This window comes from Somniosus microcephalus, chromosome 12 (assembly GCF_052327205.1).
Source record: "Somniosus microcephalus isolate GS21.2 chromosome 12, FLI_Smic_1.0, whole genome shotgun sequence".
In the NCBI taxonomy this organism is placed as follows: Eukaryota; Metazoa; Chordata; class Chondrichthyes; order Squaliformes; family Somniosidae; genus Somniosus; species Somniosus microcephalus.
The window spans coordinates 80,967,899-81,039,987 of record NC_140998.1 but is presented as its reverse complement, the minus strand read 5'-3'; the positions used below and the strand labels follow the sequence as shown (position 1 = coordinate 81,039,987).

Genomic DNA, 72,089 nt, shown 5'->3' with positions numbered 1-72,089 from the left:
GACTGTACAGATCACTACTCAGGGTTTATATACAGGTGTGGTCACTGCCGGTACTACAGGATACAGGAGCTGTAAAAAGTAGTTCTCCCCTTAAAGGTACATACATTACAATTCCTCCCCTTTTAGATTAACAGTACCATAACACTCATTTAACAATTAAATACCAAACTAATTACAATTAACACTTTTAACATGCAACATTAACTGAAAATAGTCTATTTATAAATTCAGTCCTTGGGGAGGCTTACTGATTCTTTCTGGATAACGCCTTTCCCGAGTGTCTCGCTCTTGGTGCGGAGGCGATTCTAACACCCTGTCGTCAGTTGATTCATCAGCTTCCAATGCTATTGTTTCTGAGGTAGATGCGACCTGTACGTCAGGTTCCGCACCAGGTACGTATGGCCGAGACATGGGGTTGACTCGTTCCTGTGACTCTAGGATCTGGTCAGCATGGCGTCTCACAATGTTCTCCCCAACATCCACTGTGTACATTAGTGGCCCCTGCCGTGTGCATATCATTCCTGGTTGCCATTTCTCTGTTCGGTAGTCGCGGGCCAAGACTGGTTCCCCTACATTGAAGCTCCTTGTCGGCTTCTCATTGATGTGTTGGAATTGCTTACTCTCAACATCTCTTTGTACATTTGGTCTGAGCAAATCCAGACAAGATCTCAACCTTCGGTTAAAGAACATCATGGCCGGGGCCTGGTTGGTGACTGCATGTGTCGCATTTCTGTAGGCTAACAGGAAATTGTCCACCTTATGCTGCAGTGGAATGTCGTCATCGCACATGGCCTTTACTGCTTTTTTAAAGGTTTGTACGAACCTCTCAGCCAATCCATTTGTGGCTGGATGATACGGGCGGATGTGTAATGCCTTACCCCATTCCTTTTCATAAATCTTCGAAATTCTTCAGACACAAACTGTGGTCTGTTATCAGAGCAAATCTGCTCTGGCAAGCCGTTCCTGGCAAAAATGGTCCGTAGGACTGCAATAGTTTTCTCCGTGGTGGTGGAGGACATTTTGATCACCTCAGGCCATTTCGAGTGCGCATCCACGGCTATTAAAAATATTGAGTCCATGAATGGACCAGCAAAATCAATATGCACCCGTTGCCATGGAGATGAGGGCCACTCCCATGGGTGTAGAGGGGCATGTGGTGGTGCATTTTGGACCTTCTGGCATCCTGAGCAGCTCTTTGTCAGGTCCTTGATTTGCTGATCGATCCCCGGCCACCACACATAAGCCCTAGCAAGGCTTTTCATTTTCACCCCTCCCAGATGACCTTCGTGAAGCTCATTGAGCACTCTCTCCCTTAACTTGGGTGGAATTACCACTCGGGATCCACACATCAAGGTCCCCTGGCATACTGACAGCTGTTCTCTTCTGGATGAGAATGCTGGCAACAGTGAGTCGCCATGTGCTGGCCATCCCTTCACCGTCAAATCATATACCCGAGACAGTGTCGGGTCATTTCGGGTCTCCTTCTCTATACCAGCGTTAGTTACTGGCAAGCATTCAATTATAGTCGAATGAAATATTTCGACAAGATCCACTGCTGGTGCTTCCTCTGCAGTAGGCAGTGGCAAGCGTGATAGCCCATCAGCGTTTCCATGCTGTTTCGTGCCCTTATACTCGATTTCATATTGGTGCGCCCCTAGAAAAAGGGACCATCTTTGTAGCCGTTGCGCAGTCATCACCGGAACGCCCTTCTTTGGATTAAAGATGGAGACAAGTGGTTGGTGGTCAGTCAGCAAGGTGAACTTCTGCCCGTGCAGATAGTGATTGAACTTTTTCACTCCCCACACTAGTCCGAGGACCTCCCTGTCAATCTGGGCGTAGTTACGCTCGGCTGAGGTTAGTGACCGAGACACAAAGGCTACTGGCCTCTCCGAGCCATCCGGGAATTTGTGCGACAGCACCGCTCCAATGCCATAGGGTGATGCATCACACGCCAACCGAATTGGTAGTGCTGGGTTGAAATGAGCCAACACCTCTTTTGATGTGATCAATGCTTTGCTCTTCTGGAAAGCTCGTTTACATTCGTCATTCCACTTCCATGGTACCCCCGTTTGCAGTAGGGTGTTCAGTGGGTGTAGTGCGGTAGACAAATTCGGCAAGAACTTATGGTAGTAGTTCACCAGCCCGAGGAACGACCTCAGTTGTGACACATTTTCCGGTGCTGGAGCCTTGACTACTGCCTCAATCTTTTCAGGGGACTTATGTAACCCCTCTTTATCAATAACGTGGCCACAATACGAGATCTGCTTCTGGAAAAACTCGCATTTGTGGCGATTAGCTCGGAGCCCATAATCCTTCAATCTAGTGAGCACCTGCTCCAGGTTGGCGAGGTGATCACTGTCATTTTCGCCCGTGACCAGGATGTCGTCCAAATAACACTGGGTCCCTGGAATCCCTTGCAGGACTTGTTCCATTGCCCTTTGCCAAATAGCTGGAGCTGATGCTACCCCAAACACCAGCCGGTTGTATTGGTAGAGACCTTTATGAGTGTTGATCGTGAGGTACTGTTTCGAGGCTTCTTCTACCTCCATTTGCAGGTACGCCTGGGCCAGGTCAATCTTAGTGAAGCGTTTCCCTCCAGATAGCGAGGCGAAAATATCTTCAATCCGCGGAAGCGAATATTGTACAGTGTGAAGGACTGGGTTCACTGTCACCTTAAAGTCCCCAAAGATGCGAACCTTCTTTGGTTCCCCAGGCGTATTACTCAACGACCTCTTCATTGCAGGAACGATGGGTGTAGCCCACTCGCTCCAGTCCACTTTGGACTGTACTCCTGAACGTTCCAATGCTTCCAGCTCTGCTTCGACGGCTGGGCGGATTGCATAAGGTACCGGTCTGGCCTTAAAAAACTTTGGGCTTGCATTTTCCTCTATTTTGATCGTCGCTGTTATGCCTTTTAGTGTTCCGAGTCCCTGCTGGAACACTTCTTGTGCGTCAGTTAGCATTTTTGACAGTCGTCCCGGTGTGACGTCGTCATCCTTTTTGGCATCTACAGTCAGTGCTTGTATGGAATGCCAATCTAGCTGTATCTTCCGGATCCATTCACGTTCTAGTAGTGGTGGTTCTCCATCTGGCAATACATATAGGTCCATTTTTGGTGTTTCCTTGCCATTATATATAACGTTCACCCTTATTTTTCCTTTGGGGTAGACTTTTTGCCCCGTGTACGTCTTCAAGACAATCTTTGTATCTCTCAAGGGTATATGTGAGAATAGCTGCTTGTAGTCCCTTCGGTTTATGACTGTTAGGGCTGATCCTGTGTCCAATTCCATTTTCACTTGGACTCCGTCTATCTTGAGCGTGACCCAGATAGTTTGGTGATCCTCCGTTTTGATCACATTATGTAGTTCAGACAACCCAGCTCCTTGCTTCCGGAGTCTGTATCACTCTTCTGTTCGTCTGAACTACTCTCCGTCACCTTATGTACCTTCTTGTACTTCTCCTGTGGAGATTTCTTGCTGCTGGTTTTCTTTCCCGACCTGCAGACTCTTGCTATGTGTCCTACTTTTCCACACTGTCTGCACACTTTGTCCGTGAACCAGCAATCATTATGGTCGTGTGTTGTTCTGCTGCAGCGATAGCACTTCACTGTTCCGTATGACATTTCATTTGTGCCATATTCTTGCGGTCTCCGTTGTATCTCTGCAGCGCCCCGTGCTGCTGCTTCATGTGATACTGCAATGCTGAAAGCCTTGTCCAGCGTAAGATCCTTTTCTGATATAAGCCGTTTCTGGGTTCCTTCACTTTGAAGCCCACACACAAACTTGTCCCATAAAGTATCTGCTAGTCCCGTTCCAAACTGGCAGTGTTTCGATAGCTTGCGCAGTTCCGTTAAATACTCAGCATTACTTTCATCTTTATGCTGGTTCCTTTTGTGAAACTTAAATCTTTCTGCTATCAGCAGCGGTGTGGGGTTTAAGTGGTCCTGTAGGATTGACACTATGTTTTCAAAATCCTTTTCTACTGGCTTCTCTGGGGTTACTAGGTTTCGTAGTAAGCCATACGTTTTTGCACCCATTGAATTCAACAATACCAGCGCTTTCATGTCATCTGGCACTTCATTCGCCTTGCAGTATACTTCTATGCGTTCGACATATGTCGTCCAATCTTCGACTTCATTGTCGAACGCTGTGATACTGCCACTCTTCGGCATTTTTGGGTGTGGTTAGACTGGCTTAAAATGGCGTCTCCCGCGCTTTCCTTTCTTCCCCGCTGCGGCTTAAAATGGCGTCTCCCGCGCTTTCCTTTCTGCCCCGCTGCGGCTTAAAATGGCGTCTCCCGTGCTGCTGCCAACGCTGCTCTCTGCGGTCCTCGTGGCAAATGGCGACGCCCTGTGGGATTCGTTCGCTGCTCCTGCGCTGCTCCTGCGCTGCTGCCAATGCCGCTCTCTGCGGTCCTCGTGGCAATGGCAGCACCTCGCGTTTTCCTGCGCGCCTCTCTCCCCCGTTGACGCTGCTCGGCCCTTGAACACCGGCTGCGCTCTGCTCTCTCTCGTCTCTCTCCCCGTTGACGCCGCTCAGTCCTGAACATCGGCTGCGCCCTGTGCGCTCTGCCCTCTCTCTCTCTCCCCCGTCGACGCTGCTCGGCCTTTTTCTGTGCCGCTCGGTCGGCTCTAGCCGCCGCTGTCCGGGAAGGGTCTGCACAGTACCTGTTGCCAGCCCGTTTCGCTGGACCACCGTGACTGGAAAGCCAAGCCTGGCCCTCGACAGCCTCCCCTGCGATGCTCAAATCCCCGCTGGATGACTGGGCGGTTGCCCGTGGTCGATGCCCGTGCTTCTGGACTCGACCTCCTTCCACTGTTCTCCAGGAGCGAATCCCTGGGAGGTGATGCAGAGTTGCAGGTAGGTTCGAATTTGCGTCGTCACCAATGTTATGTCCGTGTATCTTAATGTTGTGTCCTTCAATAATCAGACAACAGACTGCAGGGAACGATCAACAGGTGTTTACTGAATGAGGGTTCAAACTGCAACTGACTGTACAGATCACTACTCAGGGTTTATATACAGGTGTGGTCACTGCCGGTACTACAGGATACAGGAGCTGTAAAAAGTAGTTCTCCCCCTTAAAGGTACATACATTACAGAAACCAGAGAAAGACACAGCATCAGAGCTAAGGCAGGAGTTAGCCTGGTAGCTTGGTGAGCAAGGGAAAGGGTGGGGAGGGAGGGGAAAGCAGCAGAGGCAGCTGAATAAATGGTCTCAATCTTATCAGTTCTTCGCACTTGTTGTAAGTCAGGGTGGCGAGCAACGTTCCCTGTAAGCTGCACTTTGCGCAGCCTGTTTCTTTTAATGCGCAGCCCCTTTAAATTTCTGCACATGCGCGGTATTTACAATGTAAAAGCTGGTGAGCGGCCTGCCCGGGACCTTGAAGATGATTGCACGGCCGCGCGCGCACAGCTTAGTGGGAGCATCGGTGGAGAGGGCAGAGGAAAGGGGTTTAAGGAGACAGTTGGTTGTGGATAAAAGAAGCTGGGCTTCGCTTTGCTCTCCAGGATATACAAAGAAATTTAAAAGAAAGAGATACTTTGATAGGCAGAAGCTTACAATTATGGTTTATCGATCATTCTGTGAGTTTTGAATTGTTTCATGTGTGCATCTCAAAAGCAGACAAGTTATATTAAACTTATATAGAACCTGGGTTATACCACACTTAGAGTACTCAGCACAGTTCTTGTTAAGTCTGTGTGTTCTAGTTGTAATTACTAACACAGACTACAAGATTAAAGTTCAACAGGTCTTTACTGGTTGGAGGTCAGGACTATATTAAATACAATATTACTACACAGTGCTTATATACCGGTGGTCACCACCGGTATTACGTATACAGCAGCCAGAGAAAGTAGTACATCTCTTAAGGTGGAACAGGCTTAAGTTCTCTTAAGGTGGAACAGGTTACATACACCACAATCCTCCCTTTTTAGCTTAACAGTCATATCCCCATTTAACATAACATAATAACATATATAACTTCAGGTATAAACAGTTCAAAGGTTCAGTCTCTCAGGAGGCCTTCTGATTCGGTTTGGATAACGTCTTTCAGTGGTCTCTGATTCCTGTTGCTGAGGTGACTCCTCTAGTTGGTCTCCCATGCATTGGGTGTTATCATCATCAGGTACATTCCCTGCCGAGGTAGATGCTTCAGGTTCATTAACGTCTTCCACAGTTGTCTCTGTCGCAACCATGGGTTCGACCCTTGCTCTCGATTCTACCAGTTGATCCGCATGACGCCTTATCACATTGTTACCAATATCTACTGTGTACATCAGAGGTCCTTGTCTGGCCCGAATTGTTCCGGACTGCCATTTTTTGTTTCCATAGCCCCTTGCCAACACTGGTTGTCCTACGTCGAAACTTCGAGTGGTCTTGTCATTAATATGCCGGAACTGTTTGTTTTCCACTTCCCTCCGCACATTTGGTTTTAACAAGTCCAACCTGGACCGCAACCTCCTGTTATAAAACATCATGGCAGGACTTTGGTTAGTCACTGCATGAGCGGCGTTTCGATATGCCATTAGGAAATTGTCCACCTTGTGCTGTAGCGGAATCTGATCATCGTTCATGGCCTTTATTGCCTTTTTGAATGTTTGGACAAATCTCTCGGCCAACCCGTTTGTCGCCGGATGATATGGGACAGAGGTATAATGTTTCACCCCATTCTTCTTTAAGAATTTTTGGAATTCTTCCGACACGAACTGTGGTCCGTTGTCCGAACAGATCTGTTCTGGCAATCCGTTCCTTGCGAATATTGTTCTTAACACCGCAATTGTCTTTTCTGAAGTAGTGGTATTCATCTTGATCACTTCTGGCCATTTGGAATGTGCGTCCACCACAATTAGGAACATGGAGTCCATGAATGGACCAGCAAAGTCAATATGTACGCGTTGCCATGGGGCTGAAGGCCATTCCCATGGGTGTAGCGGTGCGATCGGAGGTGCATTTTGCACTTTTTGGCACCCAGCGCAGCTTTTTGTCAACTCCTCTATCTGTTGGTCAATACCCGGCCACCATACATAAGCCCTAGCAAGACTTTTCATCTTAACTCCCCCCAGATGACCTTCATGCAGTTCTTTTAGAACTCTTTCCCTTAACTTGGGAGGAATAATCACTCTTGTCCCGTACATCAAAGTACCATGGCAGACGGACAGCTGGTCTCGCCTTGCCGAGAATGCCGGTAACAGAGGATCACCACGTGTTGGCCATCCTTTCACTGTCACCTCGTAGACTCTGGACAGTGTCGGGTCGTTCCTGGTTTCTCTTTCAATACTTGCATTGGTGACTGGTAAATACTCGATGATGGTCGAATGAAATAACTCAACAGGGTCAACTTTCGTCGTTTCTTCTTCTTCAGGTAGTGGCAGGCGCGACAGCCCATCAGCATTGCCATGCTGCTTCGTACCTTTGAATTCTATTTGATATTGATGTGCCCCTAGGAAAAGGGACCATCTCTGGAGACGCTGTGCTGTCATCACTGAAACACCCTTCTTAGGGTTAAAAATGGACACCAACGGCTGATGGTCTGTCAGAAGTGTGAATTTTTGACCCTGCAGGTAATGATTAAACTTCTTCACTCCCCATACAAGGCTGAGAGCCTCCCTATCGATCTGCGCATAGTTGCGCTCAGCGGAGGTCAATGATCTGGATGCAAACGCAACTGGCCTTTCCGTGCCATTTGGCAACTTGTGTGAGAGTACTGCCCCAATACCATATGGAGAAGCATCACAAGCCAACCGAATAGGCAGTGTCGGGTTGAAGTGAGCCAACACTTCCTCTGAGGTGATCAATTCTTTGCTTTTGTGAAATGCCTTCTTACAGTTTTCGCTCCATTCCCATGGTACCCCCTTCTGTAAAAGAGCGTTTAGCGGGTGCAGTACCGTGGATAGATTTGGTAGAAATTTATGGTAATAGTTAGTCAATCCTAGAAACGACCTCAACTGAGAGACATTATCCGGAGCGGGAGCCTTTACAACTGCCTCTATCTTGTCAGGAGACTTATGAAGCCCCTCCCGGTCAATGACATGACCACAGTACGAGATCCGCTTCTGGAAGAACTCACATTTCTGCCAATTAACTCTAAGTCCATACTCTTTCAGTCTGTTGAGCACCAGTTCCAAGTTTGCGAGGTGTTCTTCATCACCATCACCTGTAATCAGAATATCGTCCAGGTAACATTGTGTGCCTGGAATTCCCTGTAATACCTGCTCCATGGCCCTCTGCCAAATTGCTGGAGCCGATGCCACTCCAAAAACCAGCCTATTGTACCGGTACAAACCTCGATGCGTGTTGATCGTGAGGTATTGGCGTGACTCTTCTTCAACCTCCATCTGCAAGTACGCCTGCGCCAGGTCTATCTTGGTGAAGTGTTTCCCGCCAGACAACGAAGCAAAAATATCCTCAATCCGCGGAAGCGGATACTGCACCGTGTGAAGCACCGGATTAACGGTGATTTTGAAATCTCCACAGATGCGAACCTTCCCTGGTTCTCCTGGCTTGTTGCTCGAAGGATGTTTCATAACGGGAACAATGGGCGTAGCCCACTCACTCCAATCTACCTTAGACAGTACACCTGAACGTTCTAGCGCTTCCAGTTCCGCTTCTACAGTAGGTCGTATTGCATAGGGTACCGGTCTGGCTTTAAAAAATTTTGGGTATGCATGTTCATCAATCTTGATGTTTGCCGTAATTCCTCTCAGTGTTCCCAGTCCCTGCTGGAACACCTCTTTAGCATCATCCAATATTTTGGACAATCGTTTAGGTTTGACATCTGTTTCCCCGGAATCTACCGTTAGTGCCTTCAAGGAGTGCCAGTCCATATTCATTTTCCTAATCCACTCCCGTCCCAGTAGTGGTGGACCTCCTTCAGGTAGCACATATAAGTCCATTACTTGGCTTTCTTCGCCCTTGTGGACCACTTTTACCTCTATCTTTCCGATGGGGTACACTCTTTGCCCCGTGTATGTTTTCAATATAATCTCCGTATCCCGTAGGGGAATATGTTGGAATAACCTTTTGTAATCTTTCTTATTCATGACCGTCAATGCCGATCCAGTGTCCAATTCCATCTTTACTTGGACTCCTGCTATCTGAAGGGTGACCCAAATTGTCTGGAGATCTGCATCCTTACCAACGTTGTGTACTCTTAAGCTACCCAGTTCATTACTGCTAGCGTCTGAATCTGACTTCTGTTCGGTCGAACTGTTCTTTGTCACCTTGTGTACCTTTATGTATTTTCCTTGCGGTGACTTTTTGTTGCTGGTCTTCTTTCCTGACCGGCATACTTTAGCTATGTGGCCAAGCCTGCCACACGTTCTGCATTCTTGGTTTTTAAACCAACACTGGCTCTGATCATGCGTTGTCTTTCCACAACGATAACATTTTACAGTACTCAAACCCAATTTATTTGTACTGAGTTCCGGTGACCGTAGCTGCATTACTGCCGTGCCTCTCGCTGCGGCTTCGTGTGCTGCTGCCATAGTGACCGCTTTCTCAAGCGTCAGCTCATTCTCCTCGAGCAGTCGCTTTTGTGTATCTTCTTTTAATAAACCACACACAAATTTATCTCGTAGCGCCTCTGTCAGTCTCGTTCCAAACTGACAGTACTTTGCTAGCTTACGCAATTCCATTAAATATTCAGCATTGCTTTCATCCTTCAGCTGCCTTCTGCTGTAAAATTTAAATCGTTCCGCTAGCATCAGCGGCGTGGGGTTTAGATGATTTTTCAGGACAGTAACAATCTCCTCGAACGTCTTATCCGCCGGTTCATCTGGTGATAAAAGGTGTTTCAATTGCCCGTATGTCTTTGCACCCATTAAGTTTAATAATGTTAGTGCTTTCTCTTCATCTGGGATTTTATTTGCTTTACAATAATTTTGTATGTGTTCTACATACATGGCCCAATCTTCGATGTCGCTATCAAAGGTATTAATGTTCCCATGTTTAGGCATCGTTGAAATTTAATTTATTTTTATTTTTATCCAAGATGGCGGCTTCCCGCTCTTGTCTTCATCCTCCGCCTACAAAATGGCGGTTTTCCCGCGCTTGGCGGTCTTCACCCGTCCTCCGACGCTGTCTCCGCTTCACCGCGGCTCTCGCGCCTTCAGTTGCCCCAGACGCTGCGCCTTTTTAGCCCGAATGCGGCCCGGCCCTTATCACCAGCCGCGATCGATGTCCCCGCGCTGCGCCTTTCGGCTCGAATGCGGCCCAGCCCTTATCTCTGGTCGCGATCGATCTCACCGCCCTTATTCCTCCGTCTTCCCTCCCCGTCTGTACAGCCAACGCGGCCGACTTTCTGGTCACGTCGCTGCCCGGCTTACCCACCACCGAGGTAGAAAGAAGATAGCTGACAGCCGCTGATGGAGGCTTCGAGTTCAGGATGTCTTCTGCACTCTGGTTTCTCGATGTCTGCCGCGCGACGTGTCTTCCAGCAGGGTGATGAGGGTGGAAGCCTCTCTTCGACGTCCGTTCTGTGGACGAAGCCGCCGTGGATATAAACTGCCGCAGGGTAAGAATCGGACTCGTCACCACTGTTAAGTCTGTGTGTTCTAGTTGTAATTACTAACACAGACTACAAGATTAAAGTTCAACAGGTCTTTACTGGTTGGAGGTCAGGACTATATTAAATACAATATTACTACACAGTGCTTATATACCAGTGGTCACCACCGGTATTACGTATACAGCAGCCAGAGAAAGTAGTACATCTCTTAAGGTGGAACAGGCTTAAGTTCTCTTAAGGTGGAACAGGTTACATACACCACAGTTCTGGTCTCCATATTACAAACATGATTAGAGGCACTGGAGAAGGTGCAAAAAAGATATGCAAGGATGATACTGGAATTGAATGTTTATACCTATCAGGAAAAACGGAACAGGTTGGGGACTGAGGGGTGACCTGATAGATTTGAAAATTTTTCATAGGGTAGATTTAGAGAAGATGTTTCCACTTGTGGGGAGATCATAAACATGAAGCAATCATGATTTGTTTTAATGTGATGCACAATATAGGACACAAAATATTTACTTTTACCAGTGTCTTTTGGGAATCCCTTGTTATTGGTGCACAGACAACTTAAGGAAATACTTTTTTGTGTCGGTATATATAGCTGTATAGACTTCTCTTGTAACTTTCAACCACTTACAAATAAGAGTTGAAACTATAAAACCTTACTACAATTCACACTACTGTACCCCATGATTAATTTTGCCATATTTTTAGACCTGAACTATATAATGAAGCTGTGCACGGTAGATTTTATGAATTTGGACTCCTGGTGCAAGACTTCATTCTTGAAGGAGTGCATATTGAGTTTTCAGTGCCCCCTGCAGGATTTCCCATCAGCAGCACAAACTCTTCAAACATATCCTGACATCTCTATTATTTATGATTGACTTTCTAAAAAGCAATCTTAAAAGTAATTTAAATATTAACCTACAAATGCCTGACTCAATCAAATATATAACGTCAGCCTAACCAGTGAGGTCAACACGAACTGTGACAGCTTGAGCCACAAGACAACAATACACAGTGGATTTTTCCATGCAAAGTTGTTGGCTGCTTGGAAATACAGGATTTAAATGTTTGACTATGAGGAGAGCTAAGGAGCACGCTTCAAAACAAAATCAACTAAATTCTTTAAAACATCAAAATAGTTCAAAACCATCAAAATAGGAAAAGTCTGCATGAGACTGAGAACTCTGCTGTGAGAACGTCTATTCACAACAGAGGAATAACCCTATGTTAGAATGAAGGAGCTGATTAAATCAATGTCAGAAACAACAAATCAACATCAAACCATTTCAGCTATACTTGTGAAGAGCCATCAGGAAAAACTGAGAAATCTGTGCCATATCAGACAGCTGTAAGGTAAGATTGTCTGGAAAAACAAACAGATTTTATTTGTACAGAGCTGAATATATAGAGAATTAAGAACAAGTCTATTCTGCAATTCAAAAAGTCAGTTGGTGAGATGTTGAGAACTGAATTGAAGAATTTGGAATTGCATTCAAAAGCATTGATAATTAAAGAACAACCTCTTACTTTTGGAGAAATCAACCATTACTGCCTGGTAAGGAAGCAAAAGAAGTAGAGAAATGTAATGTATATACCTTTAAGGGGGGAACTATCTTTTACAGCTCATGTATACTGCAGTACCGGCAGTGACCACACCTGTATATAGCACTGAGTAGTAATCTGTACAGATCAGTTCCTGTGTGAGCCACGTTGAGTAAACACCTGTTGTACCATTCTCCTGCAGTCTGTGTCTTATTATACACAGACACAACATTGGCGACAAGGCAAGTTCAAACCTACCTGCAACCTCCCGGGGATTCGTTCCTGGAGATCAGTGGATTGGAGGTCAAGGCCAGAGACTCGGGCATCGACCACGGGCAACTGCCCAGTCATCCAGCAGAGACTCGAGAATTGCGGGGGAGGCTGTCGAGAGCCAGGCTTGGCTTTCCAGTCGAGGTGGTCCAGCAAAACGGGCTGGCAACAGGTAGTGCGCAGACCCTTCCTGGACAGCGGCGGGTTAGAGCCCGACCGAGCGGCACAGCAAAGGGCCGAGCAGCGTCGACGGGGGAGAGAGAGAGAGGGCAGAGCGCACAGGGCGCAGCCGGTGTTCAGGGGCCGAGCAGCGTCGAAGAGAGGGAGAGAGAGACGCGCAGAAACCTACAGGGCGCCGCCATTGCCACGAGGACCGCCGAGAGCGGCGTTGGCAGCAGCGCAGGAGAAGCGCGCGAAACCTAAAGGGCGCCGCCATTGCCATGAGAACCGCCGGGAGCGACATTGGCAGCAGCGGGGGAGGAAGGAAAGCGCGGGAGACGCCATTTTAAGCCATTGGGAGACGCCATTTTAAAACACACCCAAAATGCCGAAGAGTGGCAGTATCACCGCATTTGACAATGAAGTCGAAGATTGGACTACATATGTCAAATGAATAGAGGTATACTGCAAGGCAAATGAGGTGTCAGATGACAAAAAAGCGTCGGTATTGTTAAATTTAATGGGTGCAAAGACGTATGGTTTATTACGAAATCTAGTAACCTCAACGAAGCCAATGGAAAAGAGTTTTGAAGACATAGTCACGATACTACAGGAACATTTAAACCCCACACCGCTGCTGATAGCAGAAAGATTCAAGTTTCACAAACGGAACCAGCATAAGGATGAAAGCAATGCTGATTATTTAACAGAACTGCGCAAACTATCGAAACACTGCCAGTTTGGAGCGGGACTGGCAGATACCTTAAGGGACAAGTTTGTGTGTGGGCTTCAAAGTGAAGGAACCCAGAAATGGCTTTTATCTGAAAAGGACCTTACGCTGGAAAAGGCTTTCAGCATTGCGGTATCATATGAAGCAGCAGCACGGGGCGCTGCAGAGATACAACAGAGACCGCAAGAATATGGCACAAACGAAATGTCATATGGAACAGAGAAGTGCTATCGCTGCGGCAGAACAACACATGACCAGAATGATTGCTGGTTCAAAGACAAAGTGTGCAGACAGTGTGGAAAAGTAGGACACATAGCACGAGTCTGCAGGTCGGGAAAGAAAACCAGCAATAAGAAACCTACCAAAGAAAAGTACAAGAAGGTACATAAGATGACGGAGAATAGTTCAGACGAACAAAAGAGTGATAACGACTCCGAAAGCAGGGAACTGAGTTGTCTGAAACTACATAATGTGATCACAACGGAGGATCACCGAACCATTTGGGTCACTCTCAAGATAGCAGGAGTCCAGGTAAAGATGGAATTGGACACAGGATCAGCCCTAACAGTCATAAACCGATGGGACTACGAGCGGCTATTCTCACACATACCCTTGAGAGACACAAAAATTATTTTGAAGACGTACACGGGACAAAAAGTCTACCCCAAAGGAAAAATAAGGGTGACCGTTATATATATAACGGTAAGGAAACACCAAAACTAGACCTGTATGTATTGCAAGATGGAGGACCACCATTACTGGCACATGAATGGATCCGGAAAATACAGCTGGATTGGCATTCCATACAGGCACTGACTGTGGCTGACAAAAAGGATGACGACGTCACACCTGGGCGACTGTCAAAGATCCTAACTGACGCAAAAGAAGTGTTCCAGCAAGGACTCGGAACACTAAAAGGCATGACAGCGACGATTAAAATTGAAGAAAACGCAAGCCCAAAATTTTTTAAGGCCAGACCGGTACCTTATGCGATCCGCCCAGCCGTCAAAGCAGAGCTGGAGAGTCTGGAATGTTCAGGTGTACTGTCCAAGGTAGACTGGAGTGAGTTGACTACACCCATCATCCCTGTGATGAAAAAGTCGTTGAGCAGCACGCATGGGGAACCAAGGAAAGTTCGCATCTGTGGGGACTTTAAGGTAACAGTGAACCCGGTCCTTCACACCGTACAATATCCACTTCCGCGGATTGAAGATATTTTCGCCTCGCTATCTGGAGGGAAACGCTTCACTAAGATTGATCTGGCCCAGGCGTATCTGCAAATGGAGGTAGAAGAAGCATCAAAAAAATACCTCACAATCAACACCCATAAAGGTCTCTACCAATATTCGGGGTAGCATCAGCTCTGGCTATTTGGCAGAGGGCAATGGAACAAGTCCTGCAAGGGATCCCAGGGACCCAGTGTTATTTGGACGACATCCTGGTCATGGGCGAAAATGACAGTGATCACCTTGCCAACCTGGAGCAGGTGCTCAATAGATTGCAGGAATATGGGCTCCGAGCTAACCGCCCCAAATGCGAGTTTTTTAGAAAACAGATCTCGTATTGTGGCCACGTTATTGATAAAGAGGGGTTACATAAGTCCCCAGAGAAGATTGAGGCGGTAGTCAAGGCTCCAGCACCGGAAAATATGTCACAACTGAGGTCGTTCCTCAGGCTGGTAAACTACTACCATAAGTTCTTGCCAAATTTGTCTACAATACTACACCCACTGAACACCCTACTGCAAACTGGGGTGCCATGGAAGTGGAGTGACGAATGTAGACGAGCTTTCCAGAAGAGCAAAACACTAATCAGATCGAAAGAGGTATTGGCCCATTACAACCCAGCATTACCAATTCGGTTGGCATGTGATGCGTCACCCTACGGCATTGGAGCGGTGCTGTCGCACAAATTCTCGGATGGCTCAGAGAGGCCAATAGCCTTTGCGTCACGATCACTAACCTCAGCCGAGCGTAACTACGCCCAGATTGACAGGGAGGCCCTCAGCCTAGTATGGGGAATGAAAAAGTTCAATCACTATCTGCACGGGCAGAAATTCACCTTGCTGACTGATCACCAGCCTCTTGTCTCCATTTTTAATCCGAAGAAGGGCGTTCCGGTGATGACTGCGCAACGACTACAAAGATGGTCACTTTTTCTAGGGGCGCACCACTATGAGATTGAATATAAGGGCACGAAACAGCATGGAAATGCTGATGGGCTATCACGCCTGCCACTGCCTACTGTGGAGGAAACACCAGCAGTGGATCCTGTCGAAATATTCCATTCGACTATAGTTGAATACCTACCGGTAACTAACGCTTGTATCGAAAAGGAAACCTGAAATGACCCGACACTGTCTCGGGTATATGATTTGACGGTGAAGGGATGGCCAGCACATGGCGACTCACTGTTGCCAGCATTCTCGACAAGGAGAGAACAGCTGTCAGTGTGCCGGGGGACCTTGATGTGTGGATCCCGAGTGGTAATTCCACCCAAGTTAAGGGATAGAGTGCTCAATGAGCTTCATGAGGTTCATCTGGGAGGGGTAAAAATGAAAAGCCTAGCCAGGGCTTATGTGTGGTGGCCGGGAATCGATAAACAAATCGAGGACCTGACCAAGAGCTGCTCAGGATGCCAGAAAGTCCAAAATGCACCACCACAGGCCCCTCTACACCCATGGGAGTGGCCCTCATCTCCATGGCAACGGGTGCATATTGATTTTGCTGGTCCATTCATGGACTCAATGTTTTTAATAGCCGTGGATGCGCACTCGAATTGGCCTGAGGTCATCAAAATGTCCTCCACCACCACGGAGAAAACTATTGCAGTCCTACGGACCATTTTTGCCAGGAATGGCTTGCCAGAACAGATTTGCTCCGACAACGGACCACAGTTTGTGTCCGACGAGTTCCGGAGGTTCTTGAAAAAGAATGGGGTAAGGCATTACACATCCGCCCCATATCATCCAGCCACAAATGGATTGGCTGAGAGGTTCGTACAAACCTTTAAGAAGACAATAAAGGCTATGTACAATGACAACATTCCGCTGCAGCACAAGGTGGACAATTTCCTGTTTGCCTACCGGAATGCGACACATGCAGTCACCAACCAGGCCCCAGCCATGATGTTCTTTAACCGAAGGTTAAGAGCTCGCCTGGATTTGCTCAGACCAAACGTACGAAGAGATGTTGAGAGTAAGCAATTCCAGCACATCCATGAGAAGCCAACAAGGAGCTTCAATGTAGGGCAACCAGTCTTGGCCCGCGACTACCGAACAGAACAATGGCAGCCAGGAACGATATGCGCACGGCAGGGGCCACTAATGTACACAGTGGATGTTGGGGAGAGCATCGTGAGACGCCATGCTGACCAGATCCTAGAGTCACAGGAAAAAGTCAACCCCATGACTCGCCCATACGTACCTGGTGATGAACCCGACATACAGGTCGCATCTACCCCAGAAACAGTAGCATCGGAAGCTGATGAACCAACCGACGACAGGGGGCCAGAATCGCCTCCGCACCAAGAGCAAGACACTCAGGAAAGGCGCTATCCAGAAAGGATCAGGAAGCCTCCCCAAAAACTGAATATATAAATGGACTATTTTCAGCTAATGTTGCATGTTAAAAGTGTTAATTGTAATTAGTTTGATATTTAATTGTTAAATGAGTGTTATGGTACTGTTAATCTAAAAGGGGAGGAATTGTAATGTATATACCTTTAAGGGGGGAACTATCTTTTACAGCTCATGTATACTGCAGTACTGGCAGTGACCACACCTGTATATAGCACTGAGTAGTAATCTGTACGGATCAGTTCCTGTGTGAGCCACGTTGAGTAAACACCTGTTGTACCATTCTCCTGCAGTCTGTGTCTTATTATACACAGACACAACAAGAAACAAAATAACTAAAAGAACAAGAGTGAAAATCTACCAGGAAAGAGCCCGAGCCCTCTGAGAAAACAGTATGCTAACTGTAAACAAACACATTTTGTACCAAAGGAAAAAGAAAAGAAACTGTTCAAAACAGAGCACAGCCAAATATATAAGAAATTCAACAGGAAGAAAATCAACTAAATATCTATATAATTCTGTTGTGTAAAATATATACAGTTTGTTGAGACAATGAGGATAATTTTCAACTTGACGTATGAGGAGAGATTGGGTCGATTGGGCTTATACTCGCTGGAGTTTAGAAGAATGCGAGGGGATCTCATTGAAACTTATAAAATTCTGACAGGACTGGACAGACTAGATGCAGGAAGGATCTTCCTGATGGCGGGGGAGCCCAGAACCAGGGGTCACAGTCTAAAGATAAGGGGTAAGCCATTTAGGACTGAGATGAGGAGGAATTTCTTCACCCAGAGAGTGGTGAACCTGTGGAATTCTCTACCACAGAAGGCAGTTGAGGCCAATTCATTAAATATATTCAAGAAGGAGTTAGATATATTTCTTAAGGCTAAAGGGATCAAGGGATATGGGGAGAAGGCAGGGACAGGGTACTGAGTTTGGATGATCAGCCATGATCTCATTGAATGGCAGAGCAGGCTTGAGGGGCCGAATGGCCTACTCCTGCTCCTATCTTCTATGTTTCTATGTAACTTCGCCCACCCTATGATTTAAATGGGATGTAAATCAGACAGGTTCTACAACAGGTGGCCGACCGGTTCCACCAGATCACCTCCCAGGCGGCGAAGTTGAACATTACCCCCCATGAGTTAAAAAAGTTTAAATTATAAAGATGAATAAAGAACTGATTAATTTTCCCCACTTCTCTGAACAAAATCACTATTGCTTTTGGAGAAATACAATGTTTTATAAGAAAAATGAACTTCAGTAAAACAAATATCAGTAACACAATCAAAAAGAAAAGCTGAGGATGATTCTGCATCGGATTGGGAACTCTGCTGCAAAGAGTCCTGTATTAGGATGATGAAAGAGAAAAAATCTACCTCACAAAAGAAAAATAAACTTTATAAGTAATCAAAACTTGTAAAGATCTGTGAAGAAAAGCCATGAGCTTTGTTCTGCTTGTAGACACTGTGTTTATTGCAAGCAGACATTCTCTAGAAAAGTAGTCTATTCAAAAAAAATTAGTGTTGAGATGGATAAATAAGGAATTAAATAACAGGATGTAAGTGAACAAAATGTCCATTTAATTATTTTTATTTTTTTGTGATAAAAATCAGAGAATAGGAGATTAGATATCAAAAAGCACTGATTCAGTTCCCCCACCCCCTCTTCCCTACTTCCTACATTACAACAGTGACTACACTTCAAAAGTACTTCATTAGCTGTAAAGCACTTTGGGACGTCCTGAGGTCGTGAAAGGCATTATATAAATGCAAGTCTTTCTTTCCAAAAAAAATCATGATTAATTTAAGAAATCTACCGCTTTGTAAGAAAAGAACTCATAACACAAACAAAAAATAACACTGGGTTTCAAGGAAACAAAGGAATCTGAGTAATAGTATGCATAATAATAAAATACTGAATTGAGGAGCTTGGAGTACTTGAATCCCTAATTGGGTGAGTTACAGTAAAATGGTGACTATCAAAAATAAAAAGTTTGTTAAGTGAGATTGTGGTCAAGCTTTTTGATGACAGCAAATCCATTAGTTTGAGAATGTCTGACTTCCTGCAAGAACTGTGATGCACCAATCCAGAAGTGGTACTACCATTTCATTAAGCACAAGAAGCTGCTAGTGGTACAATGCTCTACTTTATTGAAGACCAATGACATTGATAATTAAGGACAACATCGAGCACGGTCTGATCAGTGGCTAAAACATTGCCTTAGTTTAGAGTGTAACCGCAGAACATCAGGAAACTGCACGTAACCTTGTGCTTAGTCTGGGCCATTGGTTTACTCAAGATGAGATAGTCAATGTTTTTTTTTATTCGTTTATGGGATGTGGGAGTTGATGGTAAGGCCAGCATTTATTGTCCATCCCTAGTTGCCATTGAGAAGGTGGTGGTGAGTCGCCTTCTTGAACCGCTGCAGTCCGTGTGGTGAAGGTACTCTCACAGTGCTGTTAGGGAGGGAGTTCCAGGATTTTGACCTAGCGACGATGAAGGAATGGCGATATACTTCTAAGTCAGGATGGTGTGTGACTTGGAGGGGAACTTGGAGGTGGTGGTGTTCCCATGCGCCTGCTGCCCTTGTCCTTCTAGGTGGAAGAAGTCGCGGGTTTGGGAGGTGCTGCCGAAGAAGCCTTGGCGAGTTGCTGCAGTGCATCTTGTAGATGGTACACACTGCAGCCACGGTACACCGGATATCCAATCATGTTTTTATGTGGTGCTGATATCTTTGCTGGAACCTGTTTTGAATAACATGCTCTATATTCATGGAGTAACGCATGAAAAATGAAGTGGGTATTCTGCATTGCATTGGAACTTTTTAGTAAAAGCATTCTTGCATACCTATTGGACATGGAGGAGGCCCCAAAAAGAAGATGGAAGAATAATTTTTTTTCCAGGTATTTTCTACTACTTCGAATATACTTTGGAATTTTTAGTTGCCCATGAAAGAACCCAAAGTGAGCACAGTAATAATGGAAAAAGTAGGCCATATAACTCGCCTGATGACTTATATTAGATCTAATTTAATTCCAACAATTCTGTCCATGTACCAAAACAAAGTCTCGTGATTTTTGTGTCATTCACGGTCTGTAGTGTACTGCCATAAAAAGGAACAGTGAAGACAACTGGAGAATCTGCTTATCAATTTACGTAATTAGATTTGTTTTGCAACAGACCTACCCATTTTCTGAGAAGCATCAAAATGAAATTCTTTGCTGACTCAAAGTACTATCTGTAGCCTTTATAAACCAGATAATAGAATTCTTTCTGCTGTAACTGGTGATCAACAACGACCAAATTCAACTGGGAACACTAATGCGTTGAAGCAGCTTATCAATACTGTCTTTTCTTGCATGAAAAGTCAGGGAGTATCAGATTCTGAATAGCATGAAATTACCATTTCTAGCTAATAGGAAAACAAGCAGAGAATCCTTGCCCAGGCAATATATACTATGGCCAGTCACAGTTACTCGGAGCTAAAGGGAGGAAAGCAAATGCTTTCCATTTATCATCTGGCAGTCTACTAAGCCTGGTGAAGAAATCAAGGAAAACAAAGAAAATACAGAAAGCACAGAGAAGCTCTGCAACATTACTGCAAAGATTTAAGGAGACTGTGAAAAGTATTGATGAAAATTAGGATTATGACATTGATAAGGCATGACATTGATGTTCTCCTGCAATTCTTGCTAGAGTTTGTAATTGCAAAATGGTGCACTAACACCATAGCAACAGTATGTAGTTCCTTGGTGTACCTTGGAACAAAGGAACAGAAAGCTGGAGCAACAGAATTTGTTCTTAATTATGAGGATCATTCAAATCTTCCTTTCTCTCACACTTCTGACATGGCAGCTGATTGTGTCGTCTTCTAAGTCTCAGGGAAAAGGCCGAAGTATTCCTGCTCTGACCTTGCAGCAAGTTCTGGGTATTAACATCCACCCAACAGATGTGAAAGTGCAGGAAAGAACAAACTTGCTTTTCTATAGTGCCTTTCACAACCTCAAGACACCCCAAAGCACTTTGTAGCCAATTTTGAAGTGGAGTCACTGTTGTAATGTAGGAAATGCGGCAGCCAATTTGCACACAGCAAGGTCCCACAAACAGCAATGTGATAATGACCAGATAATCTGTTTTTAGGTGTTGATTGAGGGATAAATATTGGTCAGGACACCGGGGAGAACTCCCCTGCTCTTCTTCAAAATAGTAGCATGGGATCTTTTATGTCCACCTGAGAGAGCAGACAGGACCTTGGTTTAACGTCTCATCTGACAGTGCTGCCTCAGTATTGCCCTGGAGTGTCAGCCTGGATTATGTGCTCAAGTCTCTGGAGTAGGGCTTGGAAAAGGAAGTTCCCATTTTAGTTGATTACATTGGGAGAACTTACAGAAGTCTATGCTCCAGAGCCAGTGGCAAAAGGGACCATTACAGATTTTGTCCCAAACTCTGGAGGCAACGGCAGACAGGGCATGGATTGTCTAACTTCGTGACTGACCAACCAAATTCACAGTTACCTACACTCAGTATAAGTGTTTAGATATTGTGGTACAGCTGACCCAAAACAAAGAAGTGACAAAGAAGAATCTTCAGAAGGTGGTACAAAATGTTCAGCACAATGAAGCTTTAGAGAAATAAGCTGTACTTATTGGAATTGGTTACTGTGCTGTAACCCACTTGGATATCACCCTGACTAAAGGATTTTTAAAAGTTAGCTATAAGAAGACTGCAAGTTTATTTCAGATCGTTAGGGTTGACATTGAAATAATAAAGATTAAAAGCACACTAGTTTTACACAATTTACATATAGGGACAATTTTAGTTTTTTCACAATGCAATTTACATCTGAGTGTGGCAGTGGTTGGGAAATGGAGTAGGACTTAGTCTCAGCCACTTTACACCAGTTTGAAGTTGGGTTCGGGATGCATTTCATCGCTCGGATCCAACTTCTGTACGTCGCCGCGGAGTGTCTGATTAAGGTTAACGGGTCTTTGACGGCGCCCCTCCGCTTCGGGAGGGGGGTGCGTCAGGGATGCCCCATGTCCGGTCAGTTATACGCCGTTTGCGTGGAGCCTTTCCTGCACCTCTTGCGGAAGAGGTTGACGGGACTGGCTCTGCAAGGGCCGGGCGTGGAGGTGGTCCTCTCGGCTTACGCCAATGACGTGCTCCTCACGGTCACGGATCCCGCTGACTTGCGGAGGATGCGGGAATGCCAGCAGATTTACTCGGACGCATCCTCCGCCAAGATCAACTGGGAGAAATGTTCCGGACTCCTGGTGGGTCAGTGGCGGGTGGACTCCCTGCCGGAGGAGTTCAGGCCCTTTGCCTGGAGCACCACACACCTCCTCTATTTGGGAGTCTACCTTAGCCCTGCCGAGGACGCCTGGCCGGCGAACTGGCAAGAGCTGGAGGCCAAAGTCACCGCTCGCCTAGGATGCTTGTCAGGACTGCTCCGAGTGTTGTCCTACAGGGGTCGAGCGCTGGTCATAAACCAGCTGGTGGTCACCATGTTGTGGTACCGGTTGGTCACTTTGATCCCTCCCCCTGCGTTTGTCACCAAGATGCAGAAGGAGCTCATCGACTTCTTCTGGGACAAAAGGAAGCACTGGGTCTCTGCCGCGGTTCTGAGTCTCCCGCTTAGGGAGGGCGGTCAGGCACTGGTGTGCCTTCGCACCCAGGCTGCGATTTTCCGTCTTCAGACGCTGCAGAGATACCTGTACATCGAGAATCCTCCGAGATGGTGTGCACTGGCGACGTATTTCTTCCGCCAGCTGCACGGCCTCAATTACGACACGCAGCTCCTGTTTGTGAAAGTGGGCAGTACGCGTGCCAGCCTACGGGAGCTGCCTGTCTTCTACCAGGAACTGCTATGGGTTTGGAACTACGTCGCTTCCAGGCGGAGCTCTCCCCCGTCAGGAGTGGCGGCTGTCCTTCGGGAGCCGCTGCTCAGGAATCCGCACCTCCACTGTTGAATCCGTGAATGTTAATGTATGGTATTCTTCAATAAATCGACAGAGACTGCAGAGGAACAATTAACAGGTGTTTACTGGATGCAGGTTACTCAAAAACTAAAGTACAGATTGTAGTGTCCGTGTGTAGATAAAGACACTGAAGACAGGAGTTGGTTCATAGGTATTTACTAAGCAAGTCTGGGGGGGGTTCTAAAGGATATAAACAATACACAGGCTTATATAGCCCAAGTGGCAATTACCGGCATTACGCACACCTGGGGTTCTTAAAGGCACATACACCACAATTGCTCTTAAAGGCACATACACCACAATTCCTCCCCTTCTAGCTAACTAGTACATCATATTTTAAGTAATTATTAATTACATGTTATATGCAAAATAATATACATTGCTGTATTAATTAATTATAAGTTAGTCTCTCAGGAGGCTTCCTGACTCGGTCCGGATAACGCCTCGGGGGTGTAGTAGTTTCTGGTGGTGTAGTAGGTTCTTCTGGCAAGGCTGATTCGGCTTGAAGGCCAGTGTCGGGTTCATCGGGTTCCAGTATCACCGGATCGGAGGTAGATATGGGTATCTCTACTTCATCGTTAGATGTATAGCGTGGTGGTGTAGGTTGTCCCTTTTTGGATGACTTGATGATTTGGTCCGCATGGCGCCTTATTATGCTTTCTCCGATGTCCACGGTATACATCAGTGGTCCTAGTCGTGTGCAGATAGTTCCAGGCTGCCATTTCTCGGTACGGTAGTCCCGGGCCAAAACCGGTTGGCCTATCTGGAAGGCCCTAGTTGGCCTTTCATTCATGCCCTGAAACTGCCGGTTCTCCACGTCCCTTCGGATGTTGGGCTTGACCAAATCCAGCCGGCATCTTAGGTTTCTATTGTAGAACATCATGGCGGGAGTTTGGTTTGTAACCATATGTGTGGCATTCCTATAGGCAAATAAGAAGTTATCCACCTTGTGCTGAAGTTTTATGTCTTCATTACCCATGGCCTTTATGGCCTTCTTAAAGGTCTGGACAAACCTTTCAGCCAATCCATTGGTGGCGGGATGGTATGGGGCGGACGTGTAGTGCTTTACCCCATTGTTCTTTAAGAACTTTCTGAATTCTTCGGACACAAATTGCGGTCCATTATCAGAACATATCTGTTCTGGCAGCCCATTCCTGGCAAATATGGTCCTTAATACTGTGATGGTTTTTTCCGTGGTGGTGGAGGACATCTTTATTACCTCCGGCCACTTGGAGTGTGCATCAACTGCGATTAAGAACATTGAGTCCATAAATGGACCAGCAAAGTCGATGTGCACCCTTTGCCAGGGAGATGAGGGCCACTCCCATGGATGTAGAGGGGCCTGTGGCGGAGCATTTTGGACCTTCTGGCATCCTAGGCAGCTCTTGGTCATGTCTTCGATGTCTCCATCGATACCTGGCCACCATACAAACGCCCTAGCTAGGTTCTTCATTTTCACTCCACCCAGATGCCCCTCGTGAAGCTCCTTTAGCACTTTATCCTGGAGTTTGGGTGGAATCACCACTCTGGATCCACACATCAAGGTTCCTCGGCACACTGACAGCTGTTCTCTTCTTTGTGAGAATGCTGGCAACAGTGGTTCGCCATGTGCTGGCCATCCCTTCATTGTTAAATCGTAGACCCGTGAGAGAGTCGGGTCATTTCTCGTCTCCCTTTCAATGGCAGAATTTGTCACCGGTAGACATGCCACTATGGTAGAGTGGAATATCTCTACTGGGTCTACTGTAGGTGCCTCTTCTATCGTTGGCAACGGCAGACGCGATAACCCGTCAGCATTCCCATGCTGTTTTGACCCTTTGTATTCAATGTTGTATTGGTGTGCCCCTAGAAAAAGGGACCACCTCTGTAGTCTTTGTGCCGTCATAATGGGGACACCTTTCTTAGGGTTGAATATGGAGATGAGGGGTTGATGGTCAGTCAGCAAGGTAAATTTTTGTCCGTGTAGGTAATGGTTGAATTTCTTCACTCCCCATACCAGGCTGAGTGCTTCCCTGTCTATTTGGGAATAGTTACGCTCAGCTGAGTTCAATGAGCGTGACGCAAAAGCTATCGGCCGTTCCGAGCCATCAGGGAATCTATGGGACAATACCGCTCCTATGCCGTAAGGGGATGCATCGCACGCCAGTCTGATTGGTAGTGATGGGTTGTAATGAGCCAAAACTTTCTCGGATGTGATTAAGTCTTTACATTTATGGAAGGCATGTTTACAGTCTTCGTTCCATTTCCAAATCACTCCTGTGTGTAGAAGATCATTAAGAGGGTGTAGAATAGTTGATAAGTTCGGTAAAAATTTATGATAGTAATTTATTAATCCCAGGAATGACCTCAATTGTGAAACATTTTCAGGTGCTGGGGCTTTTATAACTGCTTCAATTTTTTCAGGTGACTTATGCAACCCTTCCTTATTAATTATGTGGCCACAATATGATATCTGATTTTGGAAAAATTCGCACTTGGGGCGATTTGCTCGTAGGCCCCGTTCTTTCAGCCTAGTGAGCACCTGCTCCAAATTGGCAAGGTGCTCGTTGTCGTTTTCTCCTGTTATAAGGATGTCGTCTAGGTAACACTGAGTCCCCGGAATCCCTTGCAGGACTTGCTCCATAGCTCTTTGCCAGATAGCTGGAGCTGATGCTACTCCAAAAACCAGTCGATTGTACTGGTACAGGCCTTTGTGTGTGTTTATTGTGAGATACTTTTTAGAGGTCTCCTCAACCTCCATCTGTAGATATGCCTGTGCCAAGTCAATTTTTGTGAAACGTTTTCCTCCGGATAGTGAAGCGAAAATATCTTCTATCCTCGGAAGAGGATACTGTACCGTGTGAAGGACCGGGTTTACAGTCACCTTGAAGTCCCCACAGATGCGAATTTTTCTCTGTTCCTCAAAGTTATTTTTCAATGCTTTTTTCATGACTGGAACGATGGGTGTTGCCCATTCGCTCCAATCTATTTTGGATAATACGCCTGCCTTTTCCAAATTCTCCAGCTCTGCCTCGACTGCCGGACATATTGTGTATGGCACCGGTCTTGCCTTAAAATTTTTTGGAATTGCTGCATCCTTCACTTTTATTGAGGCGGTGATGCCTTTCAAGGTTCCTAGTTTCTCTTGAAACACTTCTTTGGCGTTGGCCAAGATGTCTTTTAATCGTTCAGGTATGATGTCATCATTGTTTTTTTCCTTACTGGTCACTGTCAGTGCCTGAATGGAGTGCCAGTCTAAACGTATCTTCCTTATCCATTCACGTCCCAACAACGGTGGACCACCATCTTGTAGAATGTATAAATACAACTTTTGTATTTCTTTGCCGTTGTATACCACAGGCACCTTTATTTTTCCTTTGGGGTATACTTTCTGCCCCGTATATGTTTTTAAGATAATGGATGTGTCTTTTAGAGGTATATGCGAAAATAGCCTCTCGTAATCTCGTCGATTTATTATGGTTAGAGCTGATCCTGTATCTAGCTCCATTTTAACTGGGGACCCTGCTATTATGAGGGTAACCCAAATGGTCTGGTAATCTTTATTGGCAATTACATTATGTAATTTGAGAGAGCTTAGTCTCTTCTTCCCGGAGTCGCTATCGCTCTTCTGGTCTTTGGAGCTACTGTCCGTCATCATTTGTACCTTTCTGTGCTTTTCCTTATTGATTCTTTTCCCGTTAGTGGATTTTTTATTTTCAGATCGGCATACACGTGGAATGTGTCCCATCTTTCCGCATCGCCTGCATGCTTTTTCTTTGAACCAGCAATCCCTCTGGTCATGGTTGGATCTGCCGCAGCGATAACATCTCTCGAAACCCCGTGTCATTTCATGGGTGCCGAAGTCCTGTGGCCTTTGCTGTATCTTTGCCGCTCCTATTGCACTGAAAGCCTTGTCCAGTGTTAAATCTTTTCCAGAAGATACCTTTTTTTGTGTTTCCACACTTAGGGGATCGCAGATGAATTTGTCTTGCAAAGAATCTGCCAGTCCTGCCTCGAATTGGCAGTGTAGGGTATCAACAATCTCCTCAAAATTCTTGTCCATCGGTTCGGCTGGAGTGATTAAGTTGCGTAACAGCTTGTATGTTTCTGCGCCCATTAGATCCAGAAGCACTGAAGCTTTTTTTTCATCTTCTATTCCATTTGCGGTGCAAAACACCTCCACTCTTTCTACATATGTGGTCCAATCCTCTATCTTGTTATCAAAAACATCAATATTGCCAAAGTTAGGCTCTGTTTCGTTATCAAAAGCATCAATATTGCCAGAGTTAGGCATTTCAAAAAAGATATGGCGCTTCCCGCGCGCTTTTTTTCTCTGTAGCAACGATATGGCGCTTCCTGCGCTTTCCCGCCGCTGCTACCGATAACAACGCTGTTTTACTGTGGTTTCCGTTTATTCACTGTTGGAGACTCGTTCCCGACGGAGGTCTAAACGCTGACCTGCTTGCCGCGCCGGCCGTCTCCCGAGTGCACCCTCCCAGTCCGTTATTGCTTGCCTCCGATTTCGCTGCCTGTCTCAGCTGTAGAGCCCGCCGCTGGAGCCCCAGCCTGACGCCCAGGAAGGATTAGCGCAGTACCTGCCACCAGCTTGGCCAGCTGGTGAAACCACAGTTTCTATTACTTCCTTGAGTCTTCTGGACGCTGGAGGAATCAATGTCCTTGAGGTGCTGCCGAATTGCAGGTAAGTCCGTTTCCACTTCGTCACCACTGTAGTGACCGTGTGTAGATAAAGACACTGAAGACAGGAGTTGGTTCATAGGTATTTACTAAGCAAGTCTGGGGGGGGTTTTAAAGGATATAAACAATACACAGGCTTATATAGCCCAAGTGGCAATTACCGGCATTACGCACACCTGGGGTTCTTAAAGGCACATACACCACAATTGCTCTTAAAGGCACATACACCACACAGATCCCTACTCAGGGTTTATATACCGGTGTGGTCACTGCCGGTACTACAGTATACAGGAGCTGTAAAAAGTAGTTCTCCCCTTAAAAGGTACATACACTACAATTCCTCCCCTTTTAGATTAACAGTACCATAACATTCATTTAACAATGAACACTTTTAACATGTAACATTAACGGCAAATAGTCCATTTATATATTCAGTCTTTGGGCGGCTTCCTGATCCTTTCTGGATAGCGCCTTTCCTGAGTGTCTTGCTCTTGGTGCGGAGGCGATTCTGGCCCCCTGTCGTCGGTTGGTTCATCAGCTTCCGATGCTACTGTTTCTGGGGTAGATGCTACCGGTATGTCGGGTTCATCACCAGGTACGCAAGACCTGGGGTGGACTCTTTCCTGTGACTCTAGGATCTGGTCGACATGGCGTCTCACAATGTTCTCCCCAACATCCACGGTGTACATTAGTGGCCCCTGCCGTGTGCATATCGTTCCTGGTTGCCATTTCTCTGTTCGGTAGTCGCGAGCCAAGACTGGTTGCCCTACATTGAAGCTCCTTGTCGGCTTCTCATTCATGTGCTGGAATTGTTTATTCTCAACATCTCTTCGTACATTTGGTTTGAGCAAATCCAGACGAGATCTCAACCTTCAGTTAAAGAACATCATGGCCGGGGTCTGGTTGGTAACTGTATGTGTCGCATTTCTGTAGGCTAACAGGAAATTGTCCACTTTATGCTGCAGTGGAATGTCGTCATCGCACATGGCCCTTACTGCTTTTTTAAAGGTTTGTACAAACCTCTCAGCCAATCCACTGGTGGCTGGATGATACGGAGCGGAGGTGTAATGCCTTACCCCATTCCTTTTCATAAATCTTCGAAACTCTTCGGACACAAACTGTGGTCCATTATCAGAGCAAATCTGCTCTGGCAAGCCGTTCCTGGCAAAGATGGTCCGTAGGACTGCAATAGTTTTCTCCGTGGTGGTGGAGGACATTTTGATCACCTCAGGCCATTTCGAGTGCGCATCCACAGCTATTAAAAACATTGAGTCCATGAATGGACCAGCAAAATCAATATGCACCCGTTGCCATGGAGATGAGGGCCACTCCCATGGGTGCAGAGGGGCATGTGGTGGTGCATTTTGGACCTTCTGGCATCCTGAGCAGCTCTTTGTCAGGTCCTCGATTTGCTGATCGATCCCCGGCCACCACACATAAACCCTAGCAAGGCTTTTCATTTTCACCCCTCTCAGATGGCCTTCGTGAAGCTCATTGAGCACTCGCTCCCTTAACTTGGGTGGAATTACCACTCGGGATCCACACATCAAGGTCCCCTGGCATACTGACAGCTGTTCTCTTCTGGATGAGAATGCTGGCAACAGTGAGTCGCCATGTGCTGGCCATCCCTTCACCGTCAAATCATATACCCGAGACAGTGTCGGGTCATTACGAGTCTCCTTCTCTATACCAGCGTTAGTTACTGGCAAGCATTCAATTATAGTCGAATGAAATATTTCGACAGGATCCACTGCTGGTGCTTCCTCCGCAGTAGGCAGTGGCAGGCGTGATAGCCCATCAGCGTTTCCATGCTGTTTCGTACCATTATACTTGATATCATATTGGTGCGCCCCTAGAAAAAGGGACCATCTTTGTAGCCATTGCGCAGTCATCACCGGAACGCCCTTCTTTGGGCTAAAGATGGAGACAAGTGGTTGGTGGTCAGTCAGCAAGGTGAACTTCTGCCCGTGCAGATAGTGGTTGAACTTTTTCACTCCCCACACTAGGCTGAGGGCCTCCCTGTCAATCTGGGCGTAGTTACGCTCGGCTGAGGTTAGTGACCGAGACGCAAAGGCTACTGGCCTCTCCGAGCCGTCCGGGAATTTGTGCGACAGCACCACTCCAATGCCATAGGGTGATGCATCACACGCCAGCCGAATTGGTAGTGCCGGGTTGAAATGAGCCAACACCTCTTTTGATGTGATCAATTCTTTGCACTTCTGGAAAGCTCGATTACATTCGTCATTCCACTTCCATGGTACCCCCGTTTGCAGTAGGGTGTTCAGTGGGTGTAGAACTGTAGACAAATTCGGCAAGAACTTATGGTAGTAGTTCACCAACCCGAGGAACGACCTCAGTTGTGACACATTTTCCGGTGCTGGAGCCTTGACTACTGCCTCAATCTTTTCAGGGGACTTATGTAACCCCTCTTCATCAATAACATGGCCACAATATGAGATCTGCTTCTGGAAAAACTCGCATTTGTGGCGATTAGCTCGGAGCCCATAATCCTTCAATCTAGTGAGCACCTGCTCCAGGTTGGCGAGGTGATCACTGTCATTTTCGCCCGTGACCAGGATGTCGTCCAAATAACACTGGGTCCCTGGAATCCCTTGCAGGACTTGTTCCATTGCCCTTTGCCAAATAGCCGGAGCTGATGCTACCCCGAACACCAGCCGGTTGTATTGGTAGAGACCTTTATGAGTGTTGATCGTGAAGTACTGTTTTGAGGCTTCTTCTACCTCCATTTGCAGGTACGCCTGGGCCAGATCAATCTTAGTGAAGCGTTTCCCTCCAGATAGCGAGGTGAAAATATCTTCAACCCGCGGGAGCGGATATTGTACAGTGTGAAGGACTGGGTTCACTGTCACCTTAAAGTCCCCACAGATGCGAACCTTTTTTGGTTCCCCAGGCGTATTACTCAACGACCTCTTCATTACAGGAACGATGGGTGTAGCCCACTCGCTCCAGTCCACTTTGGATAGCACTCCTGAATGTTCCAAACCTTCCAGCTCTGCTTCGACGGCTGGGCGGATCGCATAAGGTACCGGTCTGGCCTTAAAAAACTTTGGGCTTGCATTTTCCTCTATTTTGATCACCGCTGTTATGCCTTTTAGTGTTCCGAGTCCCTCCTGGAACACTTCTTGTGCGTCAGTTAGCATTTTTGACAGTCGTCCCGGTGTGACGTCGTCATCCTTTTTGGCATCTACAGTCAGTGCTTGTATGGAATGCCAATCTAGCTGTATCTTCCGGATCCATTCACGCCCTAGTAGTGGCGGTCCTCCATCTGGCAATATATATATGTGTCCATTTTTGGTGTTTCCTTGCCGTTGTATATCACGTTCACCCTTATTTTTCCTGTGGGGTAGACGTTTTGCCCCGTGTACGTCTTCAAGACAATCTCTGTATCTCTCAAGGGTATATGTGAGAATAGCCGCTTGTAGTCCCTTTGGTTTATGACTGTTAGGGCTGATCCTGTGTCCAATTCCATTTTCACTTGGACTCCGTCTATCTTGAGCGTGACCCAGATAGTTTGGTGATCCTCCATTTTGATTACATGATGTAGTTTCAGACAACCCAGCTCCTTGCTTCCGGAGTCTGTATCACTTTTCTGTTCGTCTGAACTACTCTCCGTCACCTTATGTACCTTTTTGGACTTCTCCTGTGGAGATTTCTTGCTGCTGGTTTTCTTTCCCGACCTGCAGACACTTGCTCTGTGTCCTACTTTTCCACACTGTCTGCACACTTGGTCCTTGAACCAACAGTCCTTGTGGTCGTGTGTTGTTTTGCTGCAGCGATAACACTTCACTGTTCCATATGACATTTCATTTGTGCCATATTCTTGCGATCTCCGTTGTATCCCTGCAGCGCCCCGTGCGGCTGCTTCGTGTGATACTGACATGCTGAAAGCCTTGTCCAGCGTAAGATCCTTTTCTGATAGAAGCCGTTTCTGGGTTCCTTCACTTTGAAGCCCACACACAAACTTGTCCCTTAAAGTATCTGCTAGTCCCATTCCAAACTGGCAGTGTTTCGATAGTTTGCGCAGTTCCGTTAAATACTCAGCATTACTTTCGTCTTTATGCTGGTTCCTTTTGTGAAACTTCAATCTTTCAGCTATCAGCAGCGGTGTGGGGTTTAAGTGGTCCTGTAGGATTGCCACTATGCTTTCAAAATCCTTTTCCACTGGCTTCTCTGGGGTTATTAGGTTTTGCAGTAAGCCGTACGTTTTTGCACCCATGGAATTCAACAATACCAGTGCTTTCCTGGCATCTGGCACTTCATTCGCCTTGCAGTACACTTCTACGCGTTCTATATATGTTGCCCAATCTTCAACTTCATAGTCGAACGCTATGACACTGCCACTCTTCTGCATCCTTGGGTGTGGTTAGACTGGCTAAAAATGGCGTCTCCCGCGCTCTCCCTTCTTCTCCGCCGGCTCAAAATGGCGTCTCCCGCGCTTCTTTCCTCCCCCGCGGACGCTGCTCAGCCCTTGAAACCCCGGCTGCGCTCTGCGCGTTTTCCCTTCTCTCGTTGACGCCACTCGGTCTTCAACACTGGCTGCGCCCTGTGCGCTTCACCCTCTCTCTTACCCCGTCGACGCTGCTCGGCCTTTTTGTGTGCCGTCGATCGGCTCCAGCCGCTGCTGTCCGGGAGGGGTCTGCGCCGTACCTGCTGCCAGCCCGCTGTACTGGATCGTCTCGACTGGGGAACCAAGCCCAGCTCTCCACAGCCTCCTCTGCGATGTTCAAGTCCTCTCCGGATGATCGACGCCCGCACTGGTGGAATCGGCCTTCTTTTACAGAATTGCAGGTAGGTTCGAATCAACTCGTCGCCACTGTTGAATCCGTGAATGTTAATGTATGGTATTCTTCAATAAATCGACAGAGACTGCAGAGGAACAATTAACAGGTGTTTACTGGATGCAGGTTACTCAAAAACTAAAGTACAGATCCCTACTCAGGGTTTATATACCGGTGTGGTCACTGCCGGTACTACAGTATACAGGAGCTGTAAAAAGTAGTTCTCCCCTTAAAGGTACATACACTACATCCACGACCGCGGGTTCGGGTGGCTGGCGGAGTGCAGGGCTGTGCCTGGCAAGGTGACTAGAGTCGGGGACCTGCTCGATGGCGGATGAGCGGGCTGGATGGCGCCGGAGGAGCTGGCACGGCGCCTGTCTTGGGCCAATGTCCAGCTCACGGTCAAAGCCATCGAGTCGGTGAAAGTGGCACTGGGCCCCGGCTCCACCAGGTGTATCGAGGTGGCTCAAGCATGTGGGGCGATCCCGTCCGAGCTTTCCCCCGTTCGGACGGAATTCCTCATCAGCACCCGGCCCCGAAACTCCCCTCGGGAACCGGCGCCTCACAACTTGAGCCGTCTCGAGGAAATACCCTCCGTGCCTTTTCATTCTGCGCGGAGGTGTTTCCTGTACGGGCTGCTCCTGCACACTCTCCAGTTGGCCATCTTCGCCTGCCGTCCGGACACGCCTTGGCGTGCCGTCTTGCCTTCTGGCGGAGGCGGAGGTCCCCAATGGAGGGCTCTCTACGCAGGAGTCCTCCCTTGTTCTATCGGGGACTTGGCCTGGAGGGTGTTGCATGGAGCAGTCCCGTGCAATTTAGTTTTAAATAGGTTCATGGACTCCCAGGCCGCCTGCATTTTTTGCGGCCTGGAGGAGTCCGTGTTTCACGTTTACATAGAATGTGAGAGGTTGCAGCCCCTCTTTCATTACCTAAAGGGGCTGCTCCTCGATTTTTGGTTGCACTTCAGTCCCATGCTCTTGATCTACGGTCACCCAGTGCGGAGGGGAGCGGGCAGGTTGGAGGACCTCCTCATAGGACTGCTCCTGGGCCTGGCTAAGAAAGCCATTAATTGGTCCAGGCAGCGGGCGGTCGAGGGGGTCGTCCTGCCAGATTGCCTGCCTCTCTTCCGCGGCCATGTTCGTGCCCGGGTGGCCCTGGAGATGGAGCACGCAGTGTCCGCCGGCACGCTTGAGTACTTCCGCGACTGGTGGGCGCCGTGGGGACTGGAGTGCGTCATCAACCCGGATAATCACATTTTAATTTAATTTGTTAAAGTTTCATTTGAACTTTTGTTAATTTACAGTCAATTTGTTTAAGCACCAACCAAAAGAGTACACCAGTTTGAAGTTGGGTTCGGGATCCATTTCGTTGCTTGGATCCGACTTCTGTACGTCGCCGCGGAGTGTCTGATTAAGGTTAACGGGTCTTTGACAGCGCCCCTTCGTCTCGGGAGGGGGGTGCGTCAGGGATGCCCCATGTCCAGTCAGTTATATGTCATTTGCGTAGAGCCTTTCCTGCGCCTCTTGCGGAAGAGGTTGACGGGCTGGCTCTGCAAGGGCCGGGCGTGGAGGTCGTCCTCTCGGCTTATGCCGATGACATGCTCCTCACGGTCACGGATCCCACTGACTTGCGGAGGATGCGGGAATGCCAGCAGATTTACTCGGACACATCCTCCGCCAAGATCAACTGGGAGAAATGTTCCGGACTCCTGGTGGGTCAGTGGCAGGTGGACTCCCTGCCGGAGGAGTTCAGGCCTTTCGCCTGGAGCACCACGCACCTCCTCTATTTGGGAGTCTACCTTAGCCCTGCTGAGGATGCCTGGCCGGCGAACTGGCAAGAGCTGGAGGCCAAAGTCACCGCTCGCCTAGGACGCTGGACAGGACTGCTCCGAGTGTTGTCCTACAGGGGTCGAGTGCTGGTCATAAACCAGCTGGTGGCCGCCATGTTGTGGTACCGATTGGTCACTTTGATCCCTCCCCCTGCGTTTGTCGCCATTGTGCAGAAGGAGCTCATCGACTTCTTCTGGGACAAAAGGAAGCACTGGGTCCCTGCCGCGGTTCTCCCGCTTAGGGAGGGCGGTCAGGCGCTGATGTGCCTTCGCACCCAGGCTGCGACTTTCTGTCTTCAGACGCTGCAGAGATACCTGTACGTCGAGAATCCTCCGAGATTATGTGCGCTGGCGACGTATTTCTTCCGCCAGCTGCACGGCCTCAACTGCGACACGCAGCTCCTGTTTGTGAAAGTGGGCGGCGTGCGTGCCTGCCTGCGGGAGCTGCCTGTCTTCCACCAGGAATTGCTATGGGTTTGGAACGACGTTGCTTCCAGGCGGAGCTCTCCCCCGTCAGGAGTGGCGGCTGTCCTTCGGGAGCCGCTGCTCAGGAATCCGCACCTCCACGACTGCGGGTTTGGGTGGCTGGCGGAGCGCAGGGCTGTGCCTGGCAAGGTGACTAGAGTTGGGGACCTGCTCGACGGCGGAGGAGCGGGCTGGATGGCGCCGGAGGAGCTGGTGCGGCGCCTGTCTTGGGCCAACGTTCGGCTCGCGGTCAAAGCCATCGAGTCGCTGAAAGTGGCACTGGGCCCCGACTCCACTAGGTGTATCGAGGAGGCTCAAGCACGTGGGCTGATCCCGTCCGAACTCACCCCCGTTCGGACGGAATTCCTCATCGGCACCCGGCCCCGAAACCCCTCTCGGGAACCGGCGCCTCACAACTTGAGCCGTCTCGAGGAAATACCCTCCGTGCCTTTTCATTCCGCGCAGAGGTGTTTCCTGTACGGGCTGCTCCTGCACACTCTCCACTTTGCCATCTTCGCCTGTCGTCCGGACGTGCCGTCTGGCGGAGGTGGAGGTCCCCAATGGAGGGCTCTCTATGCAGGAGTCCTCCCTTGTTCTATCGGGGACTTGGCCTGGAGGGTGTTGCACGGAGCAGTCCCGTGCAATATGGTTTTAAGTAGGTTCACGGACTCCCGGGCCGCCTGTCTTTTTTGCAGCCTGGAGGAGTCCGTGTTTCACATTTATACCGAGTGTGAGAGGTTGCAGCCCCTCTTTCACTAATTGAAAGGGCTGTTCCTCGATTTTTGGTTGCACTTCAATCCCACGCTCCTGATCTTTGGTCACCCGGTGCGGAGGGGAGCGGGCGGTTTAGAGGACCTCCTCGTAGGACTGCTCTTGGGCCTGGCCAAAAAATCCATCAATTGGTCCAGGCAGCGGGCGGTCAAGGGGGTCGTTCAACCCGACTGCCTGCCTCTCTTCCGCGGCCATGTTCGCACCCGGGTGGCCCTGGAGATGGAGCACGCAGTGTCCACCGGCACGCTTGAGTACTTCCGCGACCGGTGGGCGCCGCGGGGACTGGAGTGCATTATCACCACCGGGAACCAAATTTTATTTTAATTTGTTAAATTTAATTTGAAGTTTTGTTAATTTAAAGTCAATTTGTTTATGCACCTACCAAAAGAGTACACCAGTTTGAAGTTGGGTTCGGGATGCATTTCGTCGCCTGGATCCGACTTATTTACGTCGCTGCGGAGTGTCTGATTAAGGTTAACGGGTCTTTGACAGCGCCCCTTCGTTTCGGGAGAGGGGTGCGTCAGGGATGCCCCATGTCTTGTCAGTTATATGTCATTTGCGTAGAGCCTTTCCTGCACCTCTTGCAGAAGAGGTTGACAGGACTGGCTCTGCAAGGGCCAGGTGTGGAGGTCGTCCTCTCGGCTTACGCCGATGACGTGCTCCTCATGGTCACGGATCCCGTTGACTTGCGGAGGATGAGCGAGCGCCATCATGTTTACTCGGACGCATCCTCCACCAAGATCAACTGGGAGAAATGTTCCGGACTCCTGGTGGGTCAGTGGCGGGTGGACTCCCTGCCGGAGGAGCTCCGGCCTTTTCCCTGGAGCTCCACTCATCTCCTGTGCTTGGGAGTCTATCTTAGCCCTGCCGAGGATGCCTGGCCGGCGAACTGGCAATAGATGGAGGCCAAAGTCACCGGTCGCCTTGGGTGCTGGACAGGATTGCTCCGAGTGCTGTCCTACAGGGGTCGAGCGCTGGTCATAAATCAACTGGTGGCCGCTATGCTGTGGTACCGGTTGGACACTTTGATCCCTCCCCCTGCGTTTGGCGCCAAGATACAGAAGAAGCTCATCGACTTCGTCTGGGACAAAAGCATTGGGTCTCTGTCGCAGTTCTGAGTCTCCCGCTTAGGGAGAGCGGTTAGGCACTGGTGTGCCTTCGCACCCAGGCTGTGACTTTCCGTCTTCGGACCCTGCAGAGATACCTGTACGTCAAGGATCCTCCTAGATGGTGTGCGCTGGCAACGTATTTCTTCCACCAGCTGCACGGCCTCAATTATGACACGCAGCTCCTGTTTGTAAAACTGGGGGGTACCTGTGCCTGCTTGCGGGAGCTGCCTGTCTTCTGCCAGGAACAGCTGGAACAAGGTCACCTGCAGACAAAGTTCTCCCCCGTCAGGACTTGCGGCTGCCCCTCGGGAGCCGCTGCTCAGGAATCCGCACCTCCATGAACGCGGGTTCATGTGGCTGGCAGAGGGCAGGGCTGTGCCTGGCAAGGCGACCAGAGTCAGAGACCTACTCGATGGCGGAGGAGCGGGTAGGATGGCGCCGGAGGAGCTGGCGCAGCACCTGTCCTGGGCCAACGTCCGGCTCGCAGCCAAAGCCATCGAGTCGCTGAAAGTGGCACTGGGCCGACTCCACTAGGTGTATCAAGGAGGCTCAAGCACGTGGGGCGATCCCGTCCAAACTGACCCCCGTTCAGACGAAATTCCTCATCGGCGCCTGGCCCTGAAACGCCTCTCGGGAGCTGGCGCCTCACAACTTGAGCCGTCTTCGGGAAAATCCCCACCATACCTTTTCATTCTGCGCGGAGGGATTTCCTGTACGGGCTGCTCTTGCACACCCTCCATTTTGCCATCCTCATCTGCCGTCCGCACACGCCTTGGCGCACCATCTTGTCGTAATTGTAGTGTATGTACCTTTAAGAGCCCCTGTGTACTGTAATACCGGTAGTGACCACTCGGGTATATAAGCCTGTATAGCGTCTTGTATCTTTTAGTTCACCTCCAGACTTTGTTCAGTAAACACCTGTTAAACCAACTCCTGCATTCCGTGTCTCCATTAACACACGGATACAACAGTGGCGACGAATTGGAAATGGACTTACCTGCAATTCGGCAGCACCTCAAGGAGATCGATTCCTCCGACAAAGGTCGAAGAAAAAGAAAACGGAAAAAAAAAAACTGTGGTTTCACCAGCTAGCCGGGCTGGTGGCAGGTACTGCACTAATCCTTCCTGGGCGGCAGGCTGGGGCTCGATCGGGTGGCTCTGCAGCGGGGCCGAGCAGCGAGTCGTAAGGCAGAAGCAAACAGAGACGGAGGGTGGAGCACTCGGGAGACGGCCGGCGCTGCAAAGCAGGTCGGCGTTCGGACCAAGCAGAGGGAGGGAAAAGTCCCAGAGAGTCTGGCGGGAATGAGTCTCCAACTATTAAAAATATCTGTGTAAATAAAAACCGCGGAGAACAACGTTGTCAGCAGCGGCGGGAAAGCGCGGGAGACGCCATTTTTATCTCGGCAGGGAAGAAAGGAAAGCGCGGGAGGTGCCATTTTTGATTTTCAGGATGCCTAAGACTGGCAATATTACTGCTTTCGATAGTGATACAGAGGATTGGACCACATATGTGGAAAGAGTGGAGGTATATTGCACAGCGAATGAAGTAGAGGATGATAAAAAGGCATCGGTACTTCTAAATCTGATGGGCGCAAGGACATACGGGCTGTTACGAAACTTAATCACTCCAGCCAAACCGATGGACAAGAATTTTAAGGAGATTGTTGATACCCTACAGGAGCACTTAAACCCAACACCGCTGCTGATAGCGGAACGATTCAAATTCTTCAGGAGGAATCAGCACAAGAATGAAAGTAACACTGATTACCTCACCGAATTAAGAAAGCTGTCAAAGCACTGCCAATTCGGGGCAGGACTGGCAGATTCTCTACGAGACAAATTCGTCTGCGGTCTCCTAAGTGAAGGAACACAGAAAAGGCTACTTTCTGAGAAAGATTTGACACTGGACAAGGCTTTCAGTGTGGCTGTATCATACGAAGCAGCAGCAAGAGGAGCTGCAGAGATACAGCAAAAGCCACAGGACTTCGGCACCCATGAAATAACACAGGGTTTCGAGAGATGTTATCGCTGCGGCAGATCCACCCATGACCAGAGGGACTGCTGGTTCAAGGACAAAGCATGCAGGCAATGCGGAAAGATGGGACAAATTGCACGTGTATGCCGATCTGGAAACAAAAAATCCACTGACAGAAAAAAAATCAATAAGGAAAAGTACAGAAAGGTACAAATGATGACGGACAGTAGCTCCGAAGACCAGAAGAGCGATAGCGACTCCGGAAACAAGAGACTAAGCTGTCTCAAATTACATAATGTAATTGCCAAAGAAGATTACCAGACCATTTGGGTTACCCTCACGATAGCGGGGTCCCCAGTTAAAATGGAGCTAGATACAGGATCAGCTCTGACCGTCATAAGTCGACGGGATTACGAGCGGCTATTTCCGCATATACCTTTGAAAGACACATCCATTATCTTGAAGACATATACGGGGCAGAAAGTATACCCCAGAGGGAAAATAAGGGTGCCTGTTGTATACAACGGCAAGGAAATACAGAAGTTGTATTTATACGTTCTGCAAGATGGTGGTCCACCGTTGTTGGGACGTGAATGGATCAGGAAGATACGTTTAGACTGGTACTCCATTCAGGCACTGACGGTGACCAGTAAGAAAAAAAATGATGACGACGTCATACCTGAACGATTAAAAGACATCTTGGCTAACGCCAAAGAAGTGTTTCAACAGGAACTAGGAACCTTGAAAGGCGTCACCGCCTCAAGATGCGGCAATTCCCAAGTTTTTTAAGGCAAGGCCGGTGCCATACGCAATTTGTCCAGCAGTCGAGGCAGAGCTGGAGAATTTGGAAAAAGCAGGCGTGTTATCCAAGGTAGATTGGAGCGGGTGGGCAACACCCATCGTCCCGGTCATGAAGAAAACGTTGAATAATGATAAATCTGAAGAACAGAGAAAAATTCGCATCTGTGGGGACTTCAAGGTGACTGTAAACCCAGTCCTTCACACGATACAGTATCCTCTTCCGAGGATAGAAGATATTTTCACCTCACTATCCGGAGGGAAACGTTTCACCAAAATTGACTTGGCACAGGCATATCTACAGATGGAGGTTGAGGAGGCCTCTAAAAAGTATCTCACGATAAACACACACAAAGGCCTGTACCAGTACAATCGACTGGTTTTCGGAGTAGCATCAGCGCCAGCTATCTGGCAAAGAGCTATGGAGCAAGTCCTGCAAGGGATTCCGGGGACTCAATGCTACCTAGACGACATCCTTGTAACAGGAGAAAACGACAACGAGCACCTTGCCAATTTGGAGCAGGTGCTCACTAGGCTGAGAGAACGGGGCCTACAAGCAAATCGCCCCAAGTGCGAATTTTTCCAGAAACAAATATCATATTGTGGCCATATAATTAACGAAGAAGGGTTGCATAAGTCACCTGAAAAAATTGAAGCGGTCATAAAAGCCCCAGCACCTGAAAATGTCTCACAATTAAGGTCGTTCCTGGGATTGATAAATTACTATCATAAATTTTTACCGAACTTGTCAACTGTTCTGCACCCTCTTAACACACTGCTACAAACGGGAGTAATTTGGAAATGGAGCAAAGACTGTAAACGTGCCTTCCATAAATGCAAAGGCTTGATCACGTCCAAGGAAGTGTTGGCTCATTACAACCCATCACTGCCAATCAGACAAGCGTGCGATGCATCCCCTTACGGCGTAGGAGCGGTATTATCGCATAGATTCCCTGATGGCTCGGAGTGGCCGATAGCTTTTGCGTCACGCTCATTGAACTCAGCTGAGCATAACTATGCCCAGATCGACAGGGAAGCACTCAGCCTGGTGTGGGGAGTGAAGAAATTCAACCATTACCTACACGGACAAAAATTTACCTTGTTGACTGACCATCAACCCCTCGTCTCCATATTCAACCCTAAAAAGGGCGTTCCCATTATGACAGCGCAAAGGCTATAGAGGTGGTCCCTTTTCCTCGGGGCACACCAATATGACACAGAATACAAAGGATCAAAACAGCATGGGAATGCTGACGGTTTATCGCGCCTACCATTGCCAATGGTAGAAGAGGCACCTACAGTGGACCCAGTGGAGATGTTCCACTCAACCATAGTGGAATGTCTACCAGTAACAAATTCTACCATTGAAAAGGAAACGAGAAATGACCCGACTCTCTCACGAGTCTATGATTTAACGGTGAAGGGATGGCCAGCACATGGCGAACCACAGTTGCCAGCATTCTCGCAAAGAAGAGAACAGCTGTCAGTGTGCCGAGGAACCTTGATGTGTGGATCCAGAGTGGTGATTCCACCCAAACTCCAGGATAAAGTGCTAAAGGAGCTTCACGAGGGGCATCTGGGTGGAGTGAAAATGAAGAACCTAGCCAGAGCGTTTGTGTGGTGGCCAGGTATCGATGGAGACATCGAAGAAATGACCAAGAGCTGTCTAGGATGCCAGAAGGTCCAAAACGCCCCACCACAAGCCCCTCTACATCCATGGGAGTGGCCCTCATCTCCATGGCAAAGGGTACACATCGACTTTGCTGGTCTATTTATGGACTCAATGTTCTTAATCGCGGTTGATGCACACTCCAAGTGGCCGGAGGTAATAACGATGTCCTCCACCACCCCGGAAAAAACCATCACAGTATTAAGGACCATATTTGCCAGGAATGGGCTGCCTGAACAGATCTGTTCTGATAATGGACCGCAATTTGTGTCCGAAGAATTCAGGAAGTTCTTAAAAAACAATGGGGTTAAGCACTACACGTCAGCCCCATACCATCCCGCCACCAATGGATTAGCTGAAAGGTTTGTCCAGACCTTCAAGAAGGCCATAAAGGCCATGGGTAATGAAGACATAAATCTACAACATAAGGTAGATAACTTCTTGTTTGCGTACAGGAATGCAACACATGTGGTTACAAACCAAACTCCCGCCATGATGTTTTTCAATAGAAGACTAAGATGCCAGCTGGATTTGATCAAGCCAAACATCAGAAGGGACGTAGCGAACCGGCAATTTCAAGGCATGAATGAAAGGCCAACTAGAACCTTCCAGATAGGTCAACAAGTTTTGGCCCGGGACTACCGTACCGAGAAATGGCAGCCTGGAACTATTTGCACACGACTAGGACCGATGATGTATACCGTGGACATTGGTGAAAGCATAATAAGGCGCTATGCTGACCAGATCATAGAGTCATCCGAAAAGTGACAACCTACACCACAACTCTATACGCCTAATGATGAAGCAGAGATACCCCTAGTATTTACCTCCGATCCGGTGATACTGGAACCAGATGAACCCGACACTGGCATTCAAGCCGAATCGACCTTGCCAAAAGAACCTACTACACCACCGAGGCGTTATCCGGACCGAGTCAGGAAGCCTCCAGAGAGACTGACTTATAATTGATTAACTGCAGCAAATGTGTAATTATTGTTCTTGTAAACATGTTAATTAATGATTACTTAAAATGTTATGTACTAATTATCTAAAAGGGGAGGAATTGTCGTGTATGTACCTTTAAGAGCCCGTGTACTGTAATACCGGTAGTGACCACTCGGGTAGATAAGCCTGTATAACGGCTTGTATCTTTTAGTTCACCTCCAGACTTTGTTCAGTAAACACCTGTTAAACCAACTCCTGCATTCCGTGTCGCCATTAACACACGGATACAACAGTCTGGAAGCTTTCGTGCACCTTTATGCCAGTTGTTATTGTTTTTTGCCCCAACTCCCTTTATTGCCACCCGAAGGAGTGCCAATATGGATCCTTCAAACTGATTGTTCAGGGGAAGAGCAGAAGCGGCAGAGGAATACCCCAATTCAGGCTGACAGAGAGGGCTGAGCCCTCCCGTAAGTATTTGCACCCCACCATCTGCAAAGAAAGGTTACATTCTTCACTTTAGCAGACATTGTGCTAGTGGAGGCTCCTCTTCCCAAAGACCGTACCTCATATCTAATAGATCAATTTCTAGTAGCTTTTATAAAAAAGTATGTTTGTCTTTTTTAGGTTTCCTGCAAATTGTCCAGTATAAATTACTTACAGAGGGGCAGTACGCAGAGATTTCTAAACTTGTATGATGTAGATGAAGTCTGGCAAAGGACATACGTTGCACTATTGACACTACCATTCATTAAATATATTCAAGAAGGAGTTAGATATATTTCTTAAGGCTAAGGGGATCAAGGGATATGGGGAGAAGGCAGGGACAGGGTACTGAATTTGGATGATCAGCCATGATCTCATTGAATGGCGGAGCAGGCTCGAGGGGCCGAATGGCCTACTCCTGCTCCTATCTTCTATGTTTCTAAAGCTACACTAGCATCTTCACACTACTTGGGCATCATTTTCATACAAATCCAATACTGCTTCTAAGTGCACAAGTGCTGGAAATAAACAGCAGGCCCATAAGCATCTGAAAGAGAAAATAGATTAAGATTATAGATAGAGCTCTTTTAACGGACTTCCAACATTCAGATTCCTATAATTTATTAAATTATTAGTGAATCGTTCTCAGCATTCTCCACTAATATTTTTGTCTCTATGTAAACAAGAAAACTCGATATTTAACATGATCATTTAAGCAGTCTGAAATAGAAAACCTAGTTTTTGTCATCTTGTGGAGTATTGTGGTCATGACAGAATGATTGTTGAATTTCAGGAGATGCACAAGTGTGTTCTTGCATACAGATTTTTAAAAAACCTCACGGTAATTGCAGAAGGCATAATTGCAATTGATTGCACTGAGTAGTTTGGATTGTTATTGATAACTTAATCGGTTTTCCAGGTGTGTTGTTTTTTTTTGGTATATGCATAGCAAAAACGTAATAATATTTCAGGGAAGCACAAAGCCAATTGACTACTTCTATAGATTTAATTGGTCTAAGAAAGTCTTGGAAGTTGACACCCTTAAGGATCAGGGTGCAGATACAGTGCTGAGCCATTAGGAAACATTAAAGAACCACAATTTTAAAATGGATGATTGGAGCCATGCAATTTAAAGAAGTTACTGAAATAATTTGGAAGTAGAAATGTAATAGTATATGGCTCATAAAAGAAAACTTATTGTTGAGTATTTTCCATGAGACTACCTGGAAAATCTGTTAGTACATTGGAGGCACTCTACAAGAAATCCAGCGCTTAATGGCTTTTTGAAACAAAGAATATATACAGCATAATTTTATTATTCTATCAAATTGTTGACCTATAATACAATTTCAAATAACCCACATTCTTAGACATCAATGTTGACTAAAAGATAGTAATAATTCACATACTGTAATCATCATTGTTCACAAAATAAGAAGTTTTCATTTTACACACACACACTGTACAGCTTAACAATTAGTTTCTGGGTACAGTGCCTACTTCAAAGTTAGTGTGGTAAACCACTGTTTGTATTCCACTGTGTACATGCCTGGACATGCCTCGGCTGACTCCTCCCACAAGTCCTAGTATAAAGGTGACTGCTCCCCAGCCCTTTGTATTTCTGGACCGGTCGACCACTCGAGGCAGACCTTCATTCTTTTGTTAATAAAAGCCTTTAGTTACTCTCTTAACTCTCAGTCTTTTATGAGTAATTGATAGCGCATCAGTTAGCTTTAAAGCATAAAAGACTCTAGAAATACAGAAACATAATGAGTTTTGTTATAATATTTTAACTTCCCTTTGGGTGTACATAATCACTAAAATCCTTAGATTGATAGAAAAATCAATAAACTGACCCCCAACAGTAAAAAGTTTAAGATTTGAACAAATTGAATATTAATACTATTGAAGCTTGCAAGAACCTGAGACAAATTTGTGGTACAAGATACTAGCAGGAATAAGTCAAGTTCTAATTTACTTAGATTAAGCAGTATAGATGTTTTTGTACTATTGAAGTAGTTTAAACTATTGACATACGAGTTAATATAATTAATGTTTCCCCCCCCCACACAGAAAACATACTGTCCTGTTTTAAACTAGTCAGAATGGCAATAGTGCCTTTAGTAGCTTGCAGAACTTCATTACAGCATGTCTTATTTAACTCCTTCATCAAGGCTTTGTAATTGTAGATTGCACATAGACCTTCAATATTGTAAACATTTGTCTGGTTTATTTTTTTCCATTAAAGAACAAGCCTTTCATTTACACCATTGTGAATGTTTTCCTCATCGGGGTCTTCCCAGATATCTTCAAGTATCTGATCATCGGCATCAACCTCTTCCTCTGTTCGTACTCCAGAACTTATGAGGGCAAAAGATTCTCCAACAAACTCTCTGCACATGGGACATTGCTTGAAGTAATTCACACAACAGTCACACAAACAAGCATGTCTGCAGGGCAGCAGAACCCAGTTCACAGGAGCATTCTGGCACACAACACAATCCTTGCTGCTTTCTTTTCGTGAGTCAAGCTCCTCTTCCGTGGTGCCAAATTTTTCCAGGAGTTTTTTGTCCAGGCCATCAGTTTCTGCAGGCGGCTCTGCAGGTAAACTGTTATCATCAACAGATATAAAAAGTCTCTGGGTAAAAAAAATTAGAACGTTTAAACTTCATTAAAAGGAGGATACAGGTCGCTATGTAATTTCTTTACTGAAAATTAACCACTGGATTAGTTAAACAGCTAGAGCCAATCATTGAATTTGCAAGAAATCTTCAGAATGTCCCAAAGAACTTCACATCCAGTCACTATTGTGGCTCAGTTGGTAGCACCCTCGCCTCTGAGTCAGAAGGTTGTGGGTTCAAGTCCCACTCCAGCGACTTGAGCACAAAAATCTAGGTGGACACTCCAGTGCAGTACTGAGGAAGTGCTGCACTGTCGGAGGTGCCGTCTTTTGGATGAGACCTGAACAGGCAGATGTTATCTCATCTGAAAGATGCCACCTTTGGCAATGCAGCACTCTCTCAGTACTGCACTGAACTTTCAGTCAAGATTGGTATTGTATCTGCTGTGTCACAAATGATGAAGTACAATATACTAATGTTTATTCTGTTTAATACTACATTTCCACACTAATTCTTATTTGCTATTGTTTGTAGAGCGTAGCTGATACGTGGCTTAGTATTTGTAATGTAACTTCTTGAACTTATTGGCCTTTTGATATAACTTTTGATATCACTGTTCATATTAGGAAGCATTTCAGCAAGAGGGATGCATAGGAAGGAAAAGAGGTGAAGAGGGAAGAGAACAAGAATTGGGAGAATAGCATGGGGAAATACTCAGAAAACAATTGCCAAAATACACACAAGAGAAAGGCAAGAAAGACAAATAAAAAACAAACCAAAGAAAAGCAAGATACAGAAAGGAAGACAAAGTTAGTAGTTAAACTATACTGTAAACAGGGAAGGTATAAGCACCTGCAGAATAACTGTGAAAATTTACATGCCCTTCATTTAAAGCAAAGCATCTCAGATGCCTTTATAGAGTGGAAAAGAAAGATGGACACCTAGTAGGAAAAATTAACTTTGTATGGGGGAGTGAGGGGAAAATTGAAAACAAAGGTTTTTGGAGGCTTTTGAAAGCAGGGAGCAAGGAAAAAGTGTCCAGAGAGCAGGGGCCGTTAAGGTCGTCTTCATCTTTCAAATGCAACCATGTCTATGTTGAAATAGCATGGTGAAGCTGTTGAGTCTGTATGTTCCAGTTAGGTTTAGGATCAATCACTGGACACAGACAACAAGAATAACTTTTAACAGGTCTTTACTATTCGAAGGTCAGGACTGAACTGCCCAGCAAATCCTTGCACAACACTTATATACCGGTGTGGTCACCACCGGTATTACAGTATTACAGTATACAGCAGCCAAGAGAAAGTAGTACATCTCTTAAGGTAGTTCTCTTAAGGTGGAACAGGTTACATACACCACAGAAGCAATCATGCATGGTGTCATAACGTGGGTTTGCACCTACAGATCTTCACACCAATGAGTTCTTAATCTTTGCTTAATCACCATGAAGGCCAAATGACTCCTCACCGGCAAAGAGAAGATATCACCAGGCTACTCTCATTTAGGTCTTGGAATTTGGTTCAGAACAATACTGGCAGATTCTAGAGAGCAAATCACGCACCCACCTTCTATTGGCACTAAGTTTATCTTTCTATATAACTGATAAACAGCCACTTAAACAAAAGAAGCAATGGGAACAAGTCCATTCAGAAACTCCCATTAATCTATCAAGTAACTTGGCAGTATCTAAGTTTACCTTAAAACACTGATTAATGGTTTAATATTTCTTTGAAATACAGGAAACTTTGTGCTATCCGGAAGTTGAATGTCCGGCAACTTTGATCTAACGGCAGAAATCAGCAGCCGTTTTGGTTAGGTTTTTTTCCTGCTTTTCACAGGCAGGCTCTGGAAAGCGTCTTTGTCACTTAGCAACAGCTTCAGAGACGCTTCCAAGCTACTGGGCCGAGTGTTTACAAGCTGTTGCTGAGCAACAGTGTTTGTGGTCAGACACGGCAGGCTCTAGAAAGCGTCTCTGTATCTTAGCAACAGCTTCAGAGACGCTTCCAAGCCACGGGCCGAGTGTTTACAAGCTGTTGCTAAGCAACAGTGTTTGTGGTCAGATACTGCGATGAAAAGCTCCTATCTGATAACATTGACGCTGGTCTATCCGGAGCTTTTAAAAAAACGGCAGTAGCTCGGTCCCATGGGTGCCGAATAGCACAAAGTTTCCTGTACCTTTGAAACTATGGCTTATAGGGAATTTTGCCAAATGGCTCAGCAGCTAAAGGCTAAATCATATAGACAACCAAGATCCCAGGTTTAAATCCTAGTCTATGTTGAATTATCTCAGCTGGGGTAGCAGCATGAGTATAATTGGCCTCATAGACCATTTTGCCCATCATGTCTGTGTTGGTTCTTTACTAAAGTAATCCAAAACTAATTACACCGTCCTACACCTTCCCCATAGCCCCATATTGTTATGCTTCAAATGTTTAACCAGTATTCCCCGACTAGAAGAGGGTGGTGTGGAAGTCAGGAATTCTACTCCTGATTGCTATCTTTACTGATTCCCAAACATGACCACCTATTTATTGTTCATGCTTGGGAATCAGCTATAATGCCCCTCCCGAGTTAAATAACTTGCTAATACTCTCTCTCAGGGGAAGAGGATAGGGAGAAAGGTAAAAGAAACCTAGCTACACTGTATTATGCATGCAGGCCATGATTTCTTAGCACTTGTTTTACCCTCAAGTGTTCAATGTAATTAACAATAACAGGTGAAATATTAGCACAATATAGCTGATTCCATTCTCCTGTAGCCACTACAACTGGCAGAATGCAAAACCTACCTTAAGGTCATATATGTGACCTTGGGCAGTCAACAGATACTGGTACAAGATTCGACAGGCAAGTTCGTATTTTTCATCAGGAACATGAATTACTGTTACCATAGAAACCTGGAGATACAGGAGTCATAGACATTGTGAAATTCAATGATTATGTTTATACACAATAACAAAAATAATTAATTAATATGTTGAATTTGTACTGGTAGTCAGGTGGATTATTTTCTCAACCAACTTTATCACACCAAAGTGTCTGGATAGTATCACAATATAGGCACAAAATATTTGTAAAATTTATTATGCTTTGAGCAGATGATCAAAAATGACAATCTGACATTTCTACCATCTCTCAGTCAGGGCACAATTGACTTTCACAGTCTTAGACTGGCTAGAGTGGGGAAAGATGAAAAAAAGCTAACTGGTGACTCCTCCTGAAAAGTGTGCATGTGTGAAGGTCTGATAACTGCAACATCAGTCTGTGCTTTGTTGCTTCCTACAGCTGAGTAGCCTGTTAACATAAGTCTAGGCTCACGCATTAAGAATTACCAGTTGAGCAAAGCATCATAGGCCCCTGCACCAGTGGAACCATATCCCAGGATATGTTGCTGTCTGCAGGGGAGGCAGGCAGTCAAAAAATTATTTAAAATAAAATTACCTTTTCAACTAGCACAGTGTCAGCTGTGGCTCAGTGGGTGTCACTCTTGCCTGAGTCAGAAGGTTGTAGGTTCAAGTCCCACTCCAAGGACTTGAGCACAAAAATCTAGGCTGACACTCCAGTGCAGCTGCACTGTCAGAGATGCTGTCTTGTGAATGAGACATTAAACCAAGGTCCCATCTGCTCTCTCAGATGGATGTAAAAGATCCCATGGCACTATTTCAAAGAAGAGCAGGGGAGTTATCCCCAGTGTCCTGGCCAATATTTATCTCTCTATCAAGATGACAAAAACAGATTATCTGGTCATTATCACATTGCTGTTTGTTGGAGCTTGCTGTGCGCAAATTGGCTGCCCCGTTTCCTACATTACAACAGTGACTACACTTCAAAAAGTACTTAATTGGCTGTAAAGCACTTGGCGACATCCGGTAGCCACGAAAGGCACTATATAAATGCAAGTCTTTCTTTTCTTTCTTCTAATGCTACAAAAAAAAAGTTTTTAAGACACTCAATAAATGCACTTACAATTTCATAAATGTCCTGGTCTTCCTCTTCTGCTAATGTCAACAATGCTACTAGTGGATATCGTGTTCTAGGGAGATTCCCAAAATCTTTCATCGCTAAATATTCAGGCAGCTGAGAGAATTTTTCATCATCACTTTGTTTCTCAATACTAGTGAAATACATTAAAGAAAATAATTCCTAAAGCAGTACTGCTCCATATACAAAAACAAGTTCTCAAATTGAAATGTTATAAGACAAAGTCTTAAGTATTTTTATTTGCTTCTCCATAATTTTTTCTAAAGCAAACAGCTTGTTGCCATACCTTCTGTTTAAGCTTGGAGACCAGGATAGTTTGGGTCACAAAATACTGTACAACTCATGAACTAACATTAATTCCTTAATTGTATTAATTCCTTCATAGCCACTGTGCTCCACTCCACCTAGTGCTCCATCCAAAAAGTGAAATACATTCACAACAATGTGAGCTAAGACAGGAAAGCCATGATTCTCTCACTGAAAAGCAAGTGTGCATTGGTCACATGGAATTTACAAGCTCTGTATTTTGATATGCCAGAAAATATAATTTTTGTAGCAGTAATTTTCAACCAAATTGACAATATTCCAAGTTAGTAAACACCTTTTGTCAAATTCCTAAATTGAAATAGCACATGCAGACTTTTATAATTGATCTATTTTTGTGCTAAGTTTAGATCAATAAATTAGCAAGTTACTGCACGCTGTCTGAAATTAGTAAATGACATTCATAACTTTGATAGTTATACAACAGACTTAGTGACTTGTTCATCAGAAATGAAAAAAGGATACAGAAATTCTTCTCGATGGAGATATTCTCTATTTATTGCTTCTTCTAGTTTCTGTGGCACCTTTATTCTGAAGCAGTATACATGTTTTTGTAATCCTTCATGGAGCTTATGAACACTGCATCCCCAGTAGATAGTCAAAATACATTTCTCTATGCAGTGAGATCTGAGGCTTATTCCACCTGCAAGGCAATGCAGAATTGTTTTTCACAGATAGCAAACCAAGTCCAAAGTATTCCCATTACATAGACGAGCTAGTTGAAAAGAACATGAAAATATTGGCCCGTATTTTGCGTCCTCTATGGGTGTGTACGTGCCTGTAAGGGCTGCGCAAGTTCCGGGTTTTCATGTGCAAAGCGCAAGTGCGAAAACTCAGAACTTGTGAACTGTCAAGAATCTTCTTGACAGATCCAACGCATCCGTGGGAAAAGGACATTCGCGAGCGGAGAGCTGGGTTATTTGCCCAACTACTGCTCAGCAAATGCCTGTGAATTTCTTACGCCTGGTAAGTGTAAGAGTTGAAATGAATATAAAAATTTAAAAAAAATGATTTACACATTAAAACACCTGTAAAATAAGTTAAGGTTATTTTTGGCCCCTTTAAAATGTTTACATTTATTTTTCAAAAAATTAAATTTTTGTTTTAAATGTTTAATTAAATGGTATCTTATTTAATTTTAAATATGTCATTTTTTAAATTTAATTGGTGTGTTATTGTGTTTTTTATGTGATCCCTATTCATGCTTTGGGGATTCCGTACGAAAACGGAATCCCCAAGAGCATGAATGGGGATTTCCTTCTTTTATTGGTTGGGCCGGCCCACGTGATCCCAGGGGCGCTTGTGAACCATGTGCATCCCTGGGATATGTGGGCCTTTACATAGAAACATAGAAGATAGGAGCAGGAGTAGGCCGTTCGGCCCCTCGAGCCTGCTCCGCCATTCAATGAGATCATGGCTGATCATCCAAACTCAGTACAGGGTACCCTGTCCCTGCCTTCTCCCCATATCCCTTGATCCCTTTAGCCTTAAGAAATATATCTCACTCATTCTTGAATATATTTAATGAATTGGCCTCAACTGCCTTCTGTGGTAGAGAATTCCACAGGTTCACCACTCTCTGGGTGAAGAAATTCCTCCTCATCTCTGTCCTAAATGGCTTACCCCTTATCTTTAGACTGTGACCCCTGGTTCTGGACTCCCCCGCTATCGGGAACATCCTTCCTGCATCTAGTCTGTCTAGTCCTGTTAGAATTTTATAAGTTTCAATGAGATCCCCACTCATTCTTCTAAACTCCAGCGAGTATAAGCCCAATCGACCCAATCTCTCCTCATACGTCATTCCTGCCATCCCAGGTATCAGTCTGGTGAATCTTCGCTGCACTCCCTCCATGGCAAGAACATCCTTCCTCAGATAAGGTGACCAAAACTGCACATAATACTCAAGGTGTGGTCTCACCAAGGCCCTGTACAACTGCAGCAAGACATCCTTGCTCCTGTACTCAAACCCTCTCGCTACGAAGGCCAACATACCATTTGCCTTCTTAATCGCCTGCTGCACCTGCATGCTTGCCTTCAGCGACTGGTGCAAAAGGAAACCCAGGTCTCGTTGCACTTCCCCTTCTCCCAATCTATTGCTGTTCAGATAATAATCTGCCTTCCTGTTTTTGCCACCAAAGTGGATAACTTCGCATTTATCCACATTATACTGCATCTGCCATGCATCTGCCCAATCACCCAACCTGTCCAAATCATACTGGAGTTTCTCAGCATCCTCTTCACAGTACACACGCCCACCCAGCTTTGTGTCGTCTGCAAACTTGGAGATATTACATCTAGTTCCCTCGTCTAGATCATTTATATTGTGAATAGCTGGGGTCCTAGGACTGATCCCTGCGGTACCCCACTAGTCGCTGCCTGCCACTCGGAAAAAGACCCGTTTATTCCAACTCTTTGCTTCCTGTCTGCCAACCAGTTCTCTATCCAAGTCAGTACCTTACCCCCAATCCCACGTGCCTTAACTTTACACGCTAATCTCTTATGCGGGACCTTATCAAAAGCCTTCTGAAAGTCCAAATACATCACATCCACTGGTTCTCCCTTTTCTATTCTACCAGTTACATCCTCAAAAAATTCCAATAGATTAGTAAAGCACGATTTACCTTTTGTAAATCCATGTTGATTTTGTCCGATCCTGTCACTGCTTTCCAAGTGCTCTGCTATTACATCTTTTATAATGGACTCTAGCATTTTCCCCACTACCGATGTCAGGTTTACCGGTCTATAATTCCCCGTTTTCTCTCTACCACCTTTTTTGAACAGTGGGGTAACATTAGCTACCCTCCAATCCATGGGAACTGTTCCAGAGTCTATAGAATTTTGGAAGATGACCAGCAATGCATCTACTATTTCTAGGGCTACTTCCTTAAGTACCCTAGGATGTAGATTATCAGGCCCTGGGGATTTATCGGCCTTCAATCCCGTCAATTTCCCTAACACCATTTCCCTACAAATACTAATTTTGTTCAGTTCCTCCCTCTCATTAGACCCTATGTTCCCCGACATCTCTGGGAGGTTATTTGTGTCCTCCTTTGTGAAGGCAGAACCAAAGTATGTATTTAGTTGGTCTGCCATTTCTTTGTTCCCCATTATAAATTCCCCTGATTGTGACTGCAAGGGACCTACGCTTGACTTCACCAATCTTTTTCTCTTCACATATCTATAAAAGCTTTTACAGTCAGTTTTTATGTTCCCTGAAAGCTTACTCTCATACTCTATTTCCCCCCTCTTTATATGTCTTCTCCTTGGATCTTATGCTATCCCCAATTTCCCTTGCTAGCCACGGTTGAGTCACCTTTTTGTTTTATTTTTATGCCAAACAGGGATGAACAAATTCTGTAGTTCATCCATGCGATCTTTGAATGCTTGCCATTGCCTATCCACCATCAACCCTTTGAGTAACATTCCCCAATCAATCCTACCCAACTCGCGCCTCATACCATTGTAGTTTCCTTTATTTAAATTCAGGACCCTAGTCTCTGAGTCAACTACTTCACTCTCCATCTTAATGAAGAATTCTATCATATTATGATCGCTCCGCCCCAAGGGGCCTCGCACAACAAGATTGCTAATTAATCCTCTCATTACATAATACCCAGTCTAAGATGGCCTGGTCTCTAGTTGGTTGCTCGACATATTGGTCCAGGAAACCATCCCGTTATACACTCCAGGAATTCCTCCTCCACAGTATTGTTACTAATTTGGTTAGCCCAATCTATATGTAGATTAAAGTCACCCATGATAACTGCTGTGCCCTAATTGCACGCGTCTCTAATTTCCCGTTTAATATCATCCCCAACCTCCGCATTACTGTTTGGGGGTCTGTATACCACTCCCACTAATGTTTTCTGCCCCTTGGTATTTCTCAGTTCTACCCATACAGATTCCACATCATCAGAGCCAATATCCTTCCTTACAATTGTGTTAATCTCCTCTTTAACCAGCAATGCTACCCCACCTCCTTTTCCTTTTTGCCTGTCTTTCCTGAATATTGAATACCCCTGGATGTTGAGTTCCCAGCCTTGGTCACCCTGGAGCCATGTTTCCGTAATCCCAATCATATCATATCCGTTTACCTCTATTTGCGCAGCTAATTCATCCACCTTATTACGAATGCACCCACGCATTCCTGGAGAGGCCCAGGAGCGCAAGTCGCCGTGGATCCCAAGGCCCCAGGTAGGCACGGATTGTATTTGCAGATCGGAGGCATTTCCCCGCGGGAAGCCTCCGGGTGCAAATTCAGGCCCATAGATACTGACAAATGAATTTTTCATCAAAGACCTATAAAGTTAATATCTTCTGAAGACCTGATTTGATTTTGTAATAGGCATGTTGGATCTTGTTCCTCTCTCCATTATCATCCAAGGTGAAAAAGTTCCTGTTATCCTAGGACATATTCTAGTACTATTATCCCCAGTGTATTGCAGTCAGTAGATTTGTTCACATCAAGTCTTGCACCTTCAGTGTTTTAATTTGAGGCAAAGCATAAAAATTGACCATAAGCAACTGCATTTTCAATTTTTGTTTTTAATATCAAAGAATTGGAAAGTACACCATACCTTGACAGCATGGCAGCAGGGACAGTGGCAGCATGGATACAAAATTGGCTAAGTGACAGGAAACAGATGAACGGTTGTTTTTCGGACTGGAGGAAGGTATACAGTGGTGTTCCCCAGGGGTCGGTACTAGGACCACTGCTTTTCTTGATATATATTAATGACTTGGACTTGGGTGTACAGGGCACAATTTCAAAATTTGCAGATGACACAAAACTTGGAAGTATAGTGAACAGTGAGGAGGATAGTGATAGACTTTAAGAGGACATAAACAGGCTGGTGGAATGGACGGACATGTGGCAGATGAAATTTAATGCAGAAAATTGCAAAGTGATACATTTTGGTAGGAAGAACAAGGAGAGGCAATATAAACTAAAGAGTAGAATTCTAAAGGGGGTGCTGGAACAGAGAGACCTGGGGGTCTATGTGCACAAATCGTTGAAGGTGGCAGGGCAGGTTGAGAAAGAGGTTAAAAAGCATACGGGATCCTGGGTCTCATAAATAGAGGCATAGAGTACAAAAGCAAGGAAGTTATGATGAACATTTATAAAACACTGGTTTGGCCTCAACTGGAGTACTGTGTCCAATTCTGGGCACCGCACTTTAAGAAGAATGTGAAGACCTTAGAGAGGATGCAGAAAAGATTTACGAGAATGGTTCCAGGGATGAGGGACTTCAGTTACATTGATAAAATGGAGGAGAAGCTGGGGTTGTTCTCCTTGGAGCAGAGAAGATTGAGAGGAGATTTGATACAGGTATTCAAAATCATGAGGGGTCGAGACAGAGTAGATAGAGAGAAACTGTTCCCATTGGCGGAAGTATCGAGAACCAGAGGACACAGATTTAAGGTGACTGGCAAAAGAACCACAGGTTACATGAGGAAAAACATTTTTACACAGCGAGTGGTTAGGATCTGGAATACACTGCCTAAAAGGGTGATGGAGACAGACTCAATCGTGGCTTTCAAAAGGGAATTGGCTAAGTACCTGAAGGAAAAAAATTTGCAGGGCTACAGGGAAAGGGCGGGAGAGTGGGACTTTAAAAAAATTTGTTTATGGGATGTGGGCGTCACTGGCAAGACCAGCATTTATTGCCCATCCCTAATTGCTCGAGAAGATGGTGGTGAGCCGCTTTCTTTAACCGCTGCAGTCCGTGTGGCAAAGGTACTCCTACAGTGCCATTAGGTAGGGAGTTCCAGGATTTTCACCCAGTGACGATGAAGGATCGGCGATATACAGGAAACTCTTTTTTATCCGGCACCAACGGGACCGGTGTGGTGCCAGTTGATCAAAAAGTCCGGATTACAGAGGCATATTTACCAAGGTACGAGAGCCCCGTACACGGCCACAGGTGCAGGAGCCCCGGGTACACGGCCACAGATCCAGGCGTCCCTGTTGCATGGCCACAGGTGCAGGAACCCCGGTTACACGGCCACAGATCCAGGAACCCCGGTTACACAGCCACTAATATATAGTAAAACTTACCTGAACCTACTCCTGAATTTTGCCGGTTAAGAGAGATTTCCAGATATTTCGGTGCCGGTTAAAAGAGTTTCCTGTACTTCTAAATCAGGATGGTGAGTGACTTGGAGGGGAACTTGGAGATGGTGGTGTTCCCATGTGCCTGCTGCCCTTGTCCTAGGGGGAAGAGGTCGTGGGTTTGGGAGGTGCTGCCAAAGAAGCCTTGGCGAGTTGCTGCAGTGCATCTTGTAGATGGTACACACTACAGCCATGGTGCACCAGTGGTGGAGGGAGTGAATGTTTAAGGTGGTGGATGGGGGTGCCAATCAAGCGGGCTGCTTTGTCCTGGATGGTGTGTTCTTGGGTGTTGTTGGAGCTGCACTCATCCAGGCAAGTGGAGAGTATTCCAACACACTCCTTACATGTGCCTTGTAGATGGTGGAAAGGCTTTGGGGAATCAGGTGAGACACTCGCCGCAGAATACCTAGCCTCTGACCTGCTCTTGTTGCCACAGTATTTATGTGGCTGGTCCAATTAAGTTTCTAGTCAATGGTGACCCCCAGGATGTTGATGGTGGGGGATTCGGCGATGGTAATGCCGTTGAATGGCAAGGGGCGGTGGGTAGACTCTCGCTTGTTGGAGACAGTCATTGCCTGGAACTTCTGTGGCGCGAATGTTACCTGCCACTTATCAGCCCAAGCCTGAACATCGTCCAGGTCTTGTTGCATGCGGGCATGGACTGCTTCATTATCTGAGGAGTTGTGAATGGCACTGAACACTGTGCAGTCATCAGCGAACATCCCCATTTCTGACCTTATGCTGGAGAGAAGGTCATTGATGAAGCAGCTGAAGATGGTTGGGCCTAGGACACTGCCCTGAGGAACTCCTGCAGCAATGTCCTGGGGCTGCAATGACTGACCTTCAACTACCACAGTCATCTTCCTTTGTACTAGGTGTGACTCCAGCCAGTGGAGAGTTTTCTCCGATTCCCGTTGACTTCAGTTTTACGAGGGCTCCTTGATGCCACACTTGGTCAAATGCTGCCTTGATGTCAAGGGCAGTCACTCTCACCTCACCTCTGGAATTCAGCTCCTTTGTCTATGTTTGGACCAAGGCTGTAATGAGGTCAGGAGCCGAGTGGTCTTGGCGGAACCCAAATTGGGCATCAGTGAGCAGGTTATTGTTGAGTTAAGTGCCGCTTGATAGCACTGTTGATGACTCCTTCCATCACTTTGCTGATGATTGAGAGTAGACTGATGGGGCGGTAATTGGCCGGATTGGATTTGTCCTGCTTTTTGTGGACAGGACATACCTGGGCAGTTTTCCACATTGTCGGATAGATGCCACACAACACGATGGAGGGTGTCCTCAGTGTGAAGATGGGGCTTCGTCTCCACAATGACTGTGCGGTGGTCACTGCTACCAATGCTGACATTGGACAGATGCATCTGCGACAGGTTGATTGGTGAGGACGAGGTCAAGTAGGTTTTTCCCTCGTGTTGGTTCTCTCACCACCTGTCGCAGGCCCAGACTGGCAGCTATGTCCTTCAGGACTCGGCCAGCTCAGTCGGTAGTGGTGCTACCGAGCCACTCTTGGTGATGGACATTGAAGTCCCCCACCCAGAGTATATTCGGTGCCCTTGCTACTCTTAGTGCTTCTTCCAAGTGGTATTCATCAGCTGAGGGAGGGCAGTCGGTGGTAATCAGCAGGAGGTTTCCTTGCCCATGCTTGACCCGAAGCCATGAGACTTCATGGGGTCCAGAGTCAATGTTGAGGATTCCCAGGACCACTCCTTCCCGACGGTATACCACTGTGCCGCCACCCCTGGTGGGTCTGTCCTGGTGGTGGGACAGGACATACCCAGGGATGGTGATGGAGGAGTCTGGGACATTGGCTGAAAGGTATTTTTCTGCGAGTATGACTATGTCAGGCTGTTGCTTGACTAGTCTGTGGGACAGCTCTCCCAATTTTGGCACAAGTCCCCAGATGTTGGTGAGGAGGACTTTGTAGGGTTAACTGGGCTGGGTGTGCCGTTGCCGAGGTCGATGCTGGGTGGTCTGTCCGGTTTCATTCTTCTTATTGTGTTTTGTAGCGGTTTGTTACAACGGAGTGATTTGCTAGGCCATTTAAGAGTCAACTACATTGCTGTGGGTCTGGAGTCACATATCGGCCAGACCAGGTAAGGACGGCAGATTTTCTTCCCTAAAAGACATTGGTGAAGCAGATGGGTTTTTACGACAATCCAATAGTTTCTGATATTCCAGATTTATTTAATTAACTGAATTTAAATTCCCCAACTGCACGTCTCTGGATCATTAGTCCAGGCCTCTGGATTACTAGCCCAGTGACATTACCACTCTGCTACCATTCCCGTGCTGAGCTGAAATGCTCTTGTAGAGAGCTGGCACGGGCTCGACAGGCCGAATGGCCTCCTTCAGTGCTGTACCATTCTATGATTCTACCTCTAGATACTACAAGTGTACAGGTTAAAATACAGCCACAAGTGTGATGCTTTTATAGTTTTAAATAAGCACAGTAGAAATAAGGAGCTGGCGAGCTGACAGTTTCCCAGTGAGATTAAAGAAAGTGAGGCAAGTTCGAGAATAGGAAGGGGGATAAAAGAAATGGCCAAAAATTAACACGTGGGATACAAGTAGAAAACAAAAATGACAGCTATAATATACATCCAAGTATTAGTGGGGGTAAAATAGTGAGAAAATACCTTAAGCAATGGCAAAAAGATAAATAAAGCTGCTTGAAACTGACCAGATAGGGAAGTACAGGAAACTTTGGTTTATCTCGAGCCACCGGCAAAATTCAGGACTCGGTTCAGTAAGTTTTTTTTCTTTTCGTTGCTTTTTTTCCCCCCACCAATCAGGCTCTGCAAGGTCTAGCTAAAGCTGTTGCTTAGCTACAGAGACGCTTGTAAGCTACGGCCAACTGTTTAGAAGCTGTTGCTAAGCAACAGGGTTTGTTGCTAGATACAGAGCTCAAAAGCTTCCGTATGTTTTAACATTAGCGCTGGTTTGTCCGGCAGTTTTGATGGGACGGCAACAGCTCGGTCCCGTATATCATAAAGTTTCCTGTACAAAAGATTGGCCCAGATTGCGGTCATAAGTGCCCCGCAAGTTTCAGGTTTCTGCATGCGATGTACATGCGCGAAAACCCAGAACTTGCGATCTGTCAAGTTTCAGCTTAACAGATCGTACCCATCCGCAGGAAATGGACATTCACGGGCGGAGAGTTGGGCTATCTGCCCAACTACTGTCCAGCAAATGCCCACGAAACCCTTACACCTGGTAAAAGCAGGCGTAATGCCTTCTTTTACCAGCGTAAGGGTTTAAATAAATATTAAAATAACATTTAAAAAAATCATTTAAACATTCAAAAACCTATAAAATTAGTTCAGGTTATTTTTGGCCCCTTTTTAGGATTTTGTTTTAAATGATTAATTAAATTGTATTTTAATTAATTTTTAACGTGAAGTGTGTTTTTTAGGGAATTCCTATTATGCTTATGGGGATTCCGTACGTAAATGGAATCCCCATAAGCATAATAGGAATCCCCCTTTGTGATTGGTTGGGTTGACCCACTTGATCCCAAGGACACTTGCGAACTGCATGCGCCCCGGGATAGGTGGGCCTTTACGCAGGCGTACGCCTGCAGGCCCAGGACCACAAGAGTCCGAAGATACGCAGGCACCAGGTAGGTGCCTACTTTTCTTGCAGTTCGGAGGCATTCGCCCGAGGGAAACTACTGACCGCAATTTCCAGTTCCAGTCCAGGACATGTCCAGTCCATCAGCAACAGAGTAGTCAGGTAAAACAAAAGGAACTGTTCAAATTTCGAGAGATAGAAAAAGTGCAAGAAAACCCCGAGATGAGGAAAAGTAGGATACTTAGGGTGGCTATGGAGACAGAGACAAGGGACTGGCTATGGAGGAAGAGACAAGGGACTAAGAGAACCCTGTCCTAAACCAAAAGTTCAAATTTTTAAAAAAAATAGCCATTGCAAAAGCTCTGAAGACTTAGAAAGTTATGTTAACTTAATTAAATTGTATTTCTGTTCTAATTATCCACTGTCTATGAATTATATTGTATATTTAAAATTTGGTGAGATTTGGTTATTTAATAAATTTACAACAAAGTTTTATATGAGTGAACCAGTCGTAACAGAAAGCAGGTTAGTTCAACAAAATGAATAGGAATGTTAAAAATCAATACATGGAAAGGATTTTTCATGGTAATTTTTCTTTAAAAAAACATACACGTGTATCCCTGCAAAAAGTTAAGGATTAAAAGCTCTATGCTTCTAGGTTAAATTATGACTGTTGACTCGTAGAGTCTAAACATTTACCATTACAGTCTCATTATAAAGCACAGAATACAGACTGAAGCAGGGACCACATCCCCGTTACCAGTAAAAACAGGATATTTAATGCTGATGTGTAATATTTACTCTTCCAATGAGTAATAAGTAAAAAATATGAACAAGCTCTTTGACAAGCTGTTAAGCATACTATTTTTAGAAGTGCAGAAAATGCGTGGTTGGAAAATAATCCCCATCTTCACGTCTGACCAAATACATAAAAAAGCAAATGTGCAACTAAGTTAAACCACACCTTCAGAAAATAGGTTGTGAACACACAGGAACTTTTGATAGCATTTTAACCCTTTCTCTTGCCTTCCTTTCCCACTTTTTTATCTCATCCCCACAGAAGATATGTGGTAAATACAGATCTTCTCCCAGGCTAGCTTATAGGCAATGTATCACAGAAGGTCAATGACAAATCATCCTGATTATTTTTCCCACCTCCTCATAAGCAACACAACAAAGATCTGGAACTCAGCAAAGTATTGATTCTGCATCTCTCCATTCTGTAGTATCGCCTGTTGGTACTCTAACACACACATTTTCTTGTCTTCCCCCTTCTTTTTCTCTCTTCTTCTCTTGAAGGTGATGAGTTATGCTGAGGTATAATTCTGTTGTCACCAGCAGCCCATCCATTGCATGTTAATATCTAGTAGTCATTTTTCACGTGTAAACCGCGGGTGTTGGCATGCAATTAAATCTATGGGGTATCATCGATAATCCTGATCATGTCCTCACCCGATATCCCTCCACTCCTCATGCTATTTCATAACCCAGCAAGAACATATTTAGCTCTTTTATTAACTTTATAATTATGATCCTGTATAAATGCTATTGCTCTTTCAGCTCTTAATTCATTATTATTGACCCATTCAATTCCTTACCCAATATTGGATTTAAAGTACCAAAGTACTGTAGAACAAATATTGGTAGAAAAATTATTTTCTGTCCCAAATAACTTTAGCGTGCTTAGATTTGTATTTACTACATATGCTGTGTTCAAGATTGTACCAAATGTTTATGTTTATTACATTAACAAGATTGAACTTGTTCTAGAAGGTCAACTGTCCATTGGATATCAAGACAAAAGTCACAAATGACCTTGTTTCTTAAGTATAGTCATCAAAACCTTTATAGCATTAGAATACATGTGCACTGAAGTAATATACACATCTACTTATATCTCAAAAAATTCAAACATTCTTTGTAACTGCTGCCACATAATGTGACAGTGGAATATTAGCTCAATAGGCAAACCAAATCATGATGCTGTGATGTACAATTTCATTTGTTGGTGGGATTGACTTTTTGATATGAATAAAAGAGCTTCTATTCCCAGCACCATTAGATTTATGGCAATTCTTCTTCTGCATGGTTCCAACAATGCACTTTAATGCAGAATCAGAAAAGGATCTTCAATTGCACATGCATGGCACTATTTGCCAAATATCTGTATTGTCTCAGAGTCAAAATTGCAGTTAGTGCTGAATGACAGCGAGTTTTATGCTGTGGCCTCAAGAGCACTCGGAATCTTGAAGACTATCCAAACTCATTTCGCTTAAGGAAACACTGCCAGAAAGGAGAATAGATAACCCACTGACACGCTCTCAGGTCAAAAAAGCACCTTACTTTGGACATAAATTCAATCTATAGGACATCTGCTTTAATTGGGGGAGAGGATACAAATTTACTTACCTCAGTTTTCCTCCTATTTTTCAAGCCGAAAGTTATTCACAGAGGAACTCTCTTGACGTTCTCCTCTTCTGCTTAACATCTCATTCTTCAGGAAGTAACTTTAGCCATGCTTGACTTAATTCAAAGCTATCATTCCTGAGTTTTCATGCCTATGCTATTTGGAGAATTTTATTAAAAATGAAACTTAAGAAACTATTCTGTAAAAATGCTGAACAACAAATTAGGTTATATAATTTAATTGGAGTGTTTAGTTTTGCCAACCTTTGCTCTTTGGCACCTCCCTCTAAATCAGCCCAAGGCAAACACGATAGGCAGCTTATCACACCCATTTCATAGATAGCCTGTGAATTTTTATTTGCATTTTGTTATCTTTTTTGTAATTGACTTATGTTTTTCTATGCAAGTTAAAGTAGTCAGCAAAATTGCCTTGTTTGCACAGTTTTTGGGTCACATGGAAGAAGCAAAAAATCAGGTTCAAGATCCGTGGCCAAAAGCAACAGGAGGCAGACAGTTAAAACCTGGCCAAGCTGAAAGAAGTGAAGCTAAGAAAGTAAGGCCAACCACCAAGAAGCCTTTTCCCTCCAGGTAGTGACAGTCAGAGTGATTGACAGTGAGGCAGAAATATTTTGAGAGAGGTTAGCATGTGTGCATGTCAGAGACAGAGAGAGAAACATAGTAAGATAGCATGCGAGAGACACAGAAAGAACGCAAGAGAATGGAGTTTATGGCGGGGGCTGAAGACAATGGCTTTGGTCTTCCCAATGTTTAATTGCAGGAAATTGCAGCTCATCCAGGACTGGATGTCAGACAAGCAGTCTGACAACACAGAGGGAGCAGAGGGGTTGAGAACGGTGGTGGTGAGTAGAGCTGGGTGTCGTCAGCGTACATGTGGAACATGATGTCCAGTCTTCGGATGATGTCACCGAGAGGCAACATGTTGGCGGGAATCCTGAGCGGCAGAGCGGGGTTATAAAGTCCCCAGAGACCAGGTAAGGCCTCACAGCGTCGGCGGGAATCCTGAGCGGCAGAGCGGGGCTATAAAGTCCCCAGAGACCAGGTAAGGCCTCACAGTGTCGGCGGGAATCCTGAGCAGCAGAGCGGGGCTATAAAGTCCCCAGAGACCAGGTAAGGCCTCACAGCGTCGGCGGGAATCCTGAGCGGCAGAGCGGGGCTATAAAAGTCCCCAGAGACCAGGTAAGGCCTCACAGCGTCGGCGGGAATCCTGAGCGGCAGAGCGGGGCTATAAAAGTCCCCAGAGACCAGGTAAGGCCTCACAGCGTCGGCGGGAATCCTGAGCGGCAGAGTGGGGCTATAAAAGTCCCAGAGACCAGGTAAGGCGTACCAGTCTCCAGTCTGGGAGGAGAGAGGTAAAAAGTAATCCAAGTGTGATGTCACCAGAAAGCAGGTAAGTGATTGGTTGGTGAGTATTTCTCCCTTTTAAGCTTAAATCTCTTTGGTTTATAGTTTCTAAGGTGTGATATTCACCATCTAGAATCGGGGCAGAGGATATTTAAGAATAATATTAATAAATTTAATTAATTACATAGAATGGGAGATCAGGTGATGTGTTGCTGCTGCAATATGTGGGAGCTGGTGAACACCATTGATGCTCACGGTGATCACATTTGCAGTAAGTGTTGGCTGCTCGAGGAACTCCGGCTCCGTGTTGAAGAGCTGGAGTCCGAGCTTCAAACACTGAGACACATCAGGGAGGGGGAGAGTTACCTGGACTCTGTGTATCACGAGGTAATCACACCAGTTAGATTAATTAATTCAGATGTAGCCCGTGGCCAGGGTCAGGATGGTGTGACTAGAAGTGAGGCAGGTACGGGGATCCAGGAGGTAGTGTTGGAGGAGCCGCAGCCCTTGCACTTGTGCAACAGGTTCGAGGCTCTTACTCCCTGTGGGGACAGGAGCAGGGACTGCAGGGAGGATGAGCAACCTGGCCACAGCACCGTGGAGCAGGGGGCCATTCAAGTGGGGGGAGTTGAAAGAAATGTTGTAGTGGTAGGGGATAGTATTGTTAGGGGGATAGATAGAGTTCTTTGCAGCCGAGAGCGAGAGTCCCGAAGGCTGTGTTGCCTGCCCGGTGCCAGGGTTAAGGACATCTCCTCTGGACTGGAGAGAAACTTGGAGTGGGAGGGGGAGGATCCAGTTGTCGTGGTCCATGTTGGTACCAACGACATAGATAGGACAAGGAAGGAGGTTCTGCTGAGGGAGTTTGAGCAGCTAGGGGCCAAATTAAAAAGCAGAACCACAAGGGTAATAATCTCTGGATTATTACCTGAGCCACGAGCGAATTTGACTAGGACAAATAAAATTAGAGAGTTAAATGCGTGGCTCAAAGACTGGTGTGGGAGAAATGGGTTTTGCTTCCTGGGACACTGGCACCAGTACTGGGGCAGGAGGGAGCTGTTCCGTTGGGACAGGCTTCACTTGGCCAGTGCTGGGACTAGAGTCCTGGCGGATCATATAACTAGGGCTGTAGAGAGGGCTTCAAACTAACTAGTGGGGGGGAGGTTCCTAGAGAGCAAATAATAAAAATGACAACAGAGAAGGTAATAGACTTAGGTAGCAGTGGGGAAATTAAAAACCAGAGCGTGTCAGGAAGCGGCAGAAGGTATGGAGTAAAAGGTAAAGTAATAAAAAGTGCAAAAGCAGGAACTAAGTGTCACAAAACATCTTTGAAAGTTCTCTATCTGAATGCACGTAGCATTCGTAACAAAATAGATGAGTTAATGGCACAAATAACTACATATGGGTATGATCTTGTGGCCATTACAGAAACATGGCTGCAGGGTGACAATGCCTGGGAATTAAACATACAAGGTTATTTAACGATCAGGAAGGACAGGCAGGAAGGAAGGGGAGGTGGGGTGGCTATGTTAATAAAGGAAGGAATCACTGTAATACAGAGAAATGATATTGGGTCAAAAGATCAGGATAATGAAACAGTTTGGGTGGAGGTAAGGAATAATAAGGGGAAAAAAACACTAGTGGGCGTAGTCTATAGGCCTCCGAACAGTGGCAACTCTGTTGGACGGAGTATCAATCAGGAAATAGTTGAGGCTTGTAATAAGGGAACATCTATAATTATGGGGGATTTTAACTATCATATTAATTGGACAAATCAAATTGGGCAGGGCTGCCTTGAGGATGAGTTCATTGAGTGTATTAGGGATGGGTTTCTTGAGCAGTATGTAACTGAACCGACCAGGGGGCAAGCAACCTTAGATCTGGTCCTGTGTAATGAGACAGGATTAATTAAAAATGTCCTAGTAAAGGATCCCCTTGGAATGAGTGACCATAACATGGTTGAATTCCATATTCAATTAGAGGGTGAGAAGGTTGGATCTCAAACAAGCGTGCTAAGCTTGAATAAAGGAGACTATGAAGGTATGAGAGCGGAATTGAGTAGAGTGGATTGGGAAAATAGATTAAAGGGTAAGACGATACATGATCAGTGGTGTACATTTAAGGAGTTATTTTACAACTTCCAAAAAATATATATTCCACTGAGAAGAAAAGGGTGTAAAAGAAAAGACAGCCATCCGTGGTTAAGTAAAGAAATTAAGGATAGTATTCGACTAAAAACAAGGGCATATAAGGTAGCCAAATCTAGTGGGAGGATAGAGGATTGGGAAAACTTTAAAAGACAGCAAAAATAACAAAAAGATTCATTAAGAAAGGGAAGATAGATTATGAAAGTAAATTAGCAAAAAATATAAAAACAGATAGTAAGAGTTTTTATAGTTATATAAAAAGAAAAAGGGTGGCTAAAGTAAATGTTGGTCCCTTAGAGGATGAGACCAGGAAATTAATGGTGGGAAATATGGAGATGGCAAAAACACTGAATGAATATTTTACATCAGTCTTTACAGTAGAAGACACTAAGAATATCCCAACACTGGACAAACAGGGGGCTAAAGTGGGGGGGGGGGGGGGGGAGGAGCTAAACACGATCAAAATCACTAAGGAAGTGGTACTCGGTAAAATAATGGGACTCAAGGCGGATAAATCACCTGGACCTGATGGCTTACATCCTAGGGTCTTGAGGGAAGTGGCGGTAGGGATTGTGGATGCATTGGTAATAATTTTCCAAAACTCCCTGGACTCGGCAAAGGTCCCGGCAGACTGGAAAACTGCTAATGTAACACCCTTATTTAAAAAGGGCAGTAGACAGAAGGCTGGAAACTATAGACCGGTTAGCCTAACATCTGTGGTAGGTAAAATTATGGAGTCCATTATTAAGGAGACAGTAACAGGACATTTGGATAATCATAATTTAATAGGACAAAGTCAGCATGGTTTTATGAAGGGGAAGTCATGTTTGACAAATTTGCTGGAGTTCTTTGAGGAAGTAACGTATAGGGTGGATAAAGGGGAACCAGTGGACGTAGTGTATTTAGACTTCCAAAAGGCATTTGACAAGGTGCCACACAAAAGATTAGTGCTTAAGATAAAAAATCACGGGATTGGGGGTAATATTCTGGCATGGATAGAGGATTGGCTATCTAACAGAAGGCAGAGAGTTGGGATAAATGGTTCATTCTCAGACTGGCAATCAGTAACTAGTGGTGTTCCGCAGGGGTCAGTGCTGGGTCCCCAACTCTTTACAATCTATATTAACGATTTGGAGGAGGGGACCGAGTGTAACATATCAAAGTTTGCAGATGATACTAAGATGGGAGGGAAAGTAGTGAGTGAGGAGGACCGTGTTTGCGTGGGTTTCCTCCGGGTGCTCCGGTTTCCTCCCACAGTCCAAAGATGTGCGGGCTAGGTTGATTGGCTATGATAAATTGACCCTTAGTGTTAGGGGGATTAAATACGTTGGGTTATGGGGATCGGGTGGGATATGTGTCGGTGCAGGCTCGATGGGCCGAAATGGCCTCTATCTGCACTGTGGGGTCTGTGTGATTCTGTGTGTGTGACATAAAAAACCTGCAAGGGGACATAGACAGGCTAAGTAAGTGGGCAGAGATTTGGCAGATGGAATACAATACTGGAAAGTGTGAGGTTATGCACTTTAGCAGGAAAAATCGTAGAGCAAGTTATTATCTTAATGGCAAGAAACTGGAAAGTACTGAAGTACAAAGGGATCTGTGGGTCCTGGTGCACGAAACTCAAAAGGTTAGTATGCAGGTGCAGCAAGTGATTAAGAAGGCCAATGGAATGTTGGCTTTCATTGCTAGGGGTATAGAATATAAAAATAGGGAGGTATTGCTTCAGTTGTACAAGGTATTGGTGAGACCGCACCTGGAATACTGCGTACAGTTTTGGTGTCCATACTTAAGAAAGGACATACTTGCTCTCGAGTCAGTACAAAGAAGGTTCACTCGGTTAATCCCGGGGATGAGGGGATGGACATATGAGGAGAGGTTGAGTAGATTGGGACTCTACTCATTGGAGTTCAGAAGAATGAGAGGCGATCTTATTGAAACATATAAGATTGTGAAGGGGTTGGATCGGGTGGATGCGGGGAAGATGTTCCCGATGATGGGTGAAACTAGAACTAGGGGGCATAGTCTTAGAATAAGGGGCTGCTCTTTCAAAACTGAGATGAGGAGGAACTACTTCACTCAGAGGGTGGTAGGTCCATGGAATATGCTGCCCCAAAAAGCTGTAGAAGCTACATCATTACATAAATTTAAAACAGAAATAGACAGTTTCCTAGAAGTAAAGGGAATTAAGGGTTACGGGGAGCGGGCAGGAATTTGGACATGAGTCTAGGTTCGGATCGGTCATGGCCCTGTGGGTAGCGGAGCGGGCCCAGGGGCCGTTTAGCCTGATCCTGCTCCTATTTCATGTGTCTAATTCTGTTAGATTCAGGAGATGGTTCTGTGATAGTGGATTGGTGGTTAGGATCAGATCAGCCATGATCTTATTGAATGGCGGAGCAGGCTCGAGGGGCCGATTGGCCTACTCCTGCTCCTATTTCTTATGTTCTTATGAGTAACAGGAGGTGGCCAAGGATAGATCCTTGGGGGACTCCAGAGGCAACAGTGCAGAGGCGGGAAGAGAAGCCATTGCAGAAGACTCTGGCTACGACTGGAACCAGGTGAGGACATTCCCACTCAGCTGGACAATGGAGAAGAGGTGTTCGAGAAGAATGGTGTGGTCAACCATGTCAAAGGCTGCAGAGAGGTCAAGAAGAATGAGGAGTCACAGTCACAGAGTACACCACAGTTACAGAATACACCAAAGAAAATTAATGTAAGCTTAACATACATTCCTCAAACTGGATGAAAAGGTCAATTAAAATGGGAATAAAAAGAAAACAAGCCACAAAAGGTCCACAAAGGAGGGAGAACTCTGGAAAGTATACAGGAATTTGCCAAAGCAGGTTAAAAGTGTTATGAGAGTTCAAAGAAGACTCTAGAGATGAATAAAGCTACCAATGTTAAAACATAATACTGAAAAGTTCTTCCAGTATCACAATAATAAAGTAAGAGAGAGGAAGTTAGAACTCGAAAAGATATTGTAGTGAAATTAAAAGTAAAATAGTTTAAATATTAAATTAATATTTTCTGGATGTATTCACTATATAGGATAAATCAGGAGGATCCAAGACGGAAAAAATCCGGTGGGTCAGATAAGAGTGTATATCCTAGGGTGCCAAAGGAGATGAGGGAGGAAATTTCTCGGCACTGGCCATCATCATGAAGGAATTGTTGCACTGAGAGATCCTCCAGACAGACGAATGTTCTTGTATTTAAAAAGATAACAAATCTGAACCAGATTTATAGTCCCAATCTGACTTCCAAGTGAAGGCAGGTTGTGGGAAACCATCTTTAGTAGGTAGCCTCACACCAATTGGGTTTTACAGCAAATGCACGTTACATGGTAGTCACATGATACAATGAGAATGGAGTTGTTGACTAATCATAGCAAACAATCTCTGTCAATTAGTCTACAACAGACCCAGACATGACATAAGGAAAACCCCAGCGGTGGAGAGCTTTGAGAACCATAGGTCCAAAATCACCTTTTTCCTCCCATGCTACACTTACCACATCATGTCTCAAATTACTCCTATACTGTATCCCCAAATTATTTTCTTAAAAAAGTCTATCTAATTTACATTTCTGAGTATCAAAACAGCTTTGCATCCAGAAAATTATTGCCTTCCAACACTAGTGGGAGTTTGGATGGCAAGACTGGCACAAAAATCTTGTCAAGACAGATAAAAAGTTTTATAAACCTCTAGAACAATGAACTAACTGCTGTAGTGAGACTCCACAGCTTCATTTCTGGGCCTCCAAGGTTGAATGTCATGTCAGGACCATAAATTGTCATTAATAGGGTCCTTACGACATGAATTACCAGCCCTAAATGACAGTGACGAGATTCATTTGCACTAACGTCATAAATCCAGCAATTTCATGACACGCAATGAACTTCAATGGGGAGCTTCATGGCGAGATGGTAATTTTTTCAGTTTTGTCGAGGCTAGTGGCAGAGATCGTCCAGCAATTTGTGGAGAATCGGAACTCATGGCGTATCTCTTCGCCACAAATTGCTGGATTTTGTACAAACTAATAATGGCAAGTACCGTTAATGTATCATTATTTTCCAACAATTTCTGGCCCCAGCTTAGGGCGAGATGATGTCAGCAGTGTAGCTTAGATCTGTTAACTACTCATTGCACTTTACAGATACTGGTTCCAGACTTTACATAGTATTTACAGCACAGAATTTAAACAAGGGTCACATATCCACAAATCCGTGCCATCACTAAAACCGCCTGTTTCCACCTCCGAAACATCGCCCCTGACTCAGCTCATCTGCTGCTGAAACCCTCATCCATGCCTTTGTTACCTCTAGACTTGACTGTTCCAACTCACTCCTGCCTGGTCTTCCACGTTCTACCCTCCATAAACTTGAGGTCATCCAAAATTCTACTGCTCGTGTCCTAACTTGCACCAAATCCTGTTCACCCATCACCCCGTGCTCGCTGACCTACATTGGCTCCCGGTTAAACGCCTCAATTTTAAAATTCTCATCCTGGTTTTCAAATCCCTCCATGGCCTCGCCCCTCCCTATCTCTAATCTCCTCCAGCCTCACAACCCTCCAGATATCGGCACTCCTCCAATTCTGGCCTCTTGCTCATCCCCGGTTTTAATCATTCCACCATTGGTGGCAGTGCCTTCAACTGCCTAGGCCTAAGCTCTAGAATTCCCTCTTTAAACCTCTCTGTCTCTCTACCTCTCGTTCCTCCTTTAAGACGCTACCTCTTTGACCAAGCTTTTGGTCATCTGCCCTAATATCTCCTTATGTTGTTCAGTATCAAACTTTATTTTATAGCGCTCTTGTGAAGTACCTTGGGATGTTTTACTAAAAGGCGCTGTTTAAATGCAATTTGTTGGTGAAGTTGTTGTCATAATTTTGAACATTGGGGATCAGAGCTAATCCCTGAAGGGTTTGGCCCAAACAGAATTACCATCCAATTAAATATAGGTTTTCTAAACTACGCCCAGCTGCTTTGCAGCATTATCAAAAACAACATGCAACAAAATGAATTTGGTGGTAGGCTTCCCAATAATGAAGAACGGTATTCGAAAATATTAGATAGGATGTTTTTGACAGCGCAAACTACGACTGGATGCCTTAAAGAACTCTGCAGTGTTGTGAGCACTGTTCGCTGACAGGTTAAAATCGCTCCCAGAAAACGGACTTTAATAGGAGTTATCTTTAAATATTTTGAAGACAGGACATATGTCCAAATCGTTCCTTGCAGCGTTACTTGGAAATAAACCATTAAAAAAAATTCTGACATGGTACAGTTACCTGTAACTGATGCGGTCAGGGAGTTTATAATTTCCAGTGTGAATGGGTTTTTCACCTGCACCATGCGTTTTCTCTGCACCCTGGCCACGGACTCGCTCTCCTCCGAATTCCGGATTATTACAGGAATGTCCCAGACAAACCTGGATTTGGAAATAAGGTTGTTATTAATCGGGCTCGAGGGCCAGCAACGACTTTCATTCACACCACCTTATTCCAACACTCACCATCCCAATATCACGGCGATCGTTACAAAAAAGCACACAAAGACGAGGGTTATGTAAAAGATCGGCGAGTACTCGTACAACATCACCAGAAACACCGCAGCCATTGGCCTCCCAGCAACCGCCGGATACTGGCAGCAGCGACGGCAAGTGCAGCGGTACAAAAACATCCGCACGCGTTTACATCACCTCCACTCAGCACCAAATATTTGCTGCATGTCAAAGCAGCGAATATTTCCACTTCCCAAAGTTATATTTATCTCTTTGTGGTTACTTAGGACTCTACAGCAAAATGATAGGCTCAGTTGTTGGCATTCTTGCCCCCACCCCGCCCCAGTCAGGCTGTGGGATCAAGCCCCTCTTCAGAACTTAAGCTGATACACTGAGGAAGTATTAGATTGTTACAAGTGCCCTCTTTCGGATGAGGTATTAAACAGAGGCCCCTCGTAAAATGCTTTAGGATGTCCTGACGATGTGGTACAGCACTACCTCCTGTGCATTCACCTTCCCTTTGCCCCTCCATTAATGGACATGCCTATCAGCCGGCCAAGCCCCACGCTCTGGCATTACCTCCCTAAGCCCTTTGCTTCCTTTAAGATGCTCCTTAAATGCCACCTCTTTGACCAAGTATCTCCTTTGGTTCGGTGTCCATTTTTTTGAATATGCCTTGGGATATTTTTCTATATTAAGGGCGCTGTATCAATTCAAGTTGTTGCAGTATATAAATATAGGATCTTCCTTATCCAGGAATAGCTTTCTCTTGTACTATTCCTATACATTACACAGGTCAACTTTTTACATTAATGGTCAGCGTTAGAGGCCACGGCAGAGTTTATTGACAAAAATCAGTGTGGGCGATGCGCCTCCCCCCTCAGCACTTCTACCATAATGGTTGGACATGTTTATTGTTGAGTCTACTAAAATTCCTAGTTCTCTTTCAGCTTCATTCTTAACTAATTCACCACCTCATGGAATACTATTTTTTCTTCCTTCGTGTAGCACTTTACATTGTGTGCGTTAAATTTCATCTGCCATTGTTCTGCACACTTGCATATTTTGTCCAACTCATTCTGAAGTTTGAGCTGCTTCTTCTGACACCACTGTTCCTCCTGGTTTGGTATCATCTGCAAATTTGACCACTTTGCATTGAGTTTCTGAATCCAAATCATTTATATAAATTATTAGAAACAATAGTTCCAGCCCTGAGGTACTCCACTCAGTCATCCCACTTCCATTCCAACATAACTCCAATGAGTACGTGTTGGTTCCTACCCTTCAACCAGTTTCTTATCCATTCCTAGGACTGAACCCTGAATCCCCACAGTGTTGAGTTTAATTAATAGCCTTTTGTGTGGAACTTTGTCAAAAGCATTTTGGAAGTTAAGGTACAACATGTCAAAGGGCTTTCCACAGTCTGCTTGGGTTGTCATTTCCTCAAAGAAATCAAGGAAGGTTAATCGTACAAGATCTTCCCCTTCTGGATTCATGCTGACTGCTGTTTATTGGATTATTATTGTACAAATGGTCCTCAATGATATTCTTGATAATGAATTCCATTCTTTTGCATGGAATGGAAGTAATACTAATGGGTCTGTAGTTACCTTTGTCTGTTTTGTCACCCTTTTTGAATATGGACACTACATTAGGTCATCTCCAGTCTTCTGGTACCTCCCAGTGTAAACTTGCCAACTCTGGTTGGCCTCTTTTTTGTTGAACCAATTAACTGTAACTTAAAAGAACTTTAAATAAAACTT

The 72,089-nt window shown here is 45.6% G+C and overlaps 1 protein-coding gene across 1 annotated transcript; it reads right to left on the bottom strand.

The window, feature by feature from the left end:
• Positions 1-43,595: 43,595 nt before the first annotated feature.
• On the bottom strand, positions 43,596-70,668 carry cgrrf1 (cell growth regulator with ring finger domain 1). Its single transcript, XM_086003211.1, has 6 exons — positions 70,339-70,668; positions 70,115-70,254; positions 49,692-49,869; positions 48,888-49,035; positions 47,711-47,818; positions 43,596-44,938 (listed from the first exon to the last, which is right to left on the bottom strand). The coding sequence occupies exons 1-6, from the start codon at positions 70,503-70,505 to the stop codon at positions 44,543-44,545; spliced, it is 1,137 nt and encodes a 378-aa protein (XP_085859337.1). The 5' UTR covers positions 70,506-70,668; the 3' UTR covers positions 43,596-44,542.
• Between the last annotated feature and the right edge of the window lie 1,421 nt (positions 70,669-72,089).

Excerpts from the sequence above, each read along its gene's own strand:
- cgrrf1 (XM_086003211.1), bottom strand. The coding sequence starts at position 70,505 with ATGTTTTTGTACCGCTGCACTTGCCGTCGCTGCTGCCAGTATCCGGCG. Across the intron at positions 49,870-70,114 it reads CCTGACCGCATCAGTTACAG|GTGGAATAAGCCTCAGATCT; the intron begins GTAACTGTACCA and ends ATTGCCTTGCAG. Across the intron at positions 47,819-48,887 it reads ACCAGGACATTTATGAAATT|GTTTCTATGGTAACAGTAAT; the intron begins GTAAGTGCATTT and ends CTGTATCTCCAG.